We start from the raw sequence: 72,089 nt of genomic DNA, 5'->3' as shown, positions 1-72,089 counted from the left end.
TGTACCTGTCCTGGGAGTGTTTGATGGGGACAGTGTAGAGGGAGTTTTACTCGTATCTAACCCCGTGCTGTACCTGTCCTGGGAGCGTTTGATGGGGACAGTGTAGAGGGAGCTTTACTCTGTATCTAACCCTGTGCTGTACCTGTCCTGGGAGTGTTTGATGGGACAGTGTAGAGTGAGCTTTACTCTGTATCTAACCCCGTGCTGTACCTGTCCTGGGAGTGTTTGATGGGACAGTGTAGAGGGAGCATTACTCTGTATCTAACCCCGTGCTGTACCTGTCCTGGGAGTGTTTGATGGGGACAGTGTAGAGGGAGCTGTACTTTGTATCTAACCCCGTGCTGTACCTGTCCTGGGAGTGTTTGATGGGGACAGTGTAGAGGGAGCTTTACTCTGTATCTAACCCCGTGCTGTACCTGTCCTGGGAGTGTTTGATGGGGACAGTGTAGAGGGAGCTTTACTCTGTAACTAACCCCGTGCTGTACCTGCCCTGGGAGTGTTTGATGGGGACAGTGTAGAGGGAGCTTTACTCTGTATCTAACCCCGTGCTGTACCTGTCCTGGGAGTGTTTGATGGGGACAGTGTAGAGGGAGCTTTACTCTGTATCTAACCCCGTGCTGTACCTGTCCTGGGAGTGCTCTGAAGGAGATAGCTGAAGAGATATTGGAGGCGTTAGTGGTGATCTTTCAGGAATCACTGGAATCAGGGTGGGTCCCAGAGGACTGGAAAATTGCTAATGTAACCCCCCTGTTTAAGAAGGGAGTGAGGCAAAAGACGGGAAATTACAGGGCGATTAGCCTGACCTCGGTCGTTGGTAAGATTTTAGAGTCCATTATTAGGGATGAGATTTCAGAATACTTGGAAGTGCATGGTAAAATAGGGCAAAGTCAGCAAGTTTCATCAAGGGGAGGTCATGCCTGACAAATCTGTTAGAATTCTTTGAGGAGGTAACGAGTAGGTTAGACAAAGGAGAGCCAATGGATGTTATCTACTTGGACTTCCAGAAGGCCTTTGACAAGGTGCCGCACAGGAGGCTGCTCAGTAAGATAAGAGCCCATGGTGTTAGAGGCAAGGTACTAGCATGGATAGAAGATTGGCTGTCGGGAAGGAGGCAGAGAGTGGGGATAAGGGGGTCCTTCTCAGGATGGCGGCCGGTGACTAGTGGAGTTCCGCAGGGGTCAGTGTTGGGACCACAACTTTTCACTTTATACATTATTGATCTAGATGAAGGAACTGAGGGCATTCTGGCTAAGTTTGCAGATGATACAAAGATAGGAGGTACAGGTAGTATTGAGGAGCGGGGAGCTGCAGAAGGATTTGGACAGGTTAGGAGAATGGGCAAAGAAATGGCAGATGGAATACAACGTGGGCAAGTGTGAGGTCATGCACTTTGGTAGGAAGAATAGAGGCATAAACTATTTTCTAAATGGGGAGAGAATTCAGATATCTGGAGTGCAAAGGGACTTGGGAGTCCTAGTCCAGGATTCTCTTAAGGTTAACTTGCAGGTAGTTAGGAAGGCAAATGTTATGTTGGCATTTATTTCGAGAGGACTAGAATATAAAAGCACGGATGTGCTGTTGAGGCTTTATAAGGCTCTGGTCAGACCACATTTAGAATATTCTGAGCAATTTTGGGCCCCGTATCTCAGGAAGGATGTGCTGGCCCTGGAGAGGCTCCAGAGGAGGTTCACGAGAATGATCCCAGGAATGAAAGGCTTAACATATGAGGAACATTTGAGGACTCTGGGTCTATACTGGATGCAGTTTAGAAGGATGAGGGGGGATCTGATTGAAACTTACAGAATACTGAAAGGCCTGGATAGAGTGGACGTGGGGAAGATGTTTCCATTAGTAGGAGAGACTAGGACCCGAGGGCACAGCCTCAGAGTAAAGGGAAGACCTTTTAGAACAGAGATGAGGAGAAACTTCTTTAGCCAGAGAGTGGTGAATCTATGGAATTCATTGCCACAGAAGGCTGTGGAGGCCAGGTCATTGAGTGTATTTAAGACCGAGATAGATAGGTTCTTGATTGGTAAGGGGATCAAAGGTTACGGGGAGAAGGCGGGAGAATGGGGTTGAGAAACTTATCAGCCATGATTGAATGGTGGGGCAGACTCGATGGGCCGAATGCCCTAATTTCTGCTCCTATGTCTTATGGTCTTATGTTTGATGGGGACAGTGTAAAGGGAGCTTTACTCTGTATCTAACCCCGTGCTCTACCTGTCCTGGGAGTATTTGATAGGGACAGTGAAGAGGGAGCTTTACCCTATATCTCACCCCATGCTTTACCTGTCCTGGGAGTGTTTGATGGGGACAATGTAGAGGGAGCTTTACTCTGTATCTAACCCCATGCTGTACCTGTCCTAGGAGTGTTTGATGGGGACGGTGTAGAGAGAGCTTTACCCTGTATCTAATCCCGTGCCTGCCCTGGGAGTGTTTGATGGGAACAGTGTAGAGGGAGCTTTACTCTGTATCTAACCCCGTGCTGTACCTGTCCTGGGAGTGTTTGATATGGACGGTGTAGAGAGAGCTTTACTCTGTATCTAACCCCGTGCTGAACCTGCCCTGGAAATGATTGATGGGGACCATGAATATTTCTTGTTATCCAGAAGTAATTCACTTTCATCAGCACAAAGTTTCCAAATGCATTGATAATCAGGATGTGACTCGGGGTTTCAGAAGTCAGATTTTAACTTGGAATCAATGATTTACTTTCAATAAGGCAACAAGTGAAGGTGGATTGTTATCTTAGAAAACACTTCAATAACTATTTTGACATTACTGGGGTATGAATCACTGAAGATATACTTACCTCAATTGTAATCCATCTTTGGAACATGGTGACTGTTTTATGGCTTCCAAATTAGCTATAACTCTGTAACCATAAGGTGATGACGGTTGTAAAACAGTCATTAACAAGGCTTGTCGATAGATATTCTAAGAACATAGCAGCAATTTTCAGGTTCAATGCCTGGTCAGTGCTGAGTAATCTGATTCCAGCCCTGATAATCGATGATTTGGTTTTGGATTCAAGTCTAAACATTGACTCCCTCCACCACTAACACTCAATATCAGCATTGTGTGCCATCTACACAACGCACTGCAGGAATTCACCAAGGCTCCTTCGACAGCACCTTCCAAACCTGCCACGTCTACCTTCTAGAGGAAAAGAGCAGCAGATAGATGGGAACACCACCACCTGGAAGTTCCCCTCCAAACCACTCCCCATCCTGACTTGGAAGTTCCTTCACTGTCACTGGGTCAAAATCCTGGAACTCCCTCCCTAACAGCACTGTGGGTGTACCTACACGACATGGACTGCAGCGGTTCAAGAAGGCAGCTCACCACCACCTTCTCAATGATGACATTGCCAGCAATGCTCACATCCTGAGAATGAAGGGAAGCAATAGTATACTGTAATAGTATATGTATTCATACAAGCAGGTTGTACAGATGTGTATATGGTGATAATATATGTAGGAAATTCGCTTTCTAATCTTCTGTATTTTTTCTTTCAAATTTATCCAATCTTTCCTACTGAATTGTTGGTCAGGAATGGTTCCTGATGGGTCACTGATCCAGAACCCATAGGGCTGGATTTGTAGTTGGGTGGAGGCTGCTGCCATCTCCCCATGCGCGCAACCCCCCCACCCCCCCAACCCCCACCCCCACCCCTCCACCACCCATCCCCTGGAATGAAAGTCGGTCCAGGATGGATCAACTTTTACAAAGCCTCCCAGCAGTGATTACACGCTGGGGGCGGGCTAAACAGGCTGAAGGCCGGACCTCCACCCCTCAGTGGACAGGAAGGCCCGTCCTCGAGAGCTGCTGGGCAGAGAGGTCATTCCCGGGGCTATTGGGGTGGGAAGGTATCGGAGAGCCTGGGGGGGGGTTTGAAGAGGGTTGTGGGGGACTTTGGAGGGCAGATGGGGAGGAACAAAGGGGAGAGGGGTGACATGTTGGGGTGTGGCTGCTCCCAATGCACAAAGGGCACCACCCCCACCCCCCCAACCATGAATCAGCCCCTCCCCCTCATTTCTGCCTTTTCAAAGAAGCTGTTTCAGAAATGGCCTTTGCACTCTGGCCCGCCTACCACTGTCCAGCATTTTATGGCAGTGGAGGCGGATTGGGGCCCTTAATCGTCCATTAATTGGGCAGTTAGGTCCAAGAGTGGGCAGCCAAGTGAAGGCCTTAGCCCCCACCTCACCTTCCTCTGCCCGCTGTATTATGCTGGATGGGTCGTTGGTGGATGGGAAGGAGGTGGGCTGGGTACCCGACATACTTTATGTGGCCCCATCCTACTGAAAATACACCCCATGGCAGGGTGAGGTGACATAAAATCCAAATCATAGTCCCCAGCGATTTAAAAATGCTGGAGAAGAGAAGTAAAATGATTTTGTTGCAATTTGGAGTAGTGTGTTCTCTTTGTAAAGCTTAATCCTGATCTATGCTGAACTCATTTACTTGGAAGCATTTACCTTTGGCTATGTAGCTTTGTAACTCAAAATGAAGAGATGAAGAGATCGATCGTTTCAATAAAAGCAAAAAACCGCGGATGCTGGAAATCCAAAACAAAAACAAAAATACCTGGAAAAACCCAGCAGGTCTGGCAGCATCTACGGAGAGGAACACAGTTAACGTTTTGAGTCCGAATGACCCTTCAACAGAACTAATTAAAAGTAGAAGAGAGGTGAAATATAATCTGGTTTAAGGGGGGAGTAGGATAGGTAGAGCTGGATAGAGGGCCAGTGATAGGTGAAGATAACCAAAAGATGTCATAGACAAAAGGACAAAGAGGTGTGGAAGGTGGTGATATTATCTAAGGAATGTGCTAATTAAGGGTAGAAAGCAGGACAAGCAAGGTACAGATAGCCCTAGTGGGGGTGGGGTGGGGTGAAGGAACCAAAAAAGGCTAAAAGGTAGAGATAAAACAATGGATGGAAATACATTTAAAAATAATGGAAATAGGTGGGAAAAGAAAAATCTGTATAAATTATTGGGAAAAAAAGGGGGAGGGGAAATCGGAAAGGGGGTGGGGATGGAGGAGAGAGTTCATGGTCTGAAGTTGTTGAACTCAATATTCAGTCTGGAAGGCTGTAAAGTACCTAGTCGGAAGATGAGGTGCTGTTCCTCCAGTTTGCGTTGAGCTTCACTGGAACAATGCAGCAGGCCAAGGACGGACATGTGGGCGTGAGAGCAGGGTGGAGTGTTGACAGGGAGGTCTGGGTCATGCTTAGTCTACTGCATTCGTTGCTCCCAATGTGGTTTCCTCTACATTGGAGAGACCAAACGCAAACTGGGTGACCGCTTTGCAGAACACCTTCGGTCTGTCCACAAGCATTACCCAGACCTCCCTGTCGCTTGCTATTTCAACACTCCACCGATTTCCCTGCACTTTTTTTTCAATTTATATAGATTTTTCTTTTCCCATCTACTTCCATTATTTTTAAATGTATTTCCATCCATTGTTTTATCCCTACCTTATAGCCTTTTTCAATTCCTTCACCCCACCCCACCCTTAATTAGCATATTCCTTAGATAATATCACCACCTTCAACACCTCTTTGTCCTTTTGTCTGTGACATCTTTTGGTTATCTCCACCTATCACTGGCCCTCTATCCAGCTCTACTTGTCCCACCCCCACCCCCCACCCCCCCCTTAAACCAGCTTATATTTCACCTCTCTTCTATTTTTACTTAGTTCTGTTGAAGGGTCATACGGACTCGAAACGTTAACTGTGTTCCTCTCCGTAGATGCTGTCAGACCTGCTGAGTTTTTCCAGGTATTTTTGTTTTTGTTTTCAATCTTTTAAATGTTGTCCCAGTTTAAAGAGCTCATTCAGTAAAAATAAACCCTGAAGCCACAAGAAACACTGAACAGGGCCATATTAAACAGAGAATACACAACTGGCCAGTCAAGTATCTCAGAGAGAACAGTCACATGGATGTTTCGAATGAGGCCGGTCATCAGAAATGGACAGTCATGGATTGTAGAATGGTGAAGGAGGAAGAGGCCATTTGGCCCATCGTGCCTGTGCCGGATCTTTGAAAGATCTACCCAATTAGTTTCATTCCCTCACTCTTTCTCCATAGCCCCATAAGAGTCATTTCCCTTCAAGTATTTACCCAATTCCCTTTTGAAAGCTACTGTTGAATTTGCTTCCACCGCCCTTTCGGGCATCGTGTTCCAGATCACAATATAAAAAAAGTTTCCTCATGTCGCCCCATGTTCTTTTGCCAATTAATTTAAATCTGTAAACACTGCTTACCAACCCGCATGCAGTTTGAAACAGCTTCTCTTTGTACACTTTAGCAAATTCTATTTATTCTATCAAATTTTGAACCCCTCTATCAAATCATTCCATAATTGTCTATGTTCTCAGATTTTGTTCAAGTGCCTTATCTCTGGCACTAGTCTGAAAATTCTCCTCTGTGCCCGCTCCAACACCTTGACATCCTTAATGTGCAGTGAGCAAAAATGACCAATTAGGCTGGGGACTGCCCATTATAGAACTGACCAATCAGGCTGGAGACTGTCTATCACTGAACTGGACAATCAGGCTGGAGACTGTCCATCATCGAACTGGCCAATTAGGCTGGAGACTGACTGTCCATCACTGAACTGGCCAATCAGGCTGGAGGTAGTTTGTTGTGGAACTGACTAAAACAAAGGGAGATTTGCATTTCTGCAACACTTTGTCACACCATTCAGTCAGCTTCCAAAGTGCTTCACATAAATGAATTACATTGGAGGGCAATGAGTTGTTTCATGGGTAAATACAGCAGCCATTTTGTGTTCAGAAAGATCCCATGAACAGCAATGAACAGAATAACCATAATCTATTGAATAAAAACAAAAAAACTGCGGATGCTGGAAATCCAAAACAAAAACAGAATTACCTGGAAAAACTCAGCAGGTCTGGCAGCATCGGCGGAGAAGAAAAGAGTTGATGGTTCGAGTCCTCATGACCCTTCAACAGAACTTGAGTCTAGAAATCTATCTTATAGAACTTCTATAAATATATTAACTTCTTAAATACATTCAGTGACTTGGCCTCCACAGCCCTTTATGGTAGAGAATTCCACAGGTTCACCACCCTCTGAGTGATGAAATTTCTCCACATCTCAGTCCTAAATTGCCTACTCCATATCCTGGGACTGTGGCCCCTTGATCTAGATCCCCCCAGCCAGAGGAAACATCATCCCTGCATCCAGTCTGTCCAGCCCTGTCAGAATTTTATACATCTCAATGAGATCCCCTCTCATTCTTCTCAACTCCAGTGAATACAGGCCTAGTCGGCCCAATCTCTCCTCATACGACAATCCTGCCATCCCAGGAATCAGTCTGGTTAACCTTCGCTGCGCTCTTTCTATGGCAAGTATATCCTTTCTTAGGTAAGGAGACCAAAACTGCACACAATACTCCAGGTGTGGTCTCACCAAGGCCCTATACAGCTGCAGAAAGCCATCCTTGCTCCTGTACTCAAGTCCTTTTGCAATGAAGGCCAACATACCATGTGCCTTCTTAACTGCTTGCTGCACCTGCATGCTTGCTTTCAGTGAGTATATTCAAGACAGAGGTTGGTTTTAGGGGTCTAATGGAATTAAGGAATATGGGGATATTGTGGGAAGGCCGAGGTTGTGGTGGAAGATCAGTCATGAACTTACTGAGTGGTGAGCAGGCTCAAGGGGCCGAATGGCCTACTCCAGCTCCTAGTGTTTATATTTACCCTGGTCCAGCATTGTGAAACTCTCCATTCTTTCCCAAATAAGCTCACTTAGTTAATCCTAGATCAGGGATCTGATGGTGGGAAGTACTCCCATAGAGCTATGTTTTTTTTATTCGTTCATAGGATGTGGGTGTCGCTGGCTGGGCCAGCATTTATTGCCCATCCCTTCTTGCCCTGGTCCAGTGGACATTTAAGAGTCAACCATATGGCTGTGGGTCTGGAGTCACATGTAGGCCAGACCAGGTAAGGACTGCAGATTTCCTTTTCTAAAGGAACATTAATGAACCAGATGGGTTTTTACGATAATCGACAATGATTTCATGGTCATTATCAGACTTTTAATTCCAGACTTTTATTGCGTTCAAATTTCACATCACCAGAACATTACCCTGGGTCTCTGGAATACTAGTCCAGTGACAATACCACTGCACCACCACCTCCTCTTAGTCATAGGGCATCTTTGCAGAGATCAGTAACTGAGCATGGGATCATTGCTGATCACAAACTTTTTACACTACACTGGGTAATGACTTTAACCATTGACTCATCACCAGAGTTCAAACCCTCATCCAGCTCCCAACAACAGGATGAGTGCTCTTCACTTCCTCCTCTGCTGCAATTAGATTGACAGAGCGGAAAAAGCAGAGATAAGGAAAGTATGACTTAAATCTGAAATAAAACAGCCTGCTGAGTTTTCACATCCGGTCTGAATCAGTTGTTTTCTAAAGCAAGTGACACAAACACAGGAAGGCTGCGTGTCATTATAAACACTCCAGCCAGGGCATTTTCACTGAGGAGACACATCCTTCTGAAGTATTTTAAGAGGAAGTTATCTGGAAGACGTAGGACTGTGACTTCCAAGCTCCAAGGCAGTGTAACCAGGCCGGGGTGGTGGGGGGGTGGGGGGTGGAATGGGGGGAGGGGTTACCCAGTTCCCAGGTAAGGTTTGCATGACAATTGCTGGGAAGTTCAAACTTCCTTTGGGCAATTGCTCTGCACTGGGCAAAATCAGAAAATGTAACTTAAATCGCAAACTTCGGATATTTCCGACTGTCTTACAGCAATAGTTACCCAGAAAAGGTTAGAAGAATTAAAACTACTAATAGCTTCTGGGTAACTATACCCCATGGGAGACCCCTCACCCCCGGCTGCCCACCAGACTCTCCTCACCTCCGCTCCCACCCACCCACTAACACCCACTACCCCCATTGACCCCCCCAACTACCCACTGACCCCCAACAGGACACCCCCTACGCCCCCAACCTCCCATGGAATTCCCCCACAGCTCCCCACCGACTACACTCCCCAACTCAGGCCTGAGCCAGCCCGACCCCACATAGCTCTGCCTCCCGCCACTCCACCAGGCCCAGCCCCACTTGGTGTCCCCACCACAGGCCCGACCTGACTTGACCTGACCCTCTTCCTGACCCCATCTGACCAGCTCCCCCCCCCCACCACCTGATGCGACTACCCTGCCAGACCCAATCTGACACCCCTACAAATCCTACCCACTAACCTTCTGCACTTACCTTCTCCCTGGCTTGTCAAAGTGCCTGGATCTTCGAACTTAAGATAAAAGCAAAATACTGCGGATGCTGGAAATCCAAAGCAAAAACAAAAACTCAGCAGGTCTGACAGCATCTGCGGAGAGGAACACAGTTAACGTTTTGAGTCCACGTGACTCTTCATCAGAACTAAGAAATATAGAAAAGAGGTGAAATATAAGCTGGTTTAAGGGTTGGGGGGGGTGGTTAGAGCTGGATAGAGGGCCAGTGATAGGTGGAGATAACCAAAAGATGTCATAGACAAAAGGACAAAGAGGTGTTGAAGGTGGTGATATTATCTAAGGAATGTGCTAATTAAGGGTAGAAAGCAGGACAAGCAAGGTACAGATAGCCCTAGTGGGGTTGGGGTGAAGGGAAGGGATCGAAATAGGCTAAAAGGTGGAGATAAAACAATGGATGGAAATACATTTAAAAATAATGGAAATAGGTGGGAAAAGAAAAATCTATATAAAAAAATATATAAAAAATGATAAATTATTGGAAAAGGGGGGATTGGAAAGGGGGTGGGGATGGAGGAGAGAGTTCATGATCTAAAATTGTTGAACTCGATGTTAAGTTGAACTTATCTGTTTTACGGCAGCTAGTGTCATGAAAAAGGGGGTGTGGCTTCCTTACCTTTGACTGAGCTGCCCTTGGCAGTAGGCCCCAGGCTGTGATACACAGGTCTCGCGCGGCCTGAGTGGGAAGGTCGGGTGAGATAGGAGTGGCTGGATTTCAAGCTAAATAGTTACGAGTGGGGTGGTTACCCGCCTCAATTGCATTTCCACCTGAAGTCCCGGGTTCTTCATGCTCTGAATTTTTCGAGTGGTGGGCGCTCCCCTCCCACTGTCTGAAGAGTCAGCCGGGATCCGAGTGCTCTGCAGCCAATTTAGGTTCGAATGGGCATAAAGTGGCTGCAGGCAGGACTTCCACCACCACCCCCCGACTCGGGAGAAAGTCCCACCTTAGAGAGCTGCCGGCCAAGCCTGCAGCCACAGCATTGCAGTGGACAGAAGGGGAATTTCAGAAAGATGTCGGAGGCTAAGTGCAGGGAGCGGAGACCAAGGTGAGTTTATGGCATCCTAGGGCAGGAAGGATGGGGATGGGGTGGGACATGAAGAGGGCAATCAGGGTGTTGGGGGAGAGGCCAGAGGGGGAGGGAGGTCCAGAGGCTTTAAGGACTGGAGGGGGGAACCACACCGCCAGTCACAAGGGGTCTCTGGTTGGAGCTACACCCCTCTCCCCACTTCCTGCTCGAGATCCAGGCCCGTTGATTTCCCAGCTTCCCCCACGCCAGGGGCAGAATTTTTAGGTTGGCGTGAGGGCGCGTGTCCGACCCAATCAGACACGAAAGTGTGCGGGATGAGGTTGGGCGAGGGTCCTGACATCAGCCCGTGCCTGTGTGATATTCCGGTCGGTGAGCACACACAATAGTCAGAAACACACCTGCCGACAATGAAGAGGCCTGTCAAGGTCAATAAAGCTCCATTTGTCTCCGATGTTTTGTGGTCTGTCCAGCCTTACAGTTGGCAGACGGGTGAATCGGCCAGGCGGACTTTGCATTTTTCATGAAGCCTCATCCAAGGGAGGGATTAGGTTTCCGTTATTAAATTTTTAAAAAATGTATGGACAGGATTTTTATCATTTGTTCAGGTGACCGATTGTGGTGCTAGGACATTTTTTTCCTGATTTTACTAACTTTATTTAACTGTTTTTAAGTCTTCAGCTCCCTGTTGGGAGTTGTATAGAACCTTGGTGAGGCCACAGCTGGAGTACTTTGTGCAGTTCTGGTCGCCACATTATAGGAAGGATGTGATTGCACTGGAGGGGGTGCAGAGGAGATTCACCAGGATGTTGCCTGGGATGAAACATTTAAGTTATGAAGAGAGGTTGGATAGACTTGGGTTGTTTTCATTGGAGCAGAGAAGACTGAGGGGCGACCCTGATCGAGGTGTACAAGATTATGAGAGGCAAGGACAGGGTAGATAGGGAGCAGCTGTTCCCCTTAGTTGAAGGGTCAGTCACGAGGGGGCATAAGTTCAAGGTGAGGGGCAGGAGGTTTAGGGGGGATGTGAGGAAAAACTTTTTTACCCAGAGGGTGGTGAGGGTCTGGAATGCGCTGCCTGGGAGGGTGGTGGAGGCGGGTTGTCTCACATCCTTTAAAAAGTACCTGGATGAGCACTTGGCACCTCATAACATTCAAGGCTATGGGCCAAGTGCTGGTAAATTGGATTAGGCAGGTAGGTCAGGTGTTTCTCATGTGTCAGTGCAGACTCGATGGGCTGAAGGGCCTCTTCAGCACTGTGATTCTGTGAAGGCAGCTCTTTGCCTACATTCAGTGCTCGCCTGTATCCACATCACACCTACCCTCCTCCTGCTCCCATCTCAGCAGAGCTGAGCATTTCAGTGCGCGCTTCGCTCTGGGCTGGTCATTAACTGGCCGGCCAGTGTGAAATCGCAGTCAGGGGCCAATCGTGGTCAGCAGTCCGTTCCCCAGCCGATCCCAGAAATGTCAACCTAAAATTCCTGCCCCAGGTAAATCCTCCCACCAGCTTTAAAATTGAGGCTGGGTGGGAAACGACCCTCAAGCGTTAAGAGCCTCAAATGGGGCAAGAGCAGGTTTCCAGTCCGAGGTCTTGCCCGTTCCAGTGTAAAACTGCAGCATGGTGGGGATGGGCAAGAACCCGGAGGGAATCCCATTCCTTCAATTTCACACTCCACCCCCGCCCCTGCTTGCCTAAAAACCCACCGGTGGGGGAAGTGTAAAATTCTGGCCTGTATTGCAGGTATTTTGGGTTTGCATTAATATACCACCTTGCATGATCTCAGGACATCCCAGAGCATTTCCGATACATAGTCACTGTGGTAATACAAGAAACTGGGCGCATTGCTTCCTACATTACAACAGAAGACAATTGGTGTACAGCAAGATCCCACAAACAGCAATGAGATAAATGACCAAATAATCTACTTCCGTGACGTTGGTTGAGAGATCGATATTGAGCCGGGGCACTGGGGAGAAGTCTCACACTCTTCTTCGAATAACTTCTTTTCTGCAGCTGGGACAGCAGTTGAATCACATTGCCTCATCCAAGAGACGGCATCTCTGACAGTGCAGCACTCGCTCGGTACTGCACTGGAGTTTGAGCTCGAGTCTCTGGAGTGGGGCTTTGATCCACAACCTTCTGACTCAGAGGCGAGACTGAGATTGTTCTGCAGATGATGCTGCAGTGTGCCAAGGTCGCTGTCCTGTTGTGAGTTCCTGGATTATAAATGGATGATCAGGCATTGCCAAGCAAGGATGTGGAGAAGTAATGAAATAAGAAAACCCATCTAAGGACAAACTAATCACACGTGAAGAGTTCACACAGCAGCTCGATTTCCCCAAGTAATTGTGTAAATGGAAGGTCAGGAAGGAGAGAGTGAAAATAATCATTGTATTTATTTCTATTAATCGCTATGCTTCTTTCTTTCTTGCATTGTTTTAACAAAAGACAAAATACAACTATAATTTGACTGAATCGCTTTATTATTGAACAACTGTTCAATCTAATAAATTACAGGCATGGAAACTGGTCGATTAAAAACAGAATCGCCACAATCCAGCCACTTTTACATGACTGGAAACAGATCAGATCCTGAGTCCCGCGAGATTCTTCAGGCTACAGAATAGACATTAACTTAATTCTTTTTACCACTGTATACTCTAGTCTGTATAAGATAACAATTTTAAAAATGTATTCATGGGATGTGGTTGTTGCTGGCTAGGCCAGCATTTATTGCCCATCCCTAATTACCCTTGAGAAGGTGGTGGTGAGCTGCCTTCTTGAACCGCTGCAGTCCATGCGGTGTAGGTACACCCACGGGGCTGTTAGGGAGGGAGTTCCAGGATTTTGACCCAGCGACAGTGAAGGAACGGCAATATATTTCCAATATGGTAAGCAGCTTGGAAGGGAACTTCCAGGTGGTAGTGTTCCCATGTGTCTGCTGCCTTTGTCCTTCTAGATGGTAGTGGTCATGCGTTCGGAAGGTGCTGCTGAAGGAGGCTTGGTGAGTTGCTGCAGTGCATCTTGTAGTTGGTACGCACTGCTGCTACTGTGTGTTGGTGGTGGAGGGAGTGCTGAGTAGCTGGGTTGCTTTGATCTGCATGCAGTCAAGCACTTGAATGTTGTTGGAGCTGCACTCAATCAGGCAGGTATACAATGCATTGAGCATGATATGCAATGATTTTGGACAGTTAATGATGCCTAACGAGTGATACAACCACAGACTAATGCTAGGTGAAGAGGTGCATAGGCAGTCCCAGAGGATAGTTTCACATAGCTTGTGCTGTAACTATATTTGCGTGTGAACTAAAATTTATCGAGTTCCCTTGTCTGTTTGGGGGAAGAGGTCACATTGACACTTGGATGTGGAGAAGCAAGAGTTTAACCTGTCATGGATTTGGCATTGTAGGTTAAGCCTGAGACTGGTATCTACAATAAATGCTGTCCCCATTCACACATCACTGGCATGTATTGCCCAGCCCTGTTTGCAGGATCTTCACCTTAAACCATTGCTGTCGCGTTTATAGTACATTTGAGGGAATGGAGTTTTTATGAAACCATTTCAGAGAGAAGTTAACAGTCAACGACATTGGCATGGGTCTGGAGTCACGTATAATAGGCCTAGGGTGCATAAGGACAGCAGATTTCCTTCCCTAAAGGACATTAGTGAACCAGCTACTTTTACTGAGGCCAGATTTTGTATTTCACAGATTTTTTCATCAGATTTGAACTCTGAAACTCCCCATGGTAGAATTTGTATTCTCATTCTCTGTGGTGGGCAGAGGTCATGTTTTCGCCCCTGTTTGTTAGTCTGTTTGTCTATCAGCAAACAATATACCTCAGAAAATAATGACTGGATTTCAACAAAACTTGGTACGCAGATATGGTATGTCCCAAGGAAGAACTGATTAGTTTTTGGCAAAGATATAGATTGAGATCTGGATCCTGGAATTTTTTAAAGTATCTATTAACATTGGGAGATGGGCATGAATTGACTTTTTTTCTTAAGAATGTTATGATTTAGAATATTGTTTGACTTAGAATATTGTGGATTGTCTCTGCTGCCATGGTGGAACTTGTCACAGCTTTCAAAATGTGAGCAGAGTTTTCAGAGCAGGTCGTTAGATATGGATTGGCCTGAAGCTTCCCCTGAGGTAAGATAAAAGTTCTTAATAAAAATATTTCTTTTTTCAGCTTTGTAGTTACAGAACATCAACCAGGCAGGGGAAAACCTCAAGGAAGAGCTGCACAATTGTAATAACATTGAGTTTACACAGAGTAGTGGAGATATGCACTCTACCAAGTGCCCCTTGTCCTGTCTTTCACTATTTCTGCAGGAGGTACTTTAAGAATAGATGAAATTGAAATTGATGTGTAATGGTAAATAGCCACAAACTGGGTTCTAACAGTCTGGAGACAAGGCAGGATTCAACCTAAACTTTGGCGCAGTGAGAGACACTTTACCTCTACGTACCCACACCCTTGATTGGACAATATTCTTTCAATGGATACTAGTGACATCTACCATCTAATGTGTAAACTGGTACATGGTATTAATAATCCATTGACACAGGGGACCTGAGCAGATTGGCAACATTGTGCTGATCGTATGGCTTTAATCAGATAATTACCACATTTAAAACCTCACCTGGGTCTTGACTACCCTGGACAGAAAGCGAAAAAATAGTTCGTACAATTAGAAGATAGTCACAAGTGTGTGTGTGTGTGTGTGTGTGTGTGTGTGTGTGTGTGTGCACGCCTAAGTGGGGCATGGGCAAGGGATGGGAAGCCTATGGCCCATGGGCCAGATCCGGTCTGTTGCGCAAGTGTTGTGTGTAGAGTCTGAATACAGTAATAGATCTTTCTATTGCCTAGATGACTTTGGCCGGGATTTTCCGTGCCCACTGGCGGTGGGTTTGTTTGGTGGCGTGACCAGACAATATGGCAAGAATATTGTGGATTGTCTCTGCTGCCATGGTGGAACTTGTCACAGCTTTCAAAATGTGAGCAGAGTTTTCAGAGCAGGTCGTTAGATGTGGATTGGCCTGAAGCTTCCCCTGAGATGAGATAAAAGTTCTTAATAAAAATATTTCTTTTTTCAGCTTTGTAGTTACAGAACATCAACCAGGCAGGGGAAAACCTCAAGGAAGAGCTGCACAATTGGAATAACATTGAGTTTACACAGCGTAGTGGAGATATGACGTCGTGAAGCCAGTTTGCAATTGTCCACTCAGCCTGCCAATGGCAGGCCACGTTCCCTACCATCGAGCGTCGGGAACCTCATAATGATATTACAATAAGGCCAGCCCAGCCACATCGGCGGGAAAGCACGTCAATGTGTTTCACAACAGCATATATAAAAGGTGTGCACCTGGCGAGCTGCACTTTGCTCGGGACTTCAAGGCTTGTTTGCCTACCTTACTTCGGTCAGCACTCGCAGTCATCAGCGCCAGGCTTCGCAGACAGCACCACGTCACTTTTAGGGGGGGGCTCTACCTACCAGATCGGCCGTATGTTGGTGGCTTTTCAATGGCTGCAGGGCTGGGTCTTGCATGGGGAAGGGGGAGAAGTGGCCCCAGGCAAGGGAAGAGGCTGCAGGATGAGGGAAGGAGGGTATCCCAGGGTGTGTCTGGCGGGCACATGTTGATCTGTGCAAGTGGTCTCAAGATGGCGAGGGTTGAGGAGGCAGTCTCCAGAGGAGATGAGGCCAGATGGACATGTGAGGGTGTATGTGTGTGAGAATGGGTGGTGATGTCCCTTGAGTTGGCGGTGAGTGAGATGCCAGTGAATGTGTGATGGGTTTGAGTGTGTGAGTTTAGAGTGATGAGATGATTGCCATACCCTGGCTGGACAGATGAGATCATTCATCCTCTATCTGCATTGGATGGCCACCCTCTTCTGTGCAGCATTGGCACTGATCACCAAGCCAGAGTGGTAATGTAGCTGCCCCTCCTGCGGCCAGAGCGGGGGGTAGAGGACATCACAGTGGGGCCTCCACGGCATCCAAAGGGCACTTGAGGGACGCAGTCCTCTTGCCTTTCAGGGCCATGACCTCTTTGCTGCAGTCCTAGGCTGGAAGCGCTGAGCCCCGCTGTACTTTAAATGTGGTGCCTGGCATGATGAGGCGGCGAGGTGATGGTGTGGCAGGCGAATAGGAGCCTACCCACCATGGAAACACTGAGTATCCTGTCATACATAATGAATGCGGTGGGCTTGGGGTGATACACTGTGAAAAGCCACCATCACAGCCGGTGGGACAAACAGTTTCTCCCACCCACTAACTGCACTTATTGCGAATGATTCTGCTCTTTGTTTCTTTTTGTCATCTCAGTCTCTGTTTATACTGAGATGTGTCCAAACTCATCATGACAGCACGGCTGCTCGTTTGTCTCCATAACTGACCACAACGGTGCGTGAAAACAATGAAGTCCCGGATGAACTTTAAGACAACGTTAGACTTTTGGATTGGGAAACTTGCCATCCAGTTTAAACAAAGGAATGACTCCAGGAATGCTGAGAAACATTATGGTCCCTGTTCTGTGGGAAGAGCTCAAATCAGCAGATTACAAGTTGACAATGCAGTTTTACATACTAAAGTTCCACCCACACTGTTGGCGTGTGTGCGTGCACGTGTGTGTGTGTATATATGTGTGTGTGTGTGTGTGTGTGTGCAGCCAGCAATTGATTTTGTCTGTGTTTGAATGGACTGTGATAAGAAAATGGTTCACCACCCCTGCCTTAAATTAATTCCAGGTTTCAATGTTGATCCCAAAACAGAGAATGCACAGGAGAGAACAGAAACCTTTATGCATGTATGTGAACTCTGTCTGTAATAAGCAGCATGGAACATCACAAAATAAATTTACTACAGAGGGTGGGGGGGAAGAGAGCACACCATCCCCCCCCCACCCCCCCACCCTACCGAGTAGGATTACAATCTGATGCCACAGCCAACAGAGACATTCTATATTTTATACCCAGGAATAGGTGAGGAGGGATTTGGTTAGGTGTTGATATAATGAGGGGTAGGGATGACAAGTCAACTGGCCTGTTTTCCATTCAGTCTGTCTTGTTCCCAGTTTGCTCAGTTCTTTCCCCGCAGGTATGTTGTCTTCGGTTTTGATCAGGAGTTGGTGCAAGGTTGGCTAGAGCTACAATTTAAAGGAAGCAAGGACTGTTCTCCCCTTGAGGGGCTGTGGAGGTCGGAAATTATCCACCATTGGCTGCTTCTCAGAGTCTTCCTCTCCCGAGAACAGGAGCATTCGGAACTTGTCCATCTGTGAGGGAGAAGTGTACATTTTCACACAAAGGGCGATTAGAAGTTTGTAACTCTTTTCCACAGAGGATAACCCATGTTAGTTTGGTTAATCATTTTAAATCTTGATTAATAGATTTTTGCTAGACAGAGATATGGAGATAAGGTGGAAGAATAAAGTTAAGATAAAGATCAGCCATGAATGAATTGAATGGCAGAATGAACTGAATGATCTCCTCCTGTTACTATCACAACAAAGAGATTGAAGCCCCACCCGCACATAACCCAGACCAACAACCTCAGTGCAGCACTGTTGGAGATACCATCACTCGCATCAGACATTAAACTTACCAATTCTCACAAAACATCCCTTGCATGACTCTCTGGAGTGGGATTTGAAATATGAGCTTTTGATTCACATGAACGTGCTACCCACCGAGCCATGGTTGACAAGACCAATTAAAGTAATCCTTTAATTAGCCAGGCATAACCTCCAAAATGAGGGGCTTTGGGAGGCAGGAGGAGGTTAAATACAAATTTGCTGATCAATATTCTAAAAGAAGCCCAGGTGTTTAGTGTTATTTCCACTTCTCCATGTCTGACATTTGGACAACTTAATCCAAGGCTGAAGTTTACAAGCACTGCTCTGGCCAAATGCCAGGGTCAAGTTGAAGTGGAACTAATTTATATGCCTGATTTACAACACTGAGCAGCAGGAAGGAATGCACATCTCAGACACACAGGCATAGACATCCCACATACACCGCAGGCTGCACACACACACACCCACACGTTCTTCTGTATCACAACCCCATTTATCCACCTTCACTCCATATTCCCCAATATACCCTCACCAACAAAAACTTATCAATCTCAGTTACTTCCACTGACACTGTACCAGGTTTTTAATTTCTGAATTTAAATTCTCAAACTGCCCTGGTGAGTTTTAAACTGACAGTTTTTGGATTATTAGTCCATTTACTCATCACTTATGCCGTTCACTGTGGATTCAAGTGATGACTCATTTTGGCCCACTCTCCACTTCTAACACTCCCACACTCGTGCATGGAGGTGTGAAAAATCAGACTGATGGACTAACTTGTGTATGTTTCATCATCTATATGCTAAACTTGCTGCAAGGGTAAACCCAGGGACTGTCTGAATTAACCTCTTCATCACAACTGAACATCCTTCAATCCATCACCGGCTTTCAGAAATCACAGTGCAGCTCGTTAAAGATCCAAGCTTCTGGCAGAACCTGGCCCTGTAATTCCTGCTTTCCTGCAGTAACAATTTACAAGGAGGTAGGGTTAACAACCAGTGCTCCCGCTATGGTGGTTGGGCTGAGGATGCACAGTCATCCAGAACACACCGCACAGGCCACCCACAAGCTGCCGATTTAAGATACCATGCATGTGCAGAGTGCAAAACAAGTTAACCATGTCAGGGGAGACGGTGGCTTTGTGGTAACCTCACTGGACTAGTAATCCAGAGGGCCGGGCTCTAGGCACATGGGTTCAAATCCCACTACAGCAGCTGATGGAATTCAAATTCAGTTAATAAAATCTGGAATATAAAACTACTCTGACAACTATCATAATAGATAAAAACAAAAAAACTGCGGATGCTGGAAATAAGTTGAAATATTTCAACTCTTTCTTGGACTCGAACTCAAGTTCTGTCGAAGGGTCATGAGGACTCGAAACGTCAACTCTTTTCTTCTCCGCCGATGCTGCCAGACCTGCTGAGTTTTTCCAGGTAATTCTGTTTTTGTTTTGGATTTCCAGCATCTGCAGTTTTTTTGTTTTTATCTCTGGGACATAAAAATAAGTGTTTGCGTTTACATTTCCCTTTAACAATTTGTGTATTAGTTAAAAAACTTGGAGCTGGGATGATTTTTGACTGTCAATCAGTAATGATGAATCAGTTCCCAGCTTGGGAAAGCTAGTCTTTGGGATGACTCACATATCAGGAAGTCAATGATGTGACTGTAGGCAGGACAGTTGGAGATGGGAGGTCATGTGATGAAACCCTCATCAACCACACAACCAGAGCTGCAACCCTAGGAATAGGTCACAGGGGACAATACAAAGTCGTAAAACTCTGGGATTGTCTAAGAAAAGGCAGTCCCCGACATTCACCTCATTCATAACATTTTGTCCCCTCTCCTCTTCATGAAAACCTGGGCTCTTGCGAGCATTTGAGCTGCCTTTCTGAGGGCAGTGATCTTCATCGGGCTATCTGACTTGGTAATATTTAGTCAGTGCTACCACCCTTTGTGTTCACAGCACAGGCCATGGGGTCCAATTCCACACACTCATCATCATTTTCACCCAAGCCCATCAACATACCTTCTGTTCCTTGCTCCTTTGTGTATTTATATAGTTTTCCCTTAAATATACCTCCACCATTCCTTTTAGTAGCAATCTCAACATTCTGACCACACTCTTGGTAAAGAAGTTTCTCCTGAATTCCCTATTGGATTTTTTTAGTGACCATCTTATATTTATGGCCCTTGGTTCTGGTCTCACCTGCAAATGTTCTCGGCATCTGACCTATCAAACATTTTTAATCTTGAAGACCTCTATCAGGTCACCCCTCAATCTTCCCTTCTTTTAAGAAAAGAGTTCCAAGTCTGTTCAATCTTTCCCAAAAGGTGTAACACCTCACTTCCGGTATCATTCCAGTAAATTATTTTTGTAATAAAAACAGAAAGCTTTGGAAACACTCAGCAGGTCAGGTAGCATCTGTGGAGAGAAAGAATTAATGTTTTGTGTCAATGACCTTTCAATGACCATGCTTTTGTATTAGAATTCACTTCTGTACCTGCCCCTGTGCCTCTACATCCTTTTTAAAAAAATATTATGGAGGTCAGATGAATTCGCTGTACTCCAAGTGCAGTCTAACCAAGATTTAATACAACTTCTCTGCTTTAACCAGGGAAGGATTAGAAGTTTCTTTGATTGCGGTGGCCATAGGTCATGTTCTCTATATCCTCTCCCTCAGGAATCACCTGTGGGAGTTTCTGGACACCGGGGTAAGTGTCCACGGCTTGAGGACCTGCGGCTTGAGGACCTTTAACTGGAGGCTGAGCTGCAGACACTGTGATGCATCAGGGAGGGGGAAAGTTACCTGGACACCTTATACCAGGACACAATCACACCCCTTAGGATAGGGTCTTCTGATTTATCATTGACAGGATTGTGAGTGAGGCAGGCAAAGGGATTGAGAAAGTAGAAGAGGAAGAGCCTCAGCCTTTCAGATTCAAGGTTTTCACAGTTCGTACAGATGAAAGTGGGGGCTGCAGGGAGGATGACCATGGCATTATGGTACAGGAAGTCATTCAAGCGAGGGAGTCAATAGGAATGTAGTGGAGGTAGTGGAGTGTAGTGGGGCAGTATAGTCAGGGGGATAGACATTGTTCTCTGCAGCCAAGAGCAGGAGTCAAGACGGCTATATTGCCTGCCTGGTGCCAGGGTTCAGGACATCTGCTCTGGGCTGGGGAGGAATTACAGTGGGAAGGAGGAGGATTCAGTTGTCCTGGTCCACGCTGGTACCAACAACATAGACTGGACTAGGAAAGAGATTCTGCTTAGGGATTATGAGCATCTAGGGGCTAAATTAAAAAGCAGAACCTCAAAAGTAATAATGTCTGGATTATTACCTTAGCTGCGAGCAAATTAGCATAGGGTAAATCAGATTAAAGAGTTAAATGCATGGATCAAAGATTGGTGTGGAAGAAATGGATTTTGATTCATGGGGCACTGACATTAGTACTGGGGAAAGTGGGAGCTGTACCATTGGGATGGCCTTCACCTAAAGCAGCTGGGACCAGTGCTCTGGTGAGTCATATAACTAGGGTGGTAGAAAGGGCTTTAAACTAAATAGTGTGGGGAAGGGATCATGCAACAGCAGATGTGGTACATCAAAGGGAAACAAGAAGGTAATAGAACAGGGTAGCAACTTGGGTAATGATAACCAGAGCATGGCAGGAAGGGATAAAGAGAGAACAAACAAAGATCAGAGACTGTAAAAATGGCAAAAAGGCAGAGTTAAAGGCTCTCTATGTAAATGTGCACAACATTTGTAACAAAATGGAAGACTTGTTAGCACAGACAGAAATAAATAAGTATGACCAGATAACCATCACAGAGATATGGTTACAGAGTGAGAAAGGCTGGGATCTAAATATTGAAGGATATTTGACATTTTGAACAGATAGGAAGCTAGGAAAAGGTTGTGGGGTAGCTCTGTTATCTAAACATGTCACTAGTATAGTATTGGCCTTGGCTTGAAAGAGCAAGATATAGAATCAGTTTGGGTAGAAAAAAGAAATAGGAATGGTAAGAGGTCACTTGTAGGGGTAGCTTATAGGCCCCGTAGCAGTAGTTACACTGTAGGACAGGGTATACAGTAAGAAATAACTAGGCCGTGTAAGAAAGGTATTGTAATAATCATGGGTGACTTTAATCTACATGTAGATTAGGTGAATCAGATCAGCAAAGGTAGCCTGGAAAATGAGTTCATAAAAAATACAATTTCTTAGAGCAGTGCATTCCAGAGCCAACCAAGGAACAGGCTATTCTGGACCTGGTAATGAGCAATGAAACAGGATTAATCAATGACCTCATGGTAAAGGAACCTTTAGGTGACAACAATCATAACATGATAGAATGTCATGTTCAGTTTGAAGGGGAGAAGTGTGGGTCTAACACTAGTGTTTTAAGCCAGAGTAAAATGAATTATAATGATATGAAGGTAGAGTTGGCTAAAGTAAACTGGGAAACTAGGTTAAAAGGAATGACAGTAGAGATGCAGTAGCAGACTTTTAAGGAGATATTTAATAACTCACAACAAAGACTCTGAGAAGGATGCATCATTCATAGCTGAATAAGAAACTTAAAGATAGCATCGAATTGAAAGGAACACTGTAAAAATCTGCAAGGATTAGTGGTAGGTCAGAAGATTGCTCAGATTTTAAGAACCAGCAAAGAATGACTAAAAATCCAATAAAGAGGAAAGATAGAGTATAAGAGCAAGCTAGTAAGTAAATTAAGTATTAAAATAGGAAAAGAGGAACTAAAGTTCGTGTTGGTCCTTTGGAGAGAGTGTGGAGAATTAATAATGGAAAACAAGTAAATGGCAGAGGCATTGACCAGGTATTTTGTGCCTATCTTCACTGTAGAAGACTTAGAGAACTTCTCAAAGGTACTTGAAAATCAAGAGATGGACAGGAGGGAGGAACTTAAATAATCACAATCACTAGTGAAAAGGCAGTGGGAAAACTATTCGACCAAAAGGCTGACAAGTCCCCAGGACCTGATGGGTTGCATCATAGGGTCATAAAAGAAGTGGCTGTAGAGATGGTAGATGCATTAGGTATAATCTTCCAACATCCCTGTAGATTAGAAAATAGCTAACGTAACACCTTTATTCAAGAAGGGAGGGAGACAGAAAGCAGGAAACGACAGGTCAGTTAGCCTAACATCTGTCATGGGGAAATTTCTAGAATCCATTATTAAGGAGGTTATAGCAGGATACTTAGAAAATCATAATGGTATCAGGCAGAGTCAGCATGACTTTGTGAAAGGGAAATCGTGTTTAATCAATTTATTTGAAGTTTTTTTTGAGGAAGTAGCAAGTGAGGTGGATGAAGGGGAACTTTTAGTTGTGGTGTACTTGGATTTCCAGTAGGCATTTGATAGGGTACCACGTCAAAGGGTACTACACAAGATAAGAATACATGATGCAAGGAGTAACATGTTAGCATGGATAAAGGGTTGGTTAGCTAACAGGAAGCAGAGAGCAGGGAATAAATGAGTTATTATCAGGTTGACAAGCTGAAACTAGTAGAATGCCAGAGATTAGTGTTGGAGCCTCAACTGTTTACCATCTACATCAATGAAGGGGCTGAATGTATGATAACTAAATTTGCTGATGACACCAAGACAGGTAGGAAAGTAACTTGTCAAGTGGAAGTAGAAAGTCTGCAAAGGGATATAGACAGGTTAAGTGAATGGGCAAAAGATTGGAAGACGAAGTATAATGTGGGAAAATGTGAACTTGTCCACTTTGGCAGGAAGAATAGAAAAGCAGTGTATTATTTCAATGGAGAGATTGCAAAACTTGGTGGTACAGACGGATCTGGGTGTCCCGGTACATGATTCATAAAAAGTTAGTATGCAGGTACAGCAAGTGATTAGACAGGCAAATGGAAAGTTGGTGTTTATTGCAAGGGGAATGGAATATAAAAGTAGGGAAGTTTTACTACAGCTGCACAGGGTCTTGGTATGACCCCATCTGGAGCAATGTGTATCGTTTTGTTCTCTTTATTTGAAAAAAAGATATAATTGTATTGGAAGCAGTTCGGAGAAGTTTCATTCAGTTATTCCTTGGTTGAGGGGATTATTTTATGAAGAAAGATTAAACAGGTTGGGCCTATGCCCATTGGAGTTTGGAAGAATGGAAGGGACTTTATTGAAACACAAGATCCTGAGGGGACTTGATAGGGTGGAGATCGGGAGGATGTTTCCACTTATGGGAGAGGCTAAAACCACAGTTTAATAATAAGAGGTCTCTCTTTTAAGGCGGAAATGAGGAGAAATTTTTTCTCTCAGAGGGTGGTTAGGTATGTAGTGGAGACTGGGTTATTTAATTTATTCAAGGATGAGTTAGGCAGATTTTTGATTGACAAGGGAGTGAAGGATTATAGGGCTGGGGTAGACAGGAAGGTAAAGCTGAGAGCACAACCAGATCAGCCATGATCTTATTGAATGGCGGAGCAGGGTCAAAGGGCTGAATGGCCTACTCCTGCTCCTAAGTCCTATGTTCCTATGTTCCTCTGTGATAGTAGTGAGAGACTTATCACCCACTGAGGAAGAATTTCTTTACTCAGAGGGTGGTAAATCTTTGGAATTCTCTACCCCAGAGGGCTGGAAGCTCAGTGCTGGAGTATGTTCATGACAGAAAACTATAGATTTCGACATAGTAAAGACATCAAGGAATATGTGGATAGTGCAGAAAATAGCATCAAGGCCGAAGATCAACCATGATCTAATTGAACGGTGGAGCAGGCTCGAGGGGCTGAATGGTCTACTCCTGCTCCCATTTCCTATGTTCCTATGAGCCAGTGGTTGGGAATTCTTTAAACTTGCCACGAGATTCAAAGAAGCAATTAGAATAAACACCCAGCAGAGGTCTGGAAACACCAGTTATAGCCCACATTAACAAACTGTCCTTAGGATGTTTATTCTTTGGGGATTATGACCAATGGGCTTTCAGAATGGCTTATTTTGTGATCGAGCATTAATTCAGAATATTTTCTTTGAAAATATAACATAAGTGTGAGCCCCTTTAAAACAATGGAGAGAAACTGTTTCCAGTTGTGGGTGAATCCAGGACAAAGGTCAGTTAGGGCCCGCCCCCCCCCCCACCCTCTCCACCATCCCTCCTAGATGGGGCTCCCAGACAGGAACACCCCCTCCCTGCCCCCAGACAGGGTCCTCTCTCCCCTCCCCAGACACGACCAGCACCAGCCTCGCCCCCAATCCAAACAGCTCCCGGACAGGGCTTTCCCAAAACCCAGGGGCCCTGATTTCTCCAGTGGGCTTTGGATCCCCAGTGTTGGGATCACTTGCTGGTCCTGAAATGCACCTTCAGGGACCCCGTGGTCCAATTAGGGATGGCGGGCAGGCTGCACAAAGGGCAGTGCCAATCGCAGGGCCCGAGGCTGTGGGAGGGCAGCAGCCCCACCAGGAGAGGTAGGCGCTGCTGATGCAGGTGGGAGACCTCAGGACGGAGAGACACTTTGAAGAATTGTAAAATTGCTGAAATCAAGTGTGGCCACAGCCACCAAGACGTCATTGTGGAGGGGGAGCCTGTGCCCGTGGCTGTGACCCTCGGATCCCCACGCCTCCGAGAGGGAGGTTTGAAAGGACACGCTGATGGACTCCTGGCCAGCCATCAGGAGGCTGCCTCTTATAAGAGCTGGTGGGCCCTGCACACAATGGGGTTGAAGTTTTGTGGGGGGAAGGGGAGGCTAGGGGGTTGTGGGGGTTGTGGGCGGGGGGGGGTGCGGTATGTGGGGCAGGGGCACTGTTCCAATGAGAGTAAGATTCTGTCAGAAAATGTCCTCTAATTCTTTCATAATTGGCCGCCCGCCTTACTGGCGATGGCTGCTGACTTGCTCCTCAGGCTACCACTAGGCAGATACCCGGAGGCTGGAATGTGCTGGGAGCTGCCCTGTCTCACCACCCCATCCCCCCCCCACTTACTTATCTGCCCCTCTACCAACCCCGCCCCCCCCAACCCCCCCGCACTCTCCCACAGGGCCTGGAAAATTAAGCCCACCGACACGGAAAGATTCCCATTTCGAGAGCACCTTTCACTATCCCAAAACATCCCAAAGCATATTACAGCCAATGAAGTATTATCTGAAGCACAGTCACTGTTGTAATGAGGAAGCTGATGGATACAACAGGGAGTTTGATATTTTCATGGGAAAGAAGGGAGGACAGAGATTGAGAATGAAAGGACAGATTTAAAGTAATTGGCAAAAGAAGCAACGGCGACATGAGGATAAACATCTTCACGCAGTGAGTGGTTAGGATCAGGAACGCGCTGCCCGAGTGTGTAGTGGAGGCAGGGTCAATTGAGACATTCAGGAAGGAATTGGATTATAATTTGAAAAGGAAGAATGTGCAGGGTTACAGGGAGTAGGTGGGGGAATGACACTAAGTGATTTGCTCCTTTGGAGACCCAGCACTGAGATGATGGGCTGAATAGCTTCCTTCTGTGCTCTAACCATCCTATGATTCTGAGAGATACGTGGTGGGGGGAGCAGGGTGGGAGGAGGTAATTAGAGTGGGTGTACGAACACAAGCAATAAACCAATCGGGCCAAGGCCTATTCCTATGCGTAAATTCTATTTTGTGCTGAGAGAATGACAAAAACAATAGAATGGCAATCAGACCACCCGCAGATTAACAAGGAGGGAGGAGAAATGAAAAGACAAATCAGAGCAGCGTGAAAGAATGGTGCCAGACTGCATGCGTATAGGAGGCTTAAAAGCTGTGAGTCACAGAATGGCACAGAACAAGGGCAGACGCAATGGGCTGGGCTTTCTAACAACAGCTGTTCTGGTCTGCAGCCTAGAGCAAGGTGAAAAGGAAACAGATCATCTCCCACACACTGAAGCAATACCTGCCGCTGTATCACCGCTACATAAAAGAGTTTAACTCTTTGAGCTTTAGTCGGCAGCAACGTTTCCAGCTCAGTGTCTGCACTCAGTGCCTTAATTCAGTGTGTCAGTGTTCTACAGAGAGTGGAGTGGAGTGAACCTGGGGGTGAACAGCGCCAGCGGAGCTTCTCAGTAAAAGCCTAAGGGTCAAGGCCTGGATTGAGCCAGTCGGAGTAGTAGCTAACCCCAGCAGCTAACCCCAGCAGGAACCCCAGCAGCTAACCCCAGCAGGAACCCCAGCAGCTAACCCCAGCAGGAACCCCAGCAGCTAACCCCAGCAGCTAACACCAGCAGGGACCCCAGCAGCTAACCCCAGCAGCTAATCCCAGCAGCTAATCCCAGCAGGAACTCCAGCAGCTAACCCCAGCAGGAACCCCAGCAGGAACCCCAGCAGAAACCCCAGCAGCTAACCCCAGCAGAAACCCCAGCAGCTAACCCCAGCAGGAACCCCAGCAGCTAACCCCAGCAGGAACCCCAGCAGCTGACCCCAGCAGCGGACCCCAGCAGCTAACCCCAGCAGCTAATCCCAGCAGCTAATCCCAGCAGCTAACCCCAGCAGCTAACCCCAGCAGGAACCCCAGCAGCTAACCCCAGCAGGAACCCCAGCAGCTAACCCCAGCAAGAACCCCAGCAAGAACCCCAGCAGCGGACCCCAGCAGCTAACCCCAGCAGGAACCCCAGCAGCTAACCCCAGCAGGAACCCCAGCAGCTAACCCCAGCAGGAACCCCAGCAGGAACCCCAGCAGCTAACCCCAGCAGGAACCCCAGCAGCTAACCCCAGCAAGAACCCCAGAAGCTAACCCCAGCAGCTAACCCCAGCAGGAACCCCAGCAGCTAACCCCAGCAGGAACCCCAGCAGCTAACCCCAGCAGCTAATCCCAGCAGGAACCCCAGCAGCGGACCCCAGCAGCTAATCCCAGCAGCTAACACCAGCAGCTAACACCAGCAGGAACCCCAGCAGGAACCCCAGCAGCGGACCCCAGCAGCTAACCCCAGCAGCTAACCCCAGCAGGAACCCCAGCAGGAACCCCAGCAGGAACCCCAGCAGCTAACCCCAGCAGGAACCCCAGCAGGAACCCCAGCAGGAACCCCAGCAGCTAACCCCAGCAGCTAATCCCAGCAGGAACCCCAGCAGGAACCCCAGCAGCTAACCCCAGCAGGAACCCCGCCACAATTCAAAATGGCTGACGAAAGTGACATCAGTGCAAAGCGGAGAGCTGATTGGTAGGCAGTGGGTAAGTTGTTTTTCTCCACTTTAGAGCTACATTAAGGAAAGGTCAGAGTTCTAGCTTTTTTTTTAGAATGAAAGAAGCTTAAATAATTTTCTACTTGACTTAAATTTAGGTTAAGGGTATTTTAACTAAAGGTATGGCAGGTGAGCTCAGTCCCGTGTGTTGTACGGCCTGCAGTATGTGGGAAGTCTTGGATGCTCCTGGCAGCCTGGATGACCACATCTGCAGGAAGTGCCACCAGTTTGACCCCTTAAGCGCTGGGTTTGAGAGCTTGAGTGTCAGCTGGAGACACAGCGGCGCATCCGCAAGGCTGAGGGTTACGTGGATAGCACATTTTTAGACGTGGTCACTCCGCAGCTTAAGGAAGTGCAGTCAGAGAGGGAATGGATGACCACCAGTCAGAAGAAGGGAGGCAGCTAGGTAGTCAGGAAAGCCCCAGAGCGCATCTCACTCAAGAACAATATTTATGTGTTGGAAAACGGTGAGAGTGATGGTTCCTCTGGGGAGAGCAGCCAGAGCCCATCTGCACAAGGGGGGAGGAGAAAGAGAGGAAGAGAAATAGCGGTAGAAGACTCAACAGCGAGGGGTACGGACAGGCGTTTCTCCAGCCGCAGACGTGACTCCAGGATGGTGTGTTGCCCCCCTGGGGCCAGGGTCAAGGATGTCACTGAACAGCTGCAGAGCATCCTGAAGGAGGAGGGTGAACAGTCAGAGATCGTGGCTCACATTGGTACCAATGACATAGGTAGAAAGAGGGATGAGGCCCTGAAATAAAAATTTAGGGAGCTAGGTAGCAGATTGAAAAGCAGGAACTCAAAGGTTGTAATCTCTGGATTACTTCCAGTGCCACGCGCTAGTGAGCATAGGAACAGGCAGATAGAGCAGATTAATGCATGGCTGAAGAGTTGGTGCAGGAGGGAGGGCTTTAGATTCCTGGATCACTGGGTCCGTTTCTGGGGAAGGTGGGACCTGGACAAGTCTGACGGGTTGCACCTGAACTGGAACTGAACTGAAGGGGTGTTGCTAGTGCTGTTGTTGGGAGTTTGGCAGGGGGATGGGATATTGAGTGGAGGTATAGTAGGGGGTGAGATACAGACAAGTATAGAACAAAAAACCATTCAGTCTGGAAGGCAGAGTGCATGTAGCCAAGTTAAGGCACAAGAGAGCAAAGCAAGGCAAGATGCCATTTATTTTAATGCAAGGAGTTTTGTGAGTAAGACATATGAGTCGAGGGCATTGATTAACAATTGGGGATATGATATCATTGTAATCACGGAGACATGGTTGAGGAAGGGGCAGGACTGGCAGCTCCTGGGTATACCCAGCTGACTGGGTATAGAATTTTCAGGCGAGATGGCCGGGGGGGGTGGGGGTGGGGGGGGGGGGGGGGGGGGGGGGGGGGGTGTGGGCGGGCGCTTGTAAAAGAGGAGGCTGTGTCGCAATATTGGTCAAGCAGTCAATTACTGCAGTAAGGAGGGATGATATCTTAGAAGATTCCTCAAATGAGGCCATATGGATAGAACTTAAACCAGAAAAGGGGCAATAACATCGCTGGGTGTGTACTCCAGACCCCCAAACAGTCAGGGAGAGATAGAAGGGCAGATATGTTGGCAAATGTCAGAGAAGTTAAAATAATAGGGTAATAACAGTAGGGGATTTCAACTTCCCCAATATTAACTGGGATAGGCAAAGTGCGAAAGGCTTAGAAGGGGCAGAATTCTTAAAGTGCATCCAGGAGAGCTTTCTGAGCCAGCACTTAGAAAGCTCTACAAGAGAAGGGGTGGTACTGGACCTAGGTTTAGGGAAAAAAGCCAGACAAGTGGTAGAAGTGTCAGTGGGGGAACATTTCAGTGATAGTGACCATAATGCTAAGATTTAAAGTAGTTATGGAAAAGGACAAAGATGGGCCATAATTAAAGGTTCTGAATTGGGGAAGGGCGATTTTAATATGATAAGACAGGATCTGGCCAAAGTGGACTGGATGTCGAGGAATGTACAGGATTGGATAAGGAAAAATAGGGAAGCTTATGGTAGATACTGAGGGCTCAAAACAGTGGAAGCCCTAGGAGTATAGAAAGTGCAGGGGGAACTTAAAAAGAAATTAGGAGAGCGAAGAGGGGGCATGAACAAAATACTGGTGGGTAAAATAAAGGAAAATCCAAAGGCATTTGAAAAGTACATTAGGGGCAAGAGGATAACCAGGGAAAGAGTAGGGCCCATTAGGGACCAACGTGGCAATCTGTGTGAGGAGCCGGAAGACGTAGGTGAGATTTAAATAATTATTTTGCATCTGTATTCACTATACAGAAGGATGAAGCAGAAGTCAGGGAGGGGGACTGTGACATAATTGAACAAATTAGCATTGAGAGGAAGGAGGTATTAGAGGTTTTAGAGGGCTTAAAAGTGAATTAACTCCCAGGCCCAGATGAGATGTATCCCAGGCTGCTGTGGGAGGTAAGGAAGGAGATAGCAGGGGCCCTGACAGTAATTTTCAAATGCTCTCTGGCCACAGGAGAGGTGCCAGAGGACTGACTGGAGGACAGTGAATGTGGTACCATTATTCAAGAAGGGTGGTAGGGATAAACCAGGGGACTATAGGCCAGTGAGTCTAACTGGTAGTGGCAGGGGAATTTTTGGAATGAATTCTGAGTGACAGAATTAATCTCCACTTGGAGAGGTAAGGATTAATCAAGGATAGTCGGCATGCCTTTGTCGGGGGAGATCATGTCTAAAAAATTTGACTAAATTTTGAGATGACTAGGTGTGTGGATGAGGGTAGTGCAGTTTATGTGGTCTACATGGACTTCAGTAAGGCTTTTGACAAGTACCACATGGGAAACTGGTCAAGAAGGTAAGAACCCATGGGATCCAGGGCAATTTGGTAAATTTGATCCAGAATTGGCTTAGTGGCAGGAGGTAAAGGGTGATAGTCAAAGGTTGTTTTTGTGACTGGAAGTCTGTGTCCAATGGTGCACCACAGGGTTTGGTGCTGGGTCCCTTGCTGTTTGTAGTGTACGTTAATGACCTAGATATGAAAGTAGCAGGTATGATCAGTAAGTTCAGAGATAACACGAAAATTGGTGGAGTGGTAAACAGCAAGGAGGAAAGCCTTAGGCAATAGAATGATATAGATGGGCTGGTCAGATTGGCAGAACAGTGGGAAAATGCTAGAGTCTATTATTAAGGAAGAAAAAGCAGGTAAATTATAAAAGCTTGATGCAATCAAACAGAGTCAACATGGTTTTGCGAAAGGGAAATAATGCTTGACAAATTTGCTAGAGTTCTTTGAGAATATAACAAGCAGAATTGATAAAGGGGAATGGGTAGATGCAGTGTATTTGGATTTACAGAAGGCACTCGATAAGGTGCCACATAAAAGTTATTGCACAAGATAGGAGCTCATGGTATTGGGGGTAATGTATTAGCATGCACTGAGGATTGGTTAACACAGAAGACTGAGTGGAGATTAATGGGTCTTTTTCAGGTTGGAAAGACGTAACTAGTGGATCAGTCCTAGGGCCTCAATTATTTACTATCTATATTAATAACTTGGAGGAGGGGGCAGAGTGTAATTTATCCAAAAATAGGTGCGAGGGCATGTTGTGATGTGGGCTTTAGGAAACTGCAAGGGGATATAGAATAGTTGAGTGAGTGGGTGAAAACTTGGCAGATGGAATTTGATTAGGAAAGTGTGAGGTCATGCACTTTGGTAGGAAGAATCAAAAGACAGACTATTATTTAAATGAAGTGACATTCCAAAAAAAGTGCAGCATAGAGGGACCTGGGTGTTCTTGTGCATGAAACACAAAAAGTTAGCATGCAGGTGCAGCAAGTAATTAAGAAGGCAAATTGAATTTTGGCCTGTATTGCTAGGGGGTTGGAGTTTAAAAATAGGGAAGAGGAAGTAGATAAATTTTTGAAATATTGGGAAGTTGAGGGCTATGAGGAGCTGGCACGAAAGAGGAGTTAAAGCCTGGGGCAGATCAGCCATGGTCTTGTTGAATGGCAGGGCAGGCTTGAGGGGCCGAATGGCCTGCTCCTGCTCCTAGACCTTATGTTCTTATTATATTTTTAATTGCAAGCACAATTTTGACTGAAAAAGCCAGAAACCTGCTATTGCTTGGAGTAAACTATTTTGAATTCATCACCAGAAACCTCCATTTCTCTTCACTGAGCCAAAAGAGAATTCCCCGGTTTGCAACACTTCCAACGACCATCTTGAGGGATTAAGGTAATAGTTATTTCTCAGATTCTCTTTTTGGTGCATGGTATCTTTTTTTTTGGAATTACCTTTTCCCTTGTGTGTGTCTTGAATGAATGAGGGTGTTGTTGTGTTTACTATTTTGGGTATTGAGAAAAATAAATGTTTATTCTTTGTTTTAATTTAAACTTATGAGAAATTAGGGCTTATGCCTGCTCTTAAAAGTCACAGCACTCAAGGGCTTAAAATACTACTTCTTGAAAACACATCTTGTTGCAGGCAATTGAGAGGTAGAAAGAGCAGGAACCATCCTACCATCTCTCCCCTATCTGTAACAAGGGACCTATGATAATGGTTTCAGGCTTCCCAATATTTATTTTGAGGAATTTCTACTCAACTGGTACTGGGTGTTGGACAATGACAAGTCAGAGAGAGCGTAGGGCTGGAGAGAGCTGGTGGTAAGGTCAAGCTGGGTGCCTACATTTGGAACCTTTCCTACCCGGAGTCTCCAGGACAATTCTGGAGAGTTGGCAACCCCTAGTTACATGAAGTCACTCACCTGCTTCTCAGACACTCTGATGGGCTCCCTGAAGACAATCCACGTCACGCTCTCATAGAGTGGAGGGGTGGTCAGAGAGCCTGGGTACGTCCAGTAATCCCTGCATTTTGGCAGGAGACATTGTGGGTCAAAGTCCTTAAACTGGGCCTTTGTTTCCTGACAAGAGATTAATACAGTTTCCACATCAAAAATGGCCAGCTCAGGTAGGAGAGAGGTCCAGCCTCGTTAACTCAGCTCAGTATTTATCAGATTAACAATAACTGTACATAAGAAATAGGAGCAGGAGGCGGCTGTTTATCCCGAGTCTGCTCAATCAATCATTCAGTAAAACCATGGCTGCTCTTCTACCTCAATTCCACTTTCCCGCCCTATCCCCATGTCCCCTGATTTCCTAATGTCCAAAAATCTACCAATCCTAGTCATAAATGCACTCATCGAATGAACATCCACAACTCTCTGGGGTTGAAGATTCCAAAGATTCATAATTCTCTGAGTGAAGAAATTTCTCCTCATTTCAATCCTAAATGGTCAATTCCTTAGCCCGACACTGTGCCCCCATGTTCTAGATTCCCCAGCCAGGGGAAACAATCTCTCAGCGTCTACCCCATGAAACGCCTCCAGAACCTTGTATGTTTCAATGACATCACCCCGCCTTCTTCTAAATTTCAGACAATATAGACCCAAGTTGCTCACTCTCCTCATAGGGCAAGCCTCTCATCCCAGAATCAGTTTGGTGAAACTTTGTTGTACCCCCTGTAATAGGAATGGGAGACCAAAGCTGTGTTAATGTCACTGCAATTACATTGTTAAGGTTAAGAGAAATAGTTGATGTGTATTAATTGTCTTTGAGCACATATAAATAGGGGATAATTCATTTAATTAACCAAGTTTCCTCTGGAAGTCTTTTTGTTACAGTACCTTTTTAAGGGTCTGACACCCCTGTTAATGGTTTTTTGTTTGGTTAAGAGAAAATAGCATATAAACCTGGGACACTGGGTTGTGTGGGAGAAGAACTATGAGATTGAACAAGTGAATAAACTCTCTCAATAAAGAAAAGCTCTGTCTTGGTTTTGGCTTCACCAGTTGGATTGGATCCTATTAACAAGCTGTGCACTGTACTCCAGGTGTGGTCTCATCAAAGCCCTATATAATGGTAGCAAGAGTTCCTTATACTAGTACTCCAAACACCTTGCAGTAAAGGCTTACCTAACATTTGCCTTCCTAATGGTTTGCTGTACTTGCATCAAAATTTGAAAAACAATTGTCAGCTTCTATCATGCTCCTTTTTAGTTCAGCTCTTGCTCAAGTCCTCTTACTAATGAATTAGAAGTCATGGATTTGAAAACTATAATTCAGAACAACATTTCAACACAGTGTAGCTAGGAGGAGGTGCTGTACTTGTGATCAATATGACACTTTGAATAGCAGCAAGGGTTTCTTACTTAAACAGATTAACTGGTCATTTTATCTCAATACTTGTAGAACTTTCTTGTCTATTTCACCTGCAATAATGATCACAGTCTTTTTTTTTCAAACATTTATTTGCAGAATGTGGGTGTCACTGGCAAGGCAACTGAGAGCATTGCTGAGCCAAAGGCTCCTTCAGTGCTGCAGGATTCTACATTTCTGCCATTTATTAGCCGTTCCATAGTTGCCTTGAGAAGGAGAGAGTGAATCCTTCTTCTTGAACCTGTGTTAATAGTTTGTTACAGCTGTCTCGCTCAGCCACTTCAGAGGGTAGTTAATCATGTTAGTGTGGGATTGGAGCCACATCTAAGCCCAGACTAGGTTAGCATCACAGGTTTCTTTCCCTAAAGAGCATTTATAAACCTGTTGAGGGCTTTACAACAATTACCATGGTCAATTTTACTGAAACCATCATTTTCACAAACCTGTCACAAGAATATGGGAACTGGAGGTGGTCATTCAGCCTTTGAACCTGTTCCATCATTCAATGAGATCACTGCTGACCAGTGATCTAACTCAGTATATCCACCCCCACCTCCCCCCCCGACTTTGTCCCATATCTCTTAACACCTTGAGAGAACAAAAACCTATCAATTGCAGATTTAGAATTAACAGTTGGTCTATAATCAACTATAATCTATAATCAATTTGGAAGAGAGTTTGAAATTTGTACCAATCTGTTTATAGAAGTGTTTCCTAATCTTAGTCCCAAAAGTTCTAGGGATACTTGGAGTCCAAGTATCATTCTGCTGATTGCACCCTGCACTCTCCTCCTCTGGGTTCACGTAACATGAAACCTAATGGATGAACTGACCAACTCATCACAGGTTTGCTTCCCCAAATACTCCACTGGTGTATTTGAAGGTGTGGGGGTGGTGAGATCACGCAAAATAAAACAGTTGGGCTAACCCACTGCCTTCCTGCCCACACCTGACCTGTTCCCCATGGTGGGATGGGTAAGGCATCAGGCAGCCTGCCCACCCTTAGGCCTATTGATGCCCTTAAGTTGCCAATTAACCGGTAAAGCTTAAAGGGTAAAGGCAGGAAGGAAGAGGTGGGGGATACCTCCTTTGGGTTAAGTGTTAATCAATCAGTTAACAGGCCATCAGCGAGCCTTCCCCCAGGGTCCAGGACCCCAGAGTGGAGGTCCTGCCTGCCAAGAGTTGCCGCAGCCAATCAGAGGCTGGCAGCTCTTCAGCACTCACCAGTGCCACTGAGGAGGTGCTAGCTGCTGCCGGTACTACATCTATGGAGCTCTCAGATTGAGGAGGGACCTAGGCAGAGGTCCCTAGGCAGGAAGAGAGGTTGTGGGGAGGGTTTTGCGGGGACAGTGGGTGGCAGCAAGGACTGCGGGTGGTTCTCAATGGCTGCCCTTTCTCAATGTTCCTTAAAACTTACCAAAGTTGCTAAAGCTTTAGTCACTTGTACCGATCTCTCCTGCCTTGGATCTTTACCAATTTTTGTATGAATACAAAAACTCTGTTGTTGTCTGGCGCATTGACCTCTACCTCGTGGAGGCTGAGCGTCAACTCGCAGACACTTACTCCTACCTCCCCCTGGACCATGACCCCACCACTGAACATCAAGCCATTGTTTCCAGGACTGTTACTGACCTCATCTCCTCTGGGGATCTCCCTCCCACAGCTTCCAACCTGATAGTCTCCCAACTTCGGACGGCCCGCTTCTACCTCCTACCGAAGATCCACAAACAAAACTGTCCCGGTAGACCGATCGTGTCAGCCTGTTCCTGCCCCACGGAACTCGTTTCTTCCGATCTTGACTCCATTCTCTCTCCCCTTGTCCAGTCCCTTCCCACCTATATCCGTGATTCCTCTGACACCCTATATCATATCAACAATTTCCAGTTCCCTGGCCCCAACCGCCTCCTCTTCACCATGGACGTCCAATCTCTCTACACCTCCATCCCCCACCGGGATGGTCTGAGGGCCCTTAGCTTCCTCCTCGAACAGAGGCCCAAACAATCCCCATCCACCACTACTCTCCTCCATCTGGCTGAACTTGTTCTCACACTGAACAATTTCTCCTTAAACTCCTCTCACTTCCTCCAAATAAAAGGTGTGGCTATGGGCACCCACATGGGTCCCAGCTATGCCTGTCTCTTTATGGGGTACGTGGAACATTCCTTGTTCCAGTCCTACTCCAGCCCCCTCCCACAACTCTTTCTCTGGTACATCAATGATTACTTCGGTGCTGCTTCATGCTCTCGTCTGGACCTGGAAAAATTTATTAATTTTGCTTCCAATTTCCACCCCTCCATCATTTTCACATGGTCCATCTCTGATACTTCCCTTCCCTTCCTTGACCTCTCTGTCTCAATTTCTGGTGATAGACTGTCCACCAATATCCATTACAAACCCACCGATTCCCACAGCTACCTCGACTACAGCTCCTCACACCCGCTTCCTGTAAGGATTCCATCCCATTCTCTCAGTTCCTTTGCCTCCGTTGCATCTGTTCTGATGATGCCACTTTCCAAAACAGTTCCTCTGACATGTCCTCCTTCTTCCTTAACCGAGGTTTTCCACCCACAGTCGTTGACAGGGCCCTCAACTGTGTCCGGCCCATCTCCCACGCATCCGCCCTCACACTTTCTTCTCCCTCCCAGAAAAATGATAGGGTCCCCCTTGTCCTCACTTATCACCCCACCAGCCTCCGCATTCAAAGGATCATCCTCCACCATTTCTGCCAACTCCAGCATGATGCCACCACCAAACATATCTTCCCTTCACCCCCCTTATCAGCATTCCACAGGCATCGTTCCCTCCGGGACACCCTGGTCCACTCCTCCATCACCTCAACGCAAACTGTCATCTTCCGACTAGGCACTTTATAGTCTTCCGGACTGAATATTGAGTTCAACAATTTTAGATCATGAACTCTCTCCTCCATCCTCACCCCCTTTCCGTTTCTTCTCCCTCCTTTTTGTTTTTTCCAATAATTTATATAGATTTTTCTTTTCCCACCTATTTCCATTATTTTTAAGTGTATTTCCATCCATTGTTTTATCTCTACCTTTTAGCCTATTTCGATCCCTTCCCTTCACCCCACCCCCACTAGGGCTATCTGTACCTCGCTCGTCCTGCTTTCTACCCTTAATTAGCACATTCCTTTAGATAATATCACCACCTTCAACACCTCTTTGCCCTTTTGTCTGTGGCATCTTTTGGTTATCTCCACTTATCACTGGCCCTCTATCCAGCTCTACTTGTCCCACCCCCACCCCTTAAACCAGCTTATATTTCACCTCTTTTCTATTTTTCCTTAGTTCTGTTGAAGAGTCGTACAGATTTGAGACGTTAACCGTGCTCCTCTCCGCAGATGCTGCCAGACCTGCTGAGTTTTTCCAGGTATTTTTGTTTCTGTTTTGTATGAATACATCCTTGTACAGCACATTGGGGCATTTTACTGCATTAAGGACGCTATGTAAATGCAAGTTGTTGTTGTTGTTGGGAAACTAAACTATCCCAAAGGTATGGATTCAACACAAATGTGTTACAGCTGGAGCTCTAAAACAACCCGTTATTTGATGCATATGATAAACATGCATTAAATCTGTTAAGCCTCTTGTCAAAACCCAACTAGTTCACGAATGTCCTTTCGGGGGAGTAAACCTGTGATGAGTTGGTCAGTTCATCCGCTAGGTTTCATTTTACGTGGCTGACTCAATGAAGTGGTCTAACAACCCGCTGCTGTGAAATTAATTGCTACCAAGAGAGTCCCCAGCACCTTTTCATGGCGATTAGAGTCAGGCAATAGACAAAATGGTCAAAGAGCATCAGTAAATCATTGCAAAACAAACTGAAAGCTGTACTGCCTCTATCTGGGGCAGATGGACTGGTTCTTTATGGACTCCCAATCTTACCTTGAATTTAACCATGTACAAGGCATCTGTTAATCTGTGCAGGTTGACATGTTTATCTCCAGTCTTAAAGAGAGAGGAGAAATTTCAAAATATGACTATGTTAGACTGGTTAAGAGTATCTCTGATAGAATTACATGTAATTTACAGCACAAAATCAGGCCATTCGGCCCAACTGGTCCATGCAGGTTTATGCTCAAAGTGAATGTACTCCCACCCCCTCTTCAACACACGCATATCCTTCTATTCCTTTCTCCCTCAGGTGTTTATCCAACTGCCCCTTAAATGCCTCTGTGCTATTTGTTTCAACCATTCCCTATGAAGCAAGTTCCACATTCTCACCACGCTCTGGGTAAAGAAGTTTCTCCTGAATTCCTTATTGGATTTATTAATTAGTGACTCTTATATTTATGGCCCCTAGTTTTGGTCTTCTTTACAAAGGTCAGCATCTTCTCTATATCTACCCTAACAACCTAACAAACCTCTGCGGAATTTTAAAGACCTCTTTCAGGTCATCTCTTAGCCCCAGCTTGTTAAATAAAAACAGAAAATGCTGGAAAACCCAACAGGTCTGGCAGCATCTGTGGAGAGAGAAACAGAGTTAACGTTTTGAGTGTGTATGATTCTTCTTTAGGACGGTTAAATCTTTCCCAATAATTATAGCCAGGTAGATGCCAGTGTTGTAGCTGTACTGGAACAGCTTGGCTAGGGGCATGGCAAGTTCTGGAACACAAGTCTTCAGTACTATTGCCGGAATATTGTCAGGGCCCATCGCCTATCCAGTTCCTTCAGCCGTTTCTTGATATTACATGGAGTAAATTGAACTGGCTGAAGACTGGCATCTGTGATGCTAGGGACCTCCAGATGAGGCACTTCTAGCTGAAAATTGTAGCAGATACTTCAGCCTTATCTTTTGCACGGACATGCTGGGCTCCTCCATCGTTGAGGATGGGGACATTTGTGAAACTTCCTCCTCCAGTGAGTTGTTTAATTGTCCACCACCATTCGCGACTGGATGTGGCAGGACTGCAGAGCTTAGATCTGATCCATTGGTTGTGGGTTCCTGGTTGCTTTCACCATGGCAACACTTTGGCCTACCAGAGTCGTTTTGCCAACAATTCAGCACTCTTCTCGTATAATATAAATTGTTGTGAAAGTTGGCATTCTTGCATTTGTCCTAATGAGTGCAAAGCCAAAATACTTTGGCAGCTTATCTCTTTTCAACAGTATAAATCACAGTTCTGCTATCATGCTCACAAATCATTTTTTGCATCTTCCAGCATCTCTATATCCTTTTAATTTCATATAAATCTACTAGTTGAGCTACTAGAGAATGATTAAATAAACTTGTGACCTAGAAACACTGATATACTGTAGAACAATAAGGTATTGCTCCCAAGCACGAAATCGAGGATGATGCTCCCGGTGCCAGTACTGAAAGAGTACTTCACTGGAGGTGCCAAGTTTCAGATAAGATGTTAAATCAAGTCTCCCTTTGTCAATGTCTTATTAGTTACATTATTGAGATGTAATTCAATGGCAATTACATTGTTAAACAGGTAATGAGTATTTGTACACCTATAAACGGGGTTTGTACACCTATAAACGGGGATAGCTGAGACCATGGAGTTGTTGGCTGTGAGCTAAGTCAATAAACTCTTTCCAGCAAAGAAAGCAGCTGTGCCTTAGTTTTAACTTCACCAACCGGTGTGGATCCAATTAACATCTGTAACTCCCTCATGTGAATGTAAAAGATTCCATGGCATTATTTCAAAGAGCAGGGGAGTTCTCCCCAGAATCCTGGCCAATAGTTATCCCTCGACCAACATCCGGATGAAATGTATCCCCGGCTGTTGAGTGAGGCAAGAGAGGAGATAGCAGGGGTGCTGGCAATAATTTTCAATACACCTCTGGCTACAGGAGAGGTGCCAGAGGACTGGAGGACAGCCAATGTGGTACCGTTATTCAAGAAGGGAGGAAGGGATAAATCGGAGAACTACAGGCCAGTCAGTCTAACCTCAGTGGTAGGGAAACTATTGGAAGCAATTCTGAGGGACAGAATTAATCTACACTTGGAGAGGCAGAGATTAATCAAGGACAGTCAGCATGGTTATGTTAAGGGGAGGTCATGTCTGACCAATTTGATTGAATTTTTCAAAGAGGTAACCAGGTGTGAAGGTGAGCGCAATGCATTTGATGGAGTCTACTTGGATTTCAGCAAGGCTTTTGATAAGGTCCCGCTTGGTATACTGATAACGAAAGTAAGAGCCCATGGGATCCAAGGCAATTTGGCAAATTGGATCCAGAATTGGCTGAGTGGCAGGAAGCAGAGGATGGTGGTCAAGGGGTGTTTTTGTGACTGGATGTCTGTGTCCAGTGGGGTTCCACAGGGATCGGTGTTGGGTTCCTTGCTGTTTGTGGTATATATAAACGATTTAGACTTGAATGTAGGTGGGTTGATCAGTAAGTTTGCAGATGACATGAAAATTGGTAGGGTGGTAAATAGCCTTAGATTACAGGAGGATATAGATGGGCTGGTCAGATGGGCTGATCAATGGCAAATGGAATTTAATCTGGATAAGTGTGAGCTGATGCACTTGGGCAGGACAAACAAGGCATGGGAATACACGCTGAATGGTAGGAGCCTGGGAAGTACCGAAGATCAGAGGGATCTTGGTGTGCATGTTCACTGGTCCCTTAAGGTAGCGGGACAGATAGATAAGGTGGTTAAGAAGGTAAATGGGATACTTGCCTTTATTAGCCAAGGCATAGAATATCAGAGCAGGGAGGTTATGCTGGAACTGTATAAAAAGTTGGTTAGACCACAGTTAGAGATTCCATGCAGTTCTGGAATCCGCATTATAGGAAGGATGTGATTGCACTAGAGAGATTGTAGAGGAGATTTACCAGGATGTTGCCTGGGTTGGAGAGTTTTAATTATGAGGAGAGATTGGATAGGCTGGGGTTATTTTCCCTGGAGCAGAGGAGATTGAGGGGGGTACGTGATTGAGGTGTTTAAAATTATGAGGGGCATAGATAGGGTAGACAAGAAGGAACTTTCCCCCTTGTTGGAGGGATCAATAACCAGGGGGCATAGATTTAAGGAAAGGGGCAGGAGGTTTAGAGGAGATGAGAGGAAGAATTTTTTCACCCAGAGGATGGTGGGGATCTGGAACTCACTGCCTGAAAGGGTGGTAGAGGCAGAAACCCTCATAACATTTAAGAATTATTTGGATGTGCACTTGCGATGCCATGGAATACAAGGCTATGGGCCTAGTGCTGGAAAATGGGATTAGAACGGTTAGGTACTTGTTTGATCAGCACAGACTCTATGGGTGGAAGGGCCTTTTTCTGTGCTGTCGATCTCTATGACTCTATGACTATCCCCAAACAGCCAGAGTCACCAAAACAGAAGATTTGGTTATTGCTGTTTGTGGGAGCTTGCTGTGTTTCCTACAATGTCTATACTGGCTGTCAGTGCTATGGGACAATCTGAGGTCACAGCAGGCATTATATAAAAATGTAAATTATTTCTGTTTAGATTTGTAACAATGGCTGTGACAGATCTGATCTTTTTTTGGTCAGCCTTGGCTGGATTCAGTGGGGACCCATGCTGGTTATTGTGGATAGAATCATTTTTAATTTCCTTGTGATGAAATTCAATTCAGATCACAATAAATATTTACTTTCTCGCCATTAAATTAAAAACCTACCTCCAGGAAAACAGCGACCACAGCCAGTCCGTCATGTGACACCGCTGCCTCTCCAAAGGTTTTGTATTTTGTTGAGTTCCAATGAACCAAGTGAAGCTGTAACAGAAGGAAAAAGCAGGACTGATCATCCGTTTTTGGAGGGACCAAGGACCTCACCAGCCATCAGCAAACAGAGTCTATTTAAACGGTATTTCACAGAAAACAGAGTCTCCATGAACTACAGCAAATAGAACTCACAACCAAAACGACAGCAAAGCCTTCTAATAAAAGCAGGATTATTTCTCCAGCGAAATGCAGTGAGAGGAGGATAGTCACATATTGCAGGTTACAGGTGTGAAATTAATCCCTGTCATTTCCAGCCATGTGGTCTCCAGGTGTGATTGACAGGTCTCCACTCTAGTCAGGATTTGCGGTATCATTAAATGCACTGATTAGATTAATCCCAGTTTAACGCAACTTAATTACTAAGATAGGCTAAAAGAGTGATATCAAATAGGAATTTCCTTGAATTTTCTTCCCATCAAATTGGGACTAAGATTTTTCTCCTTTTCTTGCCTCTCCCAGGAAATCACGTGTGGTTCCAGGTGGGATGGGGTATTGTAATGCACAAGGCAGTACCACAGTGGTGTAGGGCAGGCTGGGTGGGTCCAGGTGTATTTTTGTTCCTGTCATGGTTTGCATGGAATACATTGAAAGGAATCTAAAAAAAATATGCAAGTTTACCCAAAGATGCCATATTTGGTTTAAACTGGGCCCATAAAACACACAATGTATAAGTTGCACTTATGAATTCATGGCTGAACGACAGATTTCCCAGGGCATCTCTTACCATTGATGGCCTTAAAATCGACAAGGATTTGAAACTGGTGTCCTGGGCTCCAAATACTGTGCTCAATCTCAATGGATGTTAATGGTCCTTTCACATTGACCCTCATGTTTCAGTACATGATTCAGTTACCTGGAGCAGCCCTGAAACCCATAGGTTTGGAAAAGTTACACAGTTAAAGAGCCACCCGGTGTTGTTATCCCCTGTCTGCTTGAGCCAGCAAGTGAGGCATTAGCGGTTGCCTCAGCATCCCCTAAATAAAATACAAATCAAACCCGGACTCCCATTCCAGATCAATGTCCTGTGACCTGAGTTGGACAGACTGTTCGGCAGCATTGGGACAGGACCATGGGTTGCCAGGGGACAGTGGGGATGGGGGTCGTGGGAAACAGTGGGTGGGGTTTGTGTAGGATCAATATCTGCCAGTACTCAGTCCCGGCCAATGACTGAAGAGTGGTCCCTCGTCTAAACACACTCCCTCCACCACAATACACAGAATCAGTAGCGTGTACCATCTACAAAGATGCACTTCAGAAACTCACCAGAGCTCCTTCAACAGCACCTTCCAAACCTGTGACCTCTACCATTTAGAAGGAGGACAGCAGATAGATGGGAACACCACCAACTGCAATACCCCCTCCAAGCCACACACCATCCTGACTTAGAAATTTATCGCTGTTCCTTCACTGTCATTGCGTCAAGATCCTGGAACTCCCTTCCTAACAGCACAGTGGGTGTACCTACACCACATGGACTGCAGCGATTCAAGAAGGCAGCTCTCCACCACCTTCAAGATGTAATTATGGATGGGCAACACTTTGCCAGTGATACCCACGCCTCATAAATGAATACGAAAAGGACTTGGAGGAGGTAATGGTGAGCAACATGCACCTCAAGACTGAACCCCAAGAGGAGTCAGCACTCTCAGGGAAGAGGATAAACCACAATGACCCCATCATCCCCAACCATTATCCGATTGAAGAAACACTTGCTTACCTCGCCAGGATATGACTTGCCGTCGACAGTATGCTCAGATCCTTCCCTACCTCTCTGTCCCCAGTGAAAATGGAACTGTTTCAGTTTATAGGGATTTTCCAAGGGGCCACCACTGACCACTGCAGGATAATGAATGATCTCAGTGTTAGAACCAGATCATAGGACAGATGAGGAAAGCCATTCCATATCATACAACAACAACTTGCATTTATATAGCACCTTCAACATAGTCAAAAAATCCCAAGATGCTTCTTAGGAGAGTTAACAGGCAAAAACAGTCACCAAGTTACATAAGATAGTAGAACAGGTGACTCGTTTTCCAAGAGCTGGCACAGACATGATGGGCTGAAAGGCCCGCTTCTGTGCTGTATCGTTCTATGGCTCCATGATGTGACGGGGCTGGTTAGCTTAGATGGTTACCATGTGGTCCAGAATAATGCCAACGCATGAGTTCAGTTCCTGATCCGGCTGAGGTATAATTGGGACCTGCCTCATTGTCCAGCTCCGGAGAATGGAAGGCAACAGCAAACCCACCACTGATAAATAAAAACTGCCAAGAAAACAGCTCAGGATGAAACATCAGCAGACAATGAGCCAAGGAGCTGCCTCTGGGAGGGGGGAACGACAAGGTGAAAAGAATTCAAGAACTGGAGGCCTCAGCAGCTGAAGGCACTGGAGGAGTGATTAAAAAATCAGGATACCCAGAAAGTTGAGGATTCAAGTCACAGCCGAGTGCAAGAACGTCAGGAGTGAGTAAAGGCCATTCAGCACATCATCGCCATTCCACCCAGAGTCCATATCGGTTTATTCTATATCAGTGGTTCCTTTCTTATCACCCTGTCCTGTCACCCAGCCCCACATCCACTCTGCTACACCTCAATTACTGATCATCTAAGCACCAGGTCCAATCAAATACTGAGAAATACATAAACAAGCAGTGTTGTTAATCACTCTATAACCCTTAACCTTGCACACTAGATATCCAGTCACCTCTTTTTAAATAAAGCTCCCCATTCAAGTACTTTCTCCAGAGGCCTGTCAGAATGGGAGTGAGACCATAACGGGAACAAGGTGAAGAATGCTCTCCTGATGCAGCTGTTTCCCCGTTCAGGTTTGGGAGCAGGAATGGCAGCTGTACTGGGCCGGATGTAACAACTTTGGAGCCGGTACAGCTTAGATTCACTAGAATTATATCAGTGCCTAAAGGGTTAAATTATGGGAATACATATCTGCTAGGGCAATTCGGGGCGGGCAATAAATGCCAGCCTAGCCAGTGATGCCCACATCCCCGTGAATGAATTTTAAAAATGAATGAGCTCCCCCTTTCCCTTCTTTGCTGCCATGCTGAAGGCATCAGTCAGCCTGGGTGCCCCTCCCTTTAATGAAACAGTAGAGTTACACTGAATAATTTATGCACAAATGCCAAGCTGGCAGAAGTCTCATTTCAGTAACTTGATCCACTTGGAGTCCCATGATCTCAAACTTCATGGTTTCTGAGGGCCCAGTAAAATTAACGCCTAAAAGAAGATTATCTATTGCACTGTGAACATACTCATCATGTAGGCTTTGGATTCAACAACTTATATTTATTAACGAATGCCTTGTTAGAGCAGCTAGCTAAAAGCTTGATCAAAGAGAGAGGTTTCGAAGATAACCTTAAAGGAAGAAAGGGAGGTAGCAAGGTGGAAAGGCTTAGAGAGAGAATTCCAGGGCTGGTGGTCTAGGAAGCTGAAGACACGGCTGCTAATGATGCAGTGGAAGTTGTGGTCCGCAGGAGGCCAGAATAGGGGGAGTGCAGGTATCTCGGAGGGTTGTAGGGCTGGAGGAGATTACAGAGATAGGGAGGGGGTGAGGCCATGGAGGGATTTGAAAACAAGGATGAGACTTTTAAAACTGAGGTGTTGCTGAACCAGGATTCAAAGTAGGATCAATGAGCTCAGGGGTGAAGGATGAATGGAACTTGGTGTAAGTTAGCACATGGACAGCAGAGTTTGCTGCGAAAAGTGAGGTGATTCCAGGGGTGGAAATACTATTGTTATGAGGATTGAGTGGCATTATTTCCGTAGGAGTTTAGAAGACTAATACTAGATTAAATTGAGATTTTTTTAAATGAAGAAGAGTTGGTAGAATGAATATGGAAAGACCATTTGGTCTGGTTGGGCAGTCATTGGCAAAGGGGTCATTAATTTAAAAGTGTCACTGAGGCAGTGAGGAGAGGGTTTAGGAAAAATTTCTTTACATCAGCTATTGGGGTATGGATTGCTTCGCCACCGGGACTGGTTGAGGCAGAGGCCATTGCATTCCACGAGGTAAGATTGGATCAATATATTACAGGACTATGGAGCGAGAATGAATAAAGTCGGATTAAAACAATGGAAAATTATCTAAAGCGCCAGTACAGACATGACAGATGTTTGCTTCCAACCTCTCGATCAACACAGTTTAGGGCTGAATTGGGACTGGTTGTGTAGCAAACAAACATCCTGGGCAGCTCCCTGAAGTGAATTGAAATATGAATCTGTGCAGATAAGATCCTGTCATTCATTGTCACATTGATCAATATAACAAACCCAGGGATTCTATGTTGACTTTGAAATTCAAACTGAGCAAACAAGGTTCACTACATCTTTAATCCTTTGGGACTATCAATGTTGTCAATTTAAAATCAATTCCCCACCTTCCTGTTAATGACCTTAGCCCCTGTCTCAGTAATTGAACGGCATGGTACAGTCCATTGCAGGAAAGACCTCTCCAATACTTCATTGGACAGGTGAGGCTTGTACAGCAAAGGCCAGTTAGCTATTTGGCAATGGGCTGCATCACCATTCTCTTCTTCCTCTGACATCTGCATTTAACAGTTTTTTTCAAACTGGGTCACTGAGACTTACCGAGGGGCTTGGAGAATAATTAGTCAGCACTTCTACCTTCCCAAGCCTCTTACTGTAATCCCCAATTCTCCAGAAAGGACTAATGCTCGTGCAAAGCTAGACAGTGAATGTTGACAGGCTCGATTCAAAGAATTGTACACCAGGTTATGGTAGTATAGAGGTTACTGGGATGCTAATTCAGAGAACTTGGGAGGAAAACCTGTCATTATTAAATGGTGTCATCCTAGGAGTTGCCAGGATTGGCCTGGAGTTCTTAGGAATAAAAGACTAATCACCAAAAACAGCAGTGGGTTGTGGGAAGGCAATGAGTGACATTTTTAAAACCTCATTCACGGGATATGGGCTTCACTGCCTAGGCCAGCATTTATTGCCCATCCCTAATTGCCTTTGAGAAGGTGGTGGTGAGCTGCCTTCTTGAACCGCTGCAGTCCATGTGGTGTAGGTACACCCACAGTGCTGTTAGGGAGGGAGTTCCAGGATTTTGACCCAGGGACAGTGAAGGAACGGTGATATATTTCCAAGTCAGGATGGTGAGTGACTTGGAGGGAAACTTCCAGGTGGTGGTGTTCCCATGTATCTGCTGCCCTTGTCCTTCTAGATGGAAGTGGTTGTGGGTTTGGAAGGTGCTGTCAAAGGAGCCTTGGTGAAGTCCTGCAGTGCAACTTGTAGATGGTACACACTGCTGCTACTGTGCATAGGTGTTGGGGGAAGTGAATGTTTGTGGAAGGGGTGCCAATCATGTGGAATGTTTTGTCCTGGATGGTGTCAAGCATTGAATGTTGTGGGAGCTGCACTCATCCAGGCAAGTGGGAAGCATTCCATCACACTCCTGACTTGTGCCTTGTAGAGGGTGGACAGGCTTTGGGGAGTCAGGAGGTGAGTTACTCGTCACACGATTCCTAGCCTCTGACCTGCTCTTGTAGCCACAGTATTTATATGGCTAGTCCAGTTCAGTTTCTGGTCAATGTTGAGAGTAGGGGATTCAGAGATGGTAATGCCATTGAACATCAAGGGGCAATGGTAGGATTCTCTCTTATTGGAGATGGTCATTGCCTGACACTTGTGTGGTATGAATGTTACTTTCCAATTGTCAGCCCAAGCCTGGATATTGTCCAGGTCTTGCTGTATTTGGACATGGACTGCTTCAGTATCTGAAGAGTTGTGAATGGTGCTGAACATTGTGAAATCATCGGCAAACATCCCCACTTCTGGCCTTATGATGGAAGGAAGCTCATTGATGGAACAGCTGAAGATGGTTGGGCTGAGGACACTACCCTGAGGAACTCCTGCAGTGATGTCCTGGAGCTGAGGTGCCTGACCTCAAAACAACTACATCCATCTTCCTTTGTGCTCGGTATGACTCCAACCAGCGGAGAGTTTTCCCCCAGATTCCCATTGACTCTAGTTTTGCTGGGGCTCCTTGATGCCACACTCGGTCAAACGCTGCCTTGATGTCAAGGGCAGTCACTCTCACCTCACCTCGGGAGTTCAGCTCTTTTGAACCAAGGTTGTAATGAGGTCAGGAGCTGAGTGGCCCTGGGCATCAGTGAGCAGGTTATTGCTAAGCAAGTGCCGCTTGATGCCACTGTTGACGACCCTGTTTCTTGATATCACGTGGAGTGAATCGAACTGGCTGAAGACTAGCATCTGTGATGCTGGGGACCTCCGTAGGAGACCAAAATGGATCATCCACTCAGCACTTCTGGCTGAAGATTGTAGCAAATGCACCAGCCTTATCTTTTGCACTGATGTGCTGGGCTCCCCCATCATTGCGGATGGGGATATTTAAGGAACCTCCCCCTCCAATGAGCTGTTTAATTGTCCACCATCATTCACGACTGGATGTGGCAGGACTGCAGAGCTTAGATCTGATCCGTTGGTTGTGGGATCGCTTAGCCCTATCTATCACTTGCTGCTTATGCTGTTTGGCACACAAGTAATCCTGTGTTATAGCTTCACCAGGTTAACACTTCATTTTTAGGTATGTCTGGTGCTGCTCTTGGCATGTCCTCCTGCACTCAGGGTTGATCCCCTGGCTTGATGGTAATGGTAGAGTGGGGGATATTCTGGGCCATGAGGTTATAGATTGTGGTTGAGTACAATTCTGCTGCTGCTGATGGCCCACAGCGCCTCATGGATGCCCAGTCTTGAGTTGCTAGATCTGTTCAAAATCTATTCCATTTAGCACGATGGTAGTGCCACACAACACGATGGAGGGTATCCTCAATGTGCAGGTGGGACTTCGTCTCCACAATGACTGTGTGGTGGTCACTCCTACCGATACTGTCATGGACAGATGCATCTGCTGCGGGCAGGCTGGTGAGGATGAGGGCAAGTATGTTTTTCCCTCTTGTTGGTTCCCTCACCACCTGCCGCAGACCCAGTCTAGCAGCTATGTCATTTAGGACTCAGCCAGCTCACTCAGTAATGGTGCTACCGAGCCACTCTTGGTAATGGACATTGAAGTCCCCCATCCAGAGTACATTCTGCACCCTTGCCACCCTCAGTGTTTACTCCAAACAGTGTTTAACATGGAGGAGCACTGATTCATCAGCTGAGGGAGGGAGGTATGTAGTGATCAGGAGGTTTCCTTGCTCATGTTTGACCTGATGCCATGAGACTTCTTGGGGCCTGGAGTCAATGTTGAGGACTCCCAGGGCAACTCCCTCCCGACTGTATACCACTGTGCTAGTGCCAAAATTGGGAGAGCTGTCTCACAGACTAGTCAAGCAACAGCCTGGCATAGTCATCTTCACAGAATCACACTTTACAGATCATGTCCCAGACACCACCATCACCATCCCTGGCTGTGTCTGCAGCCAATTCGATTCACTCCACGTGATATCAAGAAATGGGGTCATCAACAGTGCTATCAAGCTGCACTTGCTTAGCAATAACCTGCTCACTGACACCACCTCTGCTGGGCCTGACCTACCGGGGGGACAGGACAAGCCCAGGGATGGTGATGGTGGTGTCTGTAAGGTATGACTCTGTGAGGATGACTATGTCAAGCTATTGCTTGACTAGTCTGTGAGACAGCTTTCCCAATTTTGGCACAAGCCCCCAGATGTTAGTAAGGAGGACTCTGCAGGGTTGACAGAGCTGAGATTGCTGTTGTCATTTCCGGTGCCGAGGTCGATGCCGGGTTGCCCATCGAGTTTCATTCCTTTTTAGTGACTTTGAAGCAGTTTGATACAACTGAGTGGCTTGCTAGGCCATTTCAGAGGGCATTTTAGAGTCAATCACACTGCTGTCTGGAGTCACATGTGGGCCAGATTTCCTTCCCTAAAGGACATTAGTGAACCAGATGGGCTTTTACAACAATCGACAATGGTTTCATGGTCATCATTAGACTTTAATTCCAGATTTTCATTGAATTCAAATTCCACAATCTGCCGTGGCAAGATTCGAACCCGTGTCCCCAGAGCATTACCCTACACCATCGCCTCCCCAACCAATGGCAGGAATGTGAGGGCGGGGTGGGATGTGATGGAATATTTGAGAAATGATTTGTGGCTAATCCATGACTCCAGATCCACACTAAAATGTCAGGCTCCAACTGTAGTTTTGAGTAAAATGAGGTGATTTGGATCAGGCCAACGGTCAGCTGTTCCTTTGACAGTGGTGGCATGTCCATGGCTGTGCCCCTCCGACAGCACCCCCTCAGTAACACCCCCCCACCCCCCCTCTGAGATAGTGCAGCACCCCCTCAGTAACAACCCCCCACCCCCCCTCTGAGATAGTGCAGCACCCCCTCAGTAACAACCCCCCACCCCCCCTCTGAGATAGTGTAGCACCCCCTCAGTCCTGACCAGTCCCTCACCTGTGCTCCCTCTGATGATGTGGCACTCGGTACTCTGACCTCTTGATAGTTTAGCACTCCTTCAGTACTGCCACTCTGCCTCATGCCAGCCCAGTGTGGTGCTGTCTTTGAGATTACTAGTCTAGATGATGCACTCAAATTTTCTGGAGTGGGACATGAGTGAACTCATGACCTAACTCAGAGGAAATGCACTCCCCACTGAGCTACAGATGTGGTACATTAGAATTATTTTCTAATGAAGTAGAGTCTGTCACTGATTTCTGCCCAGTCATAAACAAAGAACAATACAAAGTCATTTACTGCAGCTTCTTGTACTCTGTTCAGCTGTGTTGCTCCATCACACAATAACCCACAACTTCAGTCCTATAATTTGTCACTACATTTAGCTCAGAGTTTTCATTTTGCACAAACCAAGTTAGTGAGTAAGAGATTAAAACCTAAACCAAGCAATCAAAAGAATGTCAGACCTCCCACTTCACTGTTTATATCACTCGAAGCTTTTGATTAAACTCAGAGACATGTAACCCCACATAATGAGAGCTGATCCTTAAAGTGGCTTCTGATAACCTGGGACTGCATGTCTGCCGCTATTTTCACCACCAATTTTCTTCACGGAAAATAAGAAGTTATGTTTAGGTTGACAGAAGGCACACAGACCAGGAGCTGGAGCAGCATTTTAGGGCAGTATGATTGTCCCCTGGAGCTTCAAGGCACGGAAAATATCACTAATCAATGGCTGCTGCTTGAAATGTATGTCTGTGTGTGTGTGTGTGTGTGTGTGTGTGTGTGTGCACACGCGTACATGCAGATATCCTGGATCTGCCTCATTTATGACCCACTCCCTTCACCACCGACACACAGTGGCTGCAGTGTGCACCAACTACAACAGGCGCTGCAGCAACTTACCAAGGCTCCTTCGGCAGCAACTTCCAAACCTGCGACCTCTACTACCTGTAAGGACAAGGGCAGCAGATGCATGGGAACACCACCGACAGCAATGTGGTTGCAGTTTTGAAATCTTTGATTTACAGAAAGGGATTATTGCTCATTTATCAAGAAAATGACACTCCATGTCAGTTATGGTCTTGACTCTGTAATATATCATGCTGCCATTTCTAAATAAATAATTAACTGGCAAAAAAATTGCAGGAAAAGGTTTAACCCTTTCAACACCACATGCTGCATCCTGCACCTATCACTTCCCTCCTCCTGCAAATTAGGGAACATTTTACATAAAATATACATGGCTTTAAATTTAAAATTTTCTGTCTGCAATTACATCATTTGACATAAACTTTAATTTCTATAGATCTCCTCAGGTACAGAGAGAAAAACACTGCAATGAAGGTGGTGGAACTTAGTGAGAGTTGAGTGAGGAGGAAAGGCACAATGATATCACGGCTAAGAAGGGTTAAATTATCAGTACAGGTTTCATAGACCAAGCTTGGGAGAGCAAGAGAGGGTATACATTATTAAGACATGAACTAATTGAACTGTTTAAGATGATTAAAAGGTAGAAAGGAGGGAGAGAAATTATTACATAAACAAAAATACCTGGAAAAACTCAGCAGGTCTAGTAGCATCTGCGGAGAGGAACACAGTTAACATTTTTAGTCTGAATTACCCTTCAACAGAACTAAGTAAAAATAGAAGAGTGGTGCAATATAATCTGGTTTAAGGGGGGAGTGGGACAAGAAGAGCTGGATAGAGGGCCAGTGAGAGGTGGAGATAATCAAAAGATGTCACAGACAAAAGGACAAAGAGGTGTTGAAGGTGGTGATATTATCTAAGGAATGTGCTAATTAAGGGTAGAAAGCAGGACAAGCAAGGTACAGATAGCCCTAGTGGGGGTAGGGTCGGGGGAAGGGATCGAAATAGGCTAAAAGGTAGAGATAAAACAATGGATGGAAATACACTTAAAAATAATGGAAGTAGGTGGGAAAAGAAAAATCTATATAAATTATTGGAAAAAACAAAAAGGAGGGGGAAAATTGGAAAGGGGGTGGGGATGGAGGAGAGAGTTCATGATCTAAAGTTGTTGAACTCAATATTCAGTCTGGAAGGCTGTAAAGTGCCTAGTCGGAAGATGAGGTGCTGTTCCTCCAGTTTGCATTGGGCTTCACTGGAACAATGCAGCAGGCCAAGGACGGACATGTGGGCATGAGAGCAGGGTGGAGTGTTGAAATGGCAAGCGACAGGGAGGTCTGGGTAATGCTTGTGGACAGACCGAAGGTGTTCTGCAAAGCGGTCACCCAGTCTGCGTTTGGTCTCTCCAATGTAGAGGAAACCGCATTGGGAGCAACGAATGCTATAGACTAAGTTGAGGGAAGTGCAAGTGAAATGCTGCTTCACTTGAAAGGAGTGTTTGGGGCCTTGGAAGGTGAGGAGAGGGGAAATAAAGGGGCAGGTGTTGCACCTTCTGCGATTGCATGGGAAGGTGCCGTGGGAGGGGGTTGAGGTGTCGGGGGTGATGGAGGAGTGGACCAGGGTGTCCCGGAGGGAACGATCCCTGTGGAATGCCACCAGGGGGGTGAAGGGAAGATGTGTTTGGTGATGGCATCATGCTGGAGTTGGCGGAAATGGCAGAGGATGATCCTGTGAATGCGGAGGCTGGTGGAGTGATAAATGGGAGGGAGAAGAAGGTATGAGGCCGGATGCACGTGAGCTGGGCCGGACACGGTTGAGGGCCCTGAGAGACCAAATACAGATTGGGTGACCGCTTTGCAGAACACCTTCGGTCTGTCTTCAAGTATTACCCAGACCTCCCTGTCACTTGCCATTTCAACACCCCACCCTGCTCTCATGCCCACATGTCTGTCCTTGGCCTGCTGCTTGTTCCAGTGAAGCTCAATGCAAACTGGAGGAACAGCACCTCATCTTCCGACTAGGCACTTTACAGCCTTCCGGACTGAATATTGACTTCAACAATTTTAGATCATGAACTCTCTCCTCCATCCCCACCCCCTTTCCAATTCCCTCCCCCCTTTTTTTTCCAATACTTTATATAGATTTTTCTTTTCCCACCTACTTCCATTATTTTTAAATGTATTTCCACTCATTGTTTTATCTCTACCTTTTAGCCTATTTCGATCCCTTCCCCCCACTCCACCCCCACTAGGGCTATCTGTACCTTGCTTGTCCTGCTTTCTACCCTTAATTAGCACATTCCTTTAGATAATACCACCACCTTCAACACCTCTTTGTCCTTTTGTCTGTGACATCTTTTGGCTATCTCTACCTATCACTGGCCCTCTATCCAGCTCTATCTGTCCCACACCCCCCCCAACACCCCCACCAAACCAGCTTATATTTCACCTCTCTTCTACTTTTACTTAGTTCTGTTGAAGAGTCATACGGACTCGAAACGTTAACTGTGTTCCTCTCCGCAGATGCTGTCAGACCTGCTGAGTTTTACCACGTATTTTTGTTTTTGTTTTGGATTTCCAGCATCCGCAGTTTTTTGCTTTTATCTGAGAGAAATTATTAGCCTTGTTTGGGAGAGCCCCGAACAAAAGGGCATAATCTTAAAATTGGAGCTGACAGGGGGCAATGTCAGGAAGCACTTCTTCACACAAAGTGGAGTGGAACTCTCTGCAATAAGACACTGCTAAGGCTGGGAGGTCAATCAAAAATTTCCAAATGGAGATTGACAGACCTTTGCCAGCCAACGGTATGAAGGGATTACAGAATCAAGGTGGATAGATGGAGTTCAGCCATGATCTGACTGAACGATGGAACAGGTTCACAGGGATGAATGGCCTCCCCAGGCCCCAAGGGGATTCGGGAAGGGGAAATGGCAACAGCCAGGGGAATGTAAAGGCAAAGAGAGAGGAAAGCTGGTATCTGAATGTAGTTATGTTCCTGGAACAGTAATCCACAGGCATTTCCCTGTGGTTGAGTGTTAACTGCCCCTTGAAGTGGCTTAACAAGCCATCAATAAAACTGCCACAGAACGGAGCAAAGCTTTACCACTGAGGGAAACAGACTCTAGCATGGTCATTGTCACCCACTTCCCAAGAATGATTTTTTTTAAAAATATGCAGAAAATCAGAATTTCTACATGTTTGTTTAGCGGGAGTTCTAATCACCACGGGCCTTCTATATCCCCCAATTTCCCAGTGAAGAAAGGGAGAATAGTGGGAAAGATAAGTGCAGGATAGTCATCATCCTAAAATGTTAATCCTATTTTCGTCTCTTCACTGACTGGTTAAGTGTTTCCAGTATTTTCTGTTTTTATTTCAGACTTCCAGCATTTGTGGTAATTTGCATTTAGCTTGATGGAAATGCTGTTGCTTTATAACAGTGACTAATCGCTTGCTGATAAATCTTCTCTTTTCACAATCAATGAAGTACTTTTTGAAGTGTAGTTAGTCACTGTTGTAATGTAACAGCCAGTTTGTGCACAGCAAGCTCCCACAAACTAAAAGCAAATTACCATGTACCAGGAACATGCTAGCAGGTACAGCAAGCAATTAGGAGGGCAAATAGCATATTGGCCTAGAGGATCATCAACTCGGTGAAAGACGCTCTTTAGTCTGCCCGAAACTTGTTGATCGTCCAGCGCAAAGAGTTGTCCCCGACCAAGTGTTGCAGACTGGCACATTCCAAGGTCCAGGACTACATGCTGAGGGATGCACTAAAGCTTGGGGCAGCCGCCGCAAAGGCACAATGGGGAAAGGTCGCTGTCTAAGACCTTTCTGCCATAGTGCACCTCAGGCTGTACAGCTCACAATGAATGTATGCACTGAATACTAGTTATATTATAATTGTACCTCGGAGTGCAACATGATGTATGTTGATAACTCCAATATCATTGCACTGTCTGATTGTCTGTAATGATCATATTAAAATGACTGTAATATTCATTGATTATATTGAAGCACCTCGTGATCCGTATGTAAAAGTTGAATCTGATTGCACTTTTTGTGATGGCGATTTTGAAATGTTTTGTAATGTTCTTCCAGATATTTTATTAATAAAGTATATTTTTCAAAAAAACGGACTGGGATATAAGAATAAGGAAGTTTTGCTACATTTGCACAGGCTTTAATTGCACCAGGAATACTGTGTGTAATTCTGGAAGAATATACTTGCGTTGGAGGCGGTACAGGAAAGGTTCATGAGATAAGTCTCCAGGATGAGAGAGTTGGTCTATGATGAGAGACTGAATAAGTTGGGCCCATGCTCTCTGAAGTTTAGAAGAATAAGAGGTGATCGTGTTGAAACATATAGGATTCTGAAGGGGTTTGACAGAGTAAACACAATGATTGTTTCCCCTGGCTGGGGAATCTAGAACATGGGGGCACAGTCTCAGGATAAGGGGCCGATCATTTAGGACTAAGTTGAGGAGAAATTTCTTCACTAAAAGGATTGGAATCTTTGGAATTCTCTACCCCAGAGGGTTGTGGATGCTCCACCATGGAATACATTTAAGGCTGGAATAGATAGAGTTTTGATGTCTCAGGGAATTGAGGGATCTGGGGAGTGGACAGGAAAGTGAAGTTGAGGCAGAAGATCAGCCTCAACCAGATCATATTGAATGGCAAAGAAGGTTCAAAGGGATTGAAAGATATTTCCCCTGGTTGGGGAGTCCAGAACCAGGGAACACAATTTCAAAATGAGGGGAAAGCCACTTAGGACCGAGGTGAGGAGAAATTTCTTTAATTAGAGGGCTGTGAATCTTTGGAATGCTCTAGTCCAGAGAGCCGTGGAAGCTCAATCATTGAGTATGTTAAAGATAGAGATTGATAGATTTCTGATTAACAATAACATAAGGAGTTACGTGGATATTGTGGGTAAAAGGCCTTGAAGTGTTTGATTAGCTATGATCATTTTAAATGGCAGAGCAGGCTCAATGGGCTGAGGGGCATTCTCCTGTTCCTATGTACTCCTGCTCCTATCTATGTTCTTAACAGCAATGAGATGAACTACTAATTAATGTTTTTTTTAAAAGGTGGCTTTTGTTGAGTGATAAATATTGGATATGACACTGGGGATCTCCTGATCATCTTTCAATAGCACTGTGGAATCTTCAATGTCCACCCTGGGAGGAGATGGGGGTTTGATTTAACATTGTAAACCCAAAGCGTGCACCTCTGACAGTGCAGCATTCCCTCAGTACTGGCATTGGGAGTATGAACCTGGATTTTGTGCTCAAATTTCCGGGTTGGGATTTGGACCCACAACCTACTGACTCTGAAAAAATGTTTTACCAGTTGATTCAAATTAATACAAACACAATCTTTATTGTTTCACCTTTCAAACTGAAGGTCAATTAGGCCTTTAGCATTCTGCTTATTTGTTGGCTTTACTAACTCATTAATTCTAATGCTTTACACCAATGAAAAATGATTCCTGCCATTGCGCTACTCTTTACCATTAGGTAGACTTGAGAACATAATCCAGGCCAACATTCCCATTGCAGTACTGAGGAAGCGCTGCATTATCAGAGGAGCCATCTTTCAGATGAGACATTACAACAATGCCCCATCTGCCTTCTCAAAAAGTGGATGGAATAGACCCCATGGCACTATTTTGAAGAAGAACAAGAGAGTTTGCCCCGGTGTTCAGGCCCATATTAATCCCTCAATCATCATCACAAAGCTGTTTGTGGGATCTTGCTATACATAATGTGGCTGCCATGTTTCCTATATTACAATATAATGACACTTTAAAAGTATTGCGTTGGGATGTCCTGAGGTCATGAAAGTTGCTGTAGAAGTTTGTTCTTTTTTCAGATAACAGCATCACTCGGAAGTTTATATGGGTGTCTCTGGGAGTCACTCATACCTCTGCCCCTTTGCAGGAGTTCCAAGTGTGTCAATATTTGCAGGGGGTTTGTCCACACTCAGCTTAGAAGCCACCAATGTTGATGGAACACAGATGTTAGCCTGTGATGCCATCATAACCGACGCAGAAGCAGGACCAGAAACCAAGCTGGTTAAATATAGGTCATCCCAGCTTCTGGCTGTGTTTGATCAACCTCATTAACAATCTAAACACCATACTCACTGCAGAGAATTAAAATACAGCAAGATTTGAACTTAATCTCGTCTCCTTGGTGTAAAAGATACCATGGCACTGTTTCCAAAAAGAGTAGAAGGTTTCCCCAGTATCCAGGTCAATATTTATCCCTCAGACACAGCACTGAAAAAAAAACAAATTCGCTGGTCATTGTCGTGTTGCTTGTGGGATCTTGCTGAGTGCAAATTGGCTGTTGCATTTCCTACATTAAGACAGTGAACATGCTGCAAAAACATTCTCTTCGCAGTAAAGCACTTTGCTTTAAAGTCCTGAGGTTGCGAAAGGTGCTATAGAAATGCAAGTTCTCTCTTTAACGTAGCAACATCTGGTGCCTTCACCCCAACTCCCTCCTCCCTTCGCCCTGCACCACCATTTCTCACCTGTCTTATCATTGCAGTCCTCGAACTCCACCATGACCGAGTAGCCATTGTTGCAGATGGACAATGAGGTACAGGCACTGTAGGATATGGAGATGGGTGTGAGGTTGGCATCGTAGACAGCCTGAGCAGGCACAATGTCAATGGGTGATTGCCGTTCTCCCTGTGCGAATGGGAACTGCTTGTGCCAGTTCAAGGGGCCTGTAAGGGGAAAATAGAATTCACAGGGAGGTCGGAGGAGGCCATTCGGCCCATTTGTGCTTGTGCTAGCTCCTGGAAAACATTATCCAATCAGTCCCACTCGTTTTCCCCTTAAGCCCAGAAAATTCTTGGTTTCCAAGTTTACTTTCTTCCCCATTATGGCCTTTTCTGCTTGTGTGAGGTTGGTGTATTTAGAGGCTATTCGACCACGTTAGGGTAAACTCTGTGCCCACAATCCAATGGCGCCCGGTTCTGAGCATTGACGAGACATGCACAGAGCTGAATAATTAATCTCACTGTGTAAATCAAAACCCGAAAATGCTGGAAAAGGCTCAGCAGTTCCGGCAGCGTCGGTGGAGTGAGAAACAGAGGTCCGTGTGACCCTCCTTCACTGACTCTTCTCACTGGGTCCCCTAGCCCTGCAAATGTTTGTTTCAAATATTTATCCGGTTCCCCTTTTTCTTTAAAAAAAAATCCAATTCCTTTTTGAAAGCTATTGCTGAATCAGCGTCCACCGCCCTTTCAGGCAGCACCTTCCAGATCACAAGAACTCTCTACATTAAAAATCTCATCGCTCCTCAGGTTCTTTTCGCCAATCATCTTTAAGCTGGTTACCCTGTCAGTGGAAACCGTTTCTCCTCACCTATTTTTGATAAGCAAGTGGCGGCACCCTACAGACTGACTGCAGCAACACTTGGGGGAGCATGTATTCTAGAGAGACTTCATAAGAATTAAAACTACCCAATAAAACTTTCAGATTAGGACTTCAGTGACGGTAACTCAGGCCGGGGGGAGGAAGAAAAGTCGTTAAATTTCAGAGATTCGGTTTCCTGCCTTCAAGGGTCAGTCTAACAGAGGTTTTTTTCTCATATATATAAACCATGCTTGTACATCATGTATACAGATATTACAGATATATATAAATCATGCCGCTTGCTTGTACATCATGTATACAGATATTACAGATATATATAAATCATGCCGCTTGCTTGTACATCATGTATACAGATATTACAGATATATATAAATCATGCCGCTTGCTTGTACATCATGTGTACAGATATTACATGAACTATGTCGCTCCCATTTAGTCACTGCAGCAACGTGCAAGGAGTTCTGGAAATTCGAATTAAGATGAATCAAACATCAGCTGCTCACCATTGTCACCTCCGTATCCCCAGCAATCCTGTCCACTCATCGTCTTCTGTCAAAGCCTTGTGTGTGTAAAAATGTTTGGAGTGAGCGTCTCCTTTTCAAGGTCTGCCTGCCTCTCTCTCACCTCACCTGCCCGTTCATTGATTTGGGGAGGAGGGGAAGGGGGTGGAGGAGAGGTGGAGGGAGGGGGGTGGTGGTGGTGGTGTGGAGGGAGGGGGGTTGGGGGCAGACACACACACTGTGTGAGAACAGCAGCTTTTCCTGGGACTGTGAAGGTGAAGCCGAGCTGCCAGCTCAGCTCAGCTCATCAGAGCCGCTCCCCCGCGATGGAAACCCTGTCCCGGTTTCTTCTGCCGCCGTCAATCACCCGTGTCCCGGGGAGGGACTGGGCGGACCGAGCTGTAATTCGGACACATCCCTGCAGGACGGGGGGTGGGGGAACTCTTGGCATTTCGGCAACTTCCCAGGAGGAACCGCCACCCCCCACCCCGGAGCTTTAGTCGGGGAACAGACGGCAGGGACACCAAAGATCTTCCTTTAGACCCCCCCTTATCTTCAAGGTGCCGCTTGCCAAACAGCTCGTCGGGGTTCACTTCAACAGACAACGCCAACATTTTAGCAGATGTTTCAATATTTCTTAACGCCATCACGCGAGTCTGTGTCCAAAATCCCCTCCACGCACAATCAGAATAGTTATATTTTAAAACTGCTAAAGGTTGAATTTAAAAAACAATACACAATTTTTAAAGATGTATATATATATATATATATTTCCCTATAAGAGACGCTCCAGACCTCCCCTCCCCCGGACACCGGTTTGCGGTTATCTGTCTGTATAATCTCCGCAGATTTTTTTTTCTCTCTAAATCAGACACGATTTATTCTGCACGTGTTTTTTTAAATATATATATATAGCTCGGAGATTGAACAGACTCTGGTTTCATGTTTAGTCATCAAAACACGCAGAAACTGCAGTTATTGGGGAGAGAGAATGGGAGCGCTTGTGTAACCCCTTCACCTCCGAGCACTGAAAGTTTATCCTTTCTCCGGAGGGTTTCTCAGCAGCAACGTTAGAGTCCAAGGAATAAAAGGGACACTGGCAGCATTGGGTATGACATTGGCTGGGCGACAGGAATCGGAGGAGCGGTGAACGGTTTGTTTTTCGGCCGGGAGGGAGTTTTACAGCGGGGTTCACCCCAGAGCTCAGTGTCTGGACCCCTGCTTTTGTTCATCTTTATTAATTAGCCAGTCTAGGTTGTGCAGGGCACCATTCCAAAATTTGCAAATGGGTCAGGTTTTGCTGGGTGAAAATCCTGGAACTCCCTCCCTAACAGGCACTTGTGGGTGTACCTACGCCACATGGACTGCAGCGGTTCGAGAAGGCTGCTCACCACCACCTTCTCAAGGGCAACTAGGGATGGGCAATAAATGCTGGTCCAGCCAGCGACACCCACATCCCGTGAACGAATAAAAAAGATGATGAAAATCTTGGAAGTATTATGACCTGAGAGGAGGCTTCAGGAGAACATGGACAGGCTGGTGGAATGGGCAGACATGGGGCAGATGAAAATTAATATGGAGAATAAGAAAATAAAAAGTGGGAGCAGGAGTAGACCATACAGCCTGTTGAGCCTGCTCTGCCATTCAGTACGATCATGGCTGATCCTGGGCTTCAACACCACTTTCCTGCCTGCTCCCCATATCCCTTCATTCCCTGAGAGATCTGTCTATCCCAGCCTTAAATATATTCAATGGCTGACCATCCACAGCTCTCTTGGGTAGACAATTCCAAACATTCACAGCATTTGAGTTAAGAAATTTCACACCATCTCAGGCCTAAATGATTATCCTCTTATCCTGAGACTGTGCCCCCATGTTCTGGATTCTCAGGGGAAATAATGCCTCAGTATCCACCCTATCAAGCCCCTTCAGAATCTTGTATGTTTCAATGAGATCGCCTCTCATTCTTCTAAATTCCAGAGAATATAGAAATAATTTATTCAGCCCCTCATCATGGGACAACTCCCTTCATCCCAGGGTCCAATTTAGTGAACCTTTGCTGTTCTGCCCCCCCAATCCAATACATCCTTTCTTAGATATGAAGACCAAAACTGTACATGGTATTCTTGATGTGGACAATTGTAGCAAGACTTCCTTATTCTTGCATTCTAATCCCCTTACAATAAAAACCAACATGTCATTTGCCTTCCTAATTACTTGCTGCACCTTGATGCTAACTTACTGTGATGTTTGTAAGAGTACACTCTCAAGTCCCTCTGAACATCAACATTTACCTGTTTCATGCCTTTTAAACAATATCCTACCTTTCTATTCTTATAGCCAAAGTGAATAACTTCACACTTCCTTACATTATACTCCATCTGCCACCTTCTTGTCCACTCACAACTTGTCCATGTCTCTTTACAGTTCTTTGTGTTGCCCTCACAGCTTGCATTCCATCTAGCTTTGTATAGTTAGCAGAATTGAATGCATTAGTCTCAGTCTCTTCATCTAAATCATTAATAGAGATTGTAAATAACTGAGGCCCCAGCATTAATCCATATGGCACTCCAGTAATTACAGTCTGCATATTGAAAATATTCCATTCATTCCTACTCTCTGCTTCCTGTTCATTAACTAATCCTTGATTCATGCTAATATACGACTCCCAAATCCATGAACCCCTATTTTGTGCACCAACCTTTAGTGAGGCACCTTATCAAATATTTTTTGGAAATCCTTGACCTACTCTGTGGGTACACCCTCAAAAAACTTTAGTGACTTTGTCAAACATGATTTCGCTTTTGTAAATCCATTTGGACTTTTCTAAGCATATTGCTAAGACTTCCTTAATAATAGATTCCAGCATTTTCTCCACAATGGATGTCAGACTTACAGGCCTCTTGTGCCCTGTTTTCTCTCTCCCTCCTTAGTTATGAAGAAGGAGAGAGGGGAGAGGAGAGAGGTGGCGGGGAGAGAAGGGGAAGGGAGAGAGAGAGGAGAGAGAGGGGGGTAGAAAGGGAGGAAGAGAGGGAGAGGGGAGAAGAAAGAGATGGAAAGAGAGAGGGGAACAAAGAAGGGGAAAAGAGAGGAAGAAAGAGTGGGGACAGAGAGAGGAGGAAGGGGGGAGAAAGGGCCAACTTCCAATCTGCTGGGACTGCTTTAGATCAACACAAAATATTTATTCAATATTTCTGTCATTTCACTATTCCCCGAGAGAATTTCTCTGACTCTCTGTCTCTCTCTCTCTCTCTAACGGACCAATCTTTAATTTAGCTACTCTCCTCCTTTTATATATACTTGTAAAAGGTCCTACAATCTGCTTTTATATTCCGGGCAAGTTTACTCTAACATTCTATTTCTTCCCTTTTTATCAACATTTTGGTGGTCCTTTGCTGGTTTCTAAAATTCTCCCAATTCTCAGGCTTCCTGCTATTCTTTGCAACATTATAAGTCTCTTCTTTTAATCCAGTACTATCCTAACCTTTCCTGGTATGCCTTGGATGAATCTCCCTTGCTGTGATTTTGTTTTTTACTGGAACATATTTTTGTTGAACATTCTGAATAATTTCTTTCGATGTTTCTCACCGCCATACATGTCAGCCTAGAGGCGACGTGAAGAAAGTTTTTTTTGCACTGTGAGTTATTGTCATCTGGAATGCACTCCCTAAAAGCGAGGTGGACACACATTCAATTGTAACTTTCAAAATGGAATTTGATCAATACTTCAAGGTGAATAAGAAGAGGCAAGGGAGTAGGAATAATTGGGTTGATCTACCAAAGAGCCAGCACAGACTAGAATGGGCTGAATGGCTGCCATCTATGCCATATCATTTTATGATTCTACAGTGTCTCAAAGTGCTTTACAGCCAGTGAAGTACTTTTGAATTGTAGTCACTGTTGTAGTGTAGGTAATTCGAACACAGAAAACTCCCACAAACAATAATGAGATAAATAACCTGATTTTTATTCAGCATTCTCAATCATAAACATGGACTATTCAGGGTATTTAGGAACATAGGAACATAAGATTTAAGAGCAGGAGTAGACCATTAAATTTGAAAGTAATTTATTTATTTATTTAAATATGACAAGATCCTTGGATAAAAGCAAAATACTACAGATGCTAGAAACCTCAAACAAAAGCAGAAAATGTTGGAAAAACTCAGCAGGTCTAACAGCATCTGTGAAGAGAAAGATAGAGTTAACCTTTTGAGTTTATGACTCTTCTTCTGAGGAACTGGAATTATTAACTGTGTCTTTCTCTCCACAGATGCTATTAGACCTGCTGAGTTTTTCCAGCATTTTCTGTTCTGGTTTTATGACAAGATCCTTGCTTAGCTGAGCAGGCAATCACAGTGTATATAACACTCGATTCAACAAATAATTTAAAAGCCTACTCCATGACTTTGGGCATAAATTTTATTATCTCAAGCCAATGTGATTTAAATTGGTGATTATCCTGTAAAGGGAGCATAACTCAATACTGTGATGAATTGAAAACATTGCTGTTTCGAACTCTCACTGTGTGTGTGTGCTGTTTCTTGCCAGATACCCCTCCCAAAGCCTTGTGAAGGAAACCAGAAGTGCTCCTTTTCAGGATAAAATCTTATTTAAAATGTGCATGAGATATCAAAGAAATAAAGGGAAAGTTTGAAAGAAAATTTTCTATGTGAACTCTGTGGCAAAACAACTGTTTGAAGGAAATGTTCTTTCAAAAGAGGATTAGTTATACGTGTTGGCCTTAGCGATGAGAAGAAAAGTCATGGGAAGATCCTTCAGCTCCATTCCGTTGCCAACTCCTGCTTCAAATGTGATGCCAAAGCTTCATTCAGAAACACATCTGAACATGCTTGATTTCTTTTTATTCGTTCATGGAATGTGGGCTTCGCTGGCTGGGCCAGCATTTATTGCCCATTCCTAGTTGCCCTTGAGAAGGTGGAGGTGAGCCGCCTTCTTGAACCACTGCAGTTCATGTGGTGTAGGTACACCCACAGTGCTGTTAGGGAGGCAGTTCCAGGATTTTGACCCAATGACAGCAAAGGAACAGCGATACGTTCCCAAGTCAGGGTGGTGAGTGACTTGGAGGGGAACTTCCTTGTGGTGGTGTTCCCATGTATCTGCTGCCTTTGTCCTTCTAGATGGTAGCGGTTGTGGGTTTGGAAGGTGCTGTCTAAGGAGCCTTGGTGAGTTCCTGCAGTGCATCTTGTAGATGGTACACAATGCTGCCACTGTGCGTCGGTGGTAGAGGGAGTGAATGTTTGTGGATGTGATGCCAATCAAGTGGGTTGCTTTGTCCTGGATGGTGTCAAGCTTCTTGAGTGTTGTGAAAACTGTACTCATCCAGGCAAGTAGGGAGTATTCCATCACACTCCTGACTTGTGCTTTGTAGAGGGTGGACAGGCTTTGGGGAGTCAGGAGGCAAGTTACTCTCTGCAGGATTCCTAGCCTCTGACCTGCTCTTGTAACCACAGTATTTATATGGCTAGTCCAGTTCAGTTTCTGGTCAATGGTGACCCCCAGGATGTTGGGAGATTCAGCAATGGTAATGCCATTGAATGTCAAGGGGTGATGGTTAGATTCTCTCTTGTTGGAGATGGTCATTGCCTGGCACTTGTGTGGCATGAAAGTTACTTGCCACTTGTCAGCCCAAACCTGGATATTGTCCAGGTCTTGCTGCATTTGGACATGGACTGTTTCAGTATCTGAAGAGTTGCGAATGGTGCTGAACATTGTGCAATCATCAGCGAACATCCCCACTCCTGACCTTATGATGAAAGGAAGGTGATTGATGAAGCAGCTGAAGATGGTTGGGCTGAGGACACTACCCTGAGGAACTCCTGCAGTGATGTCCTTGAACTGAGATGATTGACCTCCAGCAACCGCAACCATATTCCTTTGTGCTAGGTATGACTCCAACCAGTGGAGAGTTTTCCCCCTGATTCCCATTGACTTCATAGACCTATTCAGATCCGGCAAGGAGAGCAACTCAGTATCAACAACTTGGTCCATATAGACAAATGGACATTCCCTGTCGAAATCTGAGCAGGATACTAATATGGGCGTCCATAGTCCTGCCTGACCATCTTATATAGAATTACATAGAATGTACAGCTCAGAAACAGACTACTCAGCACAACCATTGCAGTGTTTATGTCTCACTTAAGCCTCGTCCCATCCTTTCTCATCTAACTTCAGTGTAAACCGCTATACTTTCACCTTTCATTTGCTTATCTGGCTTCCCCTGTGGTAGCAAGTCCACATTCTAACCAAAAGGTTTCTCTTGAACACCCTGTTGGAAAGCATTGCACAAACCGATGTTGTCAGGCAGGTTTTTAAATCACTTGATGGGCTTTTAGGGAGCCTGAGTGGCTCAGTTGGTTACACCCTTGCCCCTGAACTAAAAGGCTTGGGTTCAAGTCCCAGTCCAGGACTTGTCGACCTTGTAAGGAGACTTGAGGTAGCTCAAAGCAGGTTGTTAAATCAGCCCTGTAAAGTCCTCCCAAAACTCCACACCATTCTTTCCAAGGCCTAAAAGAGTGCAAAGATATGCTTTAAATAACAGTATATGTTTCACTTTGATGTTGGGGGTGAGGTATTGCAGCCCCTCTTCCCTTATCTGGCTCCACATCAGTCTCTCGGTCTGGTTCCTCATCTTTGTCTGCAAGCAACAGAGAGGGCGGGGCAAGGGCAAGTCAGGGGCATCCTTGTGGGTCTGCTCCTGGGACTGTCCTGGTGGCCACATCCACCGGTCAAGGTTGGGTGTGGCCAGTGTTGGCGGTCTCACCATCTCCTCTGCAGTCTTTGCCTGCATGTGGATGGACCCTGGAGAAGGAGCATGTAGTGTCCACCCAAACCACTGAGACCCTTTGGTGCTGCAAATATTGGAGTGCATACTGGATAAATAACATTCATGGTTAAGTTATAGTTCTCCTTTGTTCTGATCAGGTTTTCTATAAAAAGGGGCCATTTTTATTGAACTTTCTTGTTCTATGTAATGGGACTGGGGGAACTCAATGTCTCCTTATAGTCAATTGTAGATTAGATCTGAAACCAGACGTCCCTCTCTTGTTTCTCCCAGGTTTTCTGCTGATTTATTAAGAATGTAGGAACAGGAGGAGGCCATTCAGCCCCTCAGACCTGTTCCACTATTCAGTTAGATCATAGATGGTCTGTCTCTTCACTCCACCCACTTGCTTTGTCTTTATAACCCTCAATATCTCTACCCAACAAAAATCTATTGATCTCAGATACAAAATTCTCAGTTGATCCCCAGCCTCAACAGACCATCATTGGCTGTAAAGAGCATGGAACACCCTGAAATTGTGAGAGGCACTATATAAATGCAAGCCTTTCTTTCTCAAGTGTTGAAAAACTGGGAAATGACTAATAAGCGATGAGGAGGCAGAATCGCACCAGCTCCATTACTCGCTGCTGAACTACATTTTGTGTGGGTTTGGGGTTTGCTACTTGAATTGGAATATTTAAAAGCCTCTTGAAAAGGTTGGACGAAAGCTCTAAATTCAACATTACCCAGAGTCCAGAGCTGAGTAACAACATGTAATGGGAGAAGGAATGTGAGAGGGACATGCTCAGACATGGAATATTCCAGATAGGATATTTGAAGAGGCCAGGAGGTGTATGAGACATGAATTATTTTTTTAAACTCCTCAAGGAGACAGATGTTAGTGCTGGATATGAAATACTTTTTATTTCAGACATAAACAGTGTGAAACACTTACAGGGCAGATACAGAGTAAAGCTCACTCTACACTGTTCCCATCAAGCACTCCCAGGGCAGGTACAGCACGGGGTTAGATACAGAGTAAATCTTCCTCTACACGGTCCCCAACAAACACTCCCAGGGCAGGTACAGCTTGGGGTTAGATACAGAGTAAAGCTCCCTCTACACTGTCCCCATCAAACACTCCCAGGACAGGTACAGCACGGGGTTAGATACAGAGTAAAGCTCCCTCTACACTGTCCCCATCAAACACTCCCAGGGCAGGTACAGCACGGGGTTAGATACAGAGTAAATCTCCCTCTACACCGTCCCCATCAATCACTCCCAGGACAGGTACAGCACGGGGTTAGATACAGAGTAAAGCTCCCTCTACACTGTCCCCATCAAACACTCCCAGGACAGGTACAGCACGGGGTTAGATACAGAGTAAATCTCCCTCTACACCGTCCCCATCAATCACTCCCAGGACAGGTACAGCATGGGGTTAGATACAGAGTAAAGCTCCCTCTACACTGTCCCCATCAAACACTCCCAGGACAGGTACAGCACGGGGTTAGATACAGAGTAAAGCTCCCTCTACACTGTCCCCATCAAACACTCCCAGGACAGGTACAGCACGTGTTAGATACAGAGTAAAGCTCCCTCTACACTGTCCCCATCAAACACTCCCAGGACAGGTACAGCACGGAGTTAGATACAGAGTAAAGCTCCCTCTACACCGTCCCCATCAAACACTCCCAGGACAGGTACAGCACGGGGTTAGACACAGAGTAAAGCTCCCTCTACACTCTCCCCATCAAACACTCCCAGGCCACGTACAGTACAGGGTTAGATACAGAGTAAAGCTCCCTCTACACTATGTGCAGAATTTTCCAGCCCGCTGGCAGGTGGTGTGTTTGGCGGCGTGAGTGGACAATTTGGTGAGAAGGCCAGAAATTGGTTTCACAACATTGTGCAGAGTTATCAGTGGGGGAATGTTTTGCAGATAGCGATCACAACTCTGTAAGGTTCAAGGTTGTTATGGAAAAGGACAAGGATGGGCCAGAAATCAGAGTTCTAAATAGGGGGAAGGCCGATTTTAATAAGAATTGATATGATTTGGCCAGAGTGGACTGGGAGCAGCTACTTTTAGGTAAATCAGCATCAGAGCAGTGGGACTCACTCAAGAAGGAAACAGGGAGAATACAGGGCCAACATATTCCAGTAAAGATAAAGGGTGGGACCAACAAATCCAGGGAACCCTGGATGTCGAAAGATATCCAGGATTAGATAAAGAGAAAATGGGAGGCTTATGGCAGGGCTCAAAACAGCGGAAGCCTTAGAGGAGTATAGAATGTGTAGGGAGGAACTTGAAAAGGAAATTAGGAGATCTAAAAAGGGGCATGAAGAAACATTAGCAGATAAAATAAAGAAAAATCTGAAGTTATTTTACAAGTACATTAAGAGTAAGAGGATAACTAGGGAAAGAGTAGGGCCCATTAAGGACCATAGTGGTAATTTGTGTGTGGAGCCGGAAGACATAGGTAAGGTTCTAAATGAATACTTTGTGTCAGTGTTCACAAGTGAGGGGGACAAAGTGGGTGTGGAAATCAGGCAGAAGGACTGTGATATAATTAAAGAAATTAGCATAGAAAGGGAAGAGGTTCTAAGTGGTCTGGCAGGCTTAAAAGTAGATAAATTTCCAGCCCGGAAGAGAGGCTTTTAGCTAGTACAAGGGAAGCAAATCAGCGGAGGCATTAATGGATAATAGAAAGTGCAGGGTGGAGCTTAAGAAAGTAACTAGAAGAGCAGAAAGGGGATGTGAGAAAGCTTTGGCTGGTAAAAGTAGGTAAAATCCCAAGATATTCTATAAGTCTATCAATGGGAAGAGGATAACCAGGGAAAGATTAGGGCCCATAAGGGACCAAGGGGTCAATCTATGGGTGGAGCCAGAGGACATCGCTAGAGTGTTGAATGAATCCTTCGCATCCGTCTTCAGCCAAGGGAATGAGGATGAAGGTATCGAAGGTATTTCACCCCTCTCCTTGGATTCACCTAGTTCTGTTGAAGGGTCATGAGGACTCGGAAACGTCAACTCTTTTCTTCTCTGCCGATGCTGCCAGACCTGCTGAGTTTTTCCAGGTGATTCTGTTTTTGTTATGAAGGTATCGAACTCGGGGAGAGAGACTGTGAAGTTCTTAAGCAAATTGATAAAGCGAGTGACAAGCTATTGGAGGTATTGGCAGGCTTAAAAGTGGACAAATCTCCAGGTCTGGATGATTTGTGTCCCAGACTGCTGAGGGAGGCAAAGGAGGAGATTGCAGGGGCTCTGACCCAAATTTTTAATTCTTCTCTGGCCACAGGGGAGGTGCCAGAGGACTGGAGAACAGTTAATGTGGTTCCGCTGTTTAAGAAGGGTTGTAGAGATAAGCCAGGGAACTACAGGCCAGTGAGTCTCACGTCAGTGGTAGGGAAACTATTGGAGAAAATTCTGAAGGAGAGAATCCATCTCCACTTGGAGAGGCAAGGTTTGATCGGGAATAGTCAGTATGGCTTTGTCAGAGGGAGGTCATGCCTAACAAATTTGATTGAATTTTTTGAGGAGGTGACCAGGTGTGTAGATGAGGGTAGTGTAGTTGATGTAGTTTATATGGATTTCAGCAAAGCCTTTGACAAGGTCCCACATGGGAGACTTATAAAGAAGGCAAATGCACATGGAATACAGGGTAATTTGATAAGGTGGATTCAAAATTGGCTTCATTGTAGGAGGCAGAGGGTGATGACAGAAGGATGCTTTAGTGACTGGAAGCCAGTGTCCAGTGGTGTACCACAGGGATCTGTGCTGGGTCCCCTATTATTTGTAATTTATATAAACGACATAGATGACTATGTGGGGGGTAGGATTAGTAAGTTTGCAGATGACACAAAGATTGGCCGGGTGGTTAACAGTGAGGTTGAGTGTCTTAGAACCATAGAACCACAGAAAAGTTACAGAGCAGAAGGAGGCCATTCAGCCCATCTTGTCTATGCCAGCCCGAGGACACCCAGGTGCCCTTTCTAACCTCACCCTCCTGCACCCGGCCCATAGCCCTGCAGCTTACAGCACTTAAGGTGCAGATCCAGGTACTTTTTTAAAAGAGTTTAGAGTTTCTGCCTCTATCACCAACTTGGGCAGCGAATTCCAGACACCCACTACCCTCTGCATAAAAAAGTTCTTCCTTATGTCCCCCCTACACCTTCTGCCACTTACCATGAATCTATGTCCCCTGGTTCTAGAATTCCAGACACCCACTACCCTCTACGTAAAAAAGTTCTTCCTTATGTCCCCCCTACACCTTCTGCCACTTATCTTGAATCTATGTCCCTGGTTCTAGATTTCTCCACCAAGGGAAACAATTTTATCCTGTCCACTCTATCTATTCCCCTCATAATTTTGTACACCTCAATCAAGTCACCTCTCAGCCTTCTTTGTTCAAGGAAAATAACCCCAACCTATCCAATCTCTCCTCATAGCTACACTTTTCTAACCCTGACAACATTCTTGTAAACCTCCTCTGCACTCTCTCCAGAGCTATTACGTCCTTCCTGTAATGTGGTGACCAGAACTGCACACAATACTCCAGTTGTGGCCTCACCAGTGTTTTATACAATTCCAACATTATATCCTTACTTTTATATTCTATACCTCTGCCAATGAAGGAGAGCATTCCATATGCCTTCTTTACAACCTTGTCTGCTTGAACTGCTGCCTTCAGGGACCTGTGTACTTGTACGCCAAGATCTCTCACTTCATCTACCCCTCTTAGTATATTCCCATTTATTGTGTAATCCCTGTAACTGTTTGACCTCCCTAAATGTATGACTTCACACTTCTCTATGTTAAAATCCATCTGCCACTTTACCGCCCACTCCACCAACCGATCTATATCATTTTGGAGATTATGGCTATCCTCTACACTATCCACTACTCGGCCAATCATTGTGTCATCTGCAAATTTCCCAATCATGCCCCCCACGTTCACGTCCAAATCGTGGATGTATAACACAAACAGCAAGGGTCCCAACACCGAGCCCTGTGGAACACCACTTGAGACAACTTTCCATTCACAAGGGCATCCATCAACCATTACCCTTTGTTTCCTGTTACACAGCTAACCTTTTATCCAGTTTGCCACATTACCCTGAATCCCATGGGCTTTTACTTTCCTGACCAATCTGCCCTGTGGGACCTTGGCAAATGCCTTCCTAAAATCCATGTACACAACATCCACTGCACTACCTTCATCAACCCTTCTTGTCTTGGGCTACAGGAAGATATAAATGGGATGGTCAAATGGGCAGATAAATGGTAGATGGAATTTAACCCTGAAAAGTGTGAGGTGATACACTTTGGGAGGAGTAATTTGACAAGGAAGTGGTCAATGAACGGCATGACACCAGGAAGTTCTGAGGAACAAAGGGACCTTGGCGTGTGTGTCCATAGATCTCTGAAGGCAGAGGGGCATGTTAGTGGGGTGGTGAAAAAGGCAAATGGGACACTTGCCTTTATCAATTGAGGCATAGATTACAAAAGTAGGGAGGTCATGTTGGAGTTGTATAGAACCTCGGTGAGGCCACAGCTGGAGTACTATGTGCAGTTCTGGTCGCCACATTATAGGAAGGATGTGATTGCACTGGAGGAGGTGCAGAGGAGATTCACCAGGATGTTGCCTGGGATGAAACATTTAAGTTACGAAGAGAGGTTGGATTGACTTGGGTTGTTTTCATTGGAGCAGAGAAGACTGAGGGGAGACCCTGATCGAGGTGTACAAGATTATGAGGGGCATGGACAGGGTGGATAGGGAGAAGTTGTTCCCCTTAGTTGAAGGGTCAGTCACGAGGGGACATGAGTTCAACATGAGGGGCAGGAGGTTTAGGGGGGATGTGAGGAAAAACTTTTTTACCCAGAGGGTGGTGACGGTCTGGAATGCGCTGCCTGGGAGGGTGCTGGAGGCAGGTTGCCTCACATCCTTTAAAACGTACCTGGATGAGAACTTGGCACGTCATAACATTCAAGGCTATGGGCCAAGTGCTGGTAAATGGGATTAGGTAGGTAGGTCAGGTGTTTCTCACGTGTCAGTGCAGACTCGATGGGCTGAAGGGCCTCTTCTGCACTGTGTGATTCTGTGATTATGTGATTCTGTGAAATGTATCCCCGGCTGTTGAGTTAGCC

General features: G+C 45.6%; 1 protein-coding gene across 4 annotated transcripts; it reads right to left on the bottom strand.

Moving 5' to 3' along the window:
• Positions 1-17,286: 17,286 nt before the first annotated feature.
• Positions 17,287-59,339, bottom strand: ca7 (carbonic anhydrase VII). 4 transcript variants are annotated; one of them, XM_041191803.1, is made up of 7 exons: positions 59,158-59,339; positions 57,802-57,999; positions 43,688-43,806; positions 41,866-41,961; positions 38,156-38,218; positions 32,806-32,961; positions 17,287-17,597 (listed from the first exon to the last, which is right to left on the bottom strand). In XM_041191803.1, the coding sequence occupies exons 1-7, from the start codon at positions 59,195-59,197 to the stop codon at positions 17,472-17,474; spliced, it is 798 nt and encodes a 265-aa protein (XP_041047737.1). In that variant the 5' UTR covers positions 59,198-59,339; the 3' UTR covers positions 17,287-17,471. The 4 variants fall into 4 exon arrangements, with proteins under 4 accessions (XP_041047737.1, XP_041047740.1, XP_041047738.1 ...); XM_041191806.1 differs by lacking the exon at positions 57,802-57,999 and adding an exon at positions 57,410-57,544; XM_041191804.1 differs by lacking the exon at positions 38,156-38,218.
• Positions 59,340-72,089: the final 12,750 nt, after the last annotated feature.

This window comes from Carcharodon carcharias, chromosome 7 (genome assembly GCF_017639515.1).
Source record: "Carcharodon carcharias isolate sCarCar2 chromosome 7, sCarCar2.pri, whole genome shotgun sequence".
NCBI classification, from domain to species: Eukaryota; Metazoa; Chordata; class Chondrichthyes; order Lamniformes; family Lamnidae; genus Carcharodon; species Carcharodon carcharias.
The sequence above is the reverse complement of the archived record's forward strand: the minus strand, read 5'-3'. Positions and strand labels throughout refer to the sequence as shown.

Bases quoted from the DNA above. Each gene is read 5' to 3' on its own strand.
- ca7 (XM_041191803.1), bottom strand. From the start codon at position 59,197: ATGAGTGGACAGGATTGCTGGGGATACGGAGGTGACAATG. The intron at 41,962-43,687 runs GTAAGCAAGTGT...CTTCTGTTACAG, and splicing joins GCAAGTCATATCCTGGCGAG to CTTCACTTGGTTCATTGGAA. The intron at 38,219-41,865 runs GTAGGTTTTTAA...TCTCTCTTTAAG, and splicing joins TGGTCGCTGTTTTCCTGGAG to ACTGGAGATAAACATGTCAA.